The sequence below is a fragment of the Vicia villosa genome, unplaced genomic scaffold, assembly GCF_029867415.1.
Source record: "Vicia villosa cultivar HV-30 ecotype Madison, WI unplaced genomic scaffold, Vvil1.0 ctg.002326F_1_1, whole genome shotgun sequence".
Lineage (NCBI taxonomy): Eukaryota > Viridiplantae > Streptophyta > Magnoliopsida > Fabales > Fabaceae > Vicia > Vicia villosa.
In genome coordinates this window covers 1,884-73,972 of record NW_026705896.1, presented here as the reverse complement: position 1 = coordinate 73,972, position 72,089 = coordinate 1,884, and the positions used below count along the sequence as shown (strand labels likewise).

General features: G+C 35.6%; 3 protein-coding genes and 1 long non-coding RNA gene across 23 annotated transcripts; 3 read left to right on the top strand and 1 right to left on the bottom strand.

Annotated features, from left to right (window-relative positions):
- Window positions 1-16,895: 16,895 nt before the first annotated feature.
- On the bottom strand, window positions 16,896-22,192 carry LOC131638519 (uncharacterized). 20 transcript variants are annotated; one of them, XR_009294692.1, is made up of 7 exons: window positions 21,201-22,189; window positions 20,945-21,112; window positions 20,709-20,827; window positions 19,807-20,564; window positions 19,299-19,599; window positions 18,865-19,229; window positions 16,896-18,668 (listed from the first exon to the last, which is right to left on the bottom strand). It is a non-coding gene; the product is annotated as an uncharacterized LOC131638519 (long non-coding RNA). The 20 variants fall into 20 exon arrangements; XR_009294687.1 differs by having other exon boundaries at window positions 16,896-18,302; window positions 18,406-18,668; window positions 19,807-21,112; window positions 21,201-22,190; XR_009294691.1 differs by having other exon boundaries at window positions 18,865-18,969; window positions 19,049-19,229; window positions 19,807-21,112; window positions 21,201-22,190.
- Window positions 22,193-23,233: 1,041 nt separating this feature from the next.
- Window positions 23,234-26,303, top strand: LOC131638522 (uncharacterized). Its single transcript, XM_058909083.1, has 13 exons — window positions 23,234-23,363; window positions 23,457-23,614; window positions 23,707-23,777; window positions 23,880-23,974; window positions 24,058-24,148; window positions 24,255-24,382; window positions 24,852-24,945; window positions 25,057-25,195; window positions 25,277-25,431; window positions 25,531-25,651; window positions 25,735-25,905; window positions 25,996-26,059; window positions 26,146-26,303. The coding sequence occupies exons 1-13, from the start codon at window positions 23,234-23,236 to the stop codon at window positions 26,301-26,303; spliced, it is 1,575 nt and encodes a 524-aa protein (XP_058765066.1).
- Window positions 26,304-30,033: 3,730 nt separating this feature from the next.
- Window positions 30,034-31,540, top strand: LOC131638521 (uncharacterized). Its single transcript, XM_058909082.1, has 3 exons — window positions 30,034-30,415; window positions 30,538-30,861; window positions 31,074-31,540. Exons 1-3 carry the CDS (start codon window positions 30,034-30,036, stop codon window positions 31,538-31,540), a joined length of 1,173 nt encoding a protein of 390 aa, XP_058765065.1.
- An 11,906-nt stretch (window positions 31,541-43,446) lies between these two features.
- Window positions 43,447-45,025, top strand: LOC131638531 (putative UDP-rhamnose:rhamnosyltransferase 1). Its single transcript, XM_058909090.1, has one exon. It carries the CDS (start codon window positions 43,457-43,459, stop codon window positions 44,768-44,770), a length of 1,314 nt encoding a protein of 437 aa, XP_058765073.1. The 5' UTR covers window positions 43,447-43,456; the 3' UTR covers window positions 44,771-45,025.
- Window positions 45,026-72,089: the final 27,064 nt, after the last annotated feature.

The following is a 72,089-nucleotide window of genomic DNA, read 5'->3' as shown; positions in this document are numbered from 1 at the left end:
ATGAATAGTAAACTATCAAACGATACACACATGAATCAAAAACTCGATTAAACATAAAGTATACGCATTTATGTAATATACACTAAACTATTGTTGAAAGAGTATACTGGAGTACTTTTCGTTTATATCGTATGCACAGGGATTATTGCGATATCACCGCCGTTCTATAGCTTATTTTGTCTTGAGTTAAGGTTACTTTGGTTTTGAGTTTGCAAAAGATCATTCAGCACTTTAGTAGCAAAGAGTAAATTAATGAAAGTTCTTAGTTTAAGAAAATGTATCAAGATTTGATTTCATCGACCTAACTTTGTATGTCAACCTATAAATATATATATATATATATATATATATATATATATATATATATATATATGAACTCATTAACGATCAATATAATTATGTATCGACGTATATACCGTCCGTGTCCGCAACGATATAGCTAGATTTACCGTATTGTTTAACCGCCGATCTCTCCACCGTTTAAACAATACAAATAACGTTTTAAAACCGATACAAAGTAAACATCAAACATTAAATCCATGTCTGCAACTTATAGTTTGATAGATGATAAAGTTAGGTCTAGATACAAACATTGATGTCTCAAACATTTACACCATAGAAAAGCTTTAATAAACAAACTAAACCATCTATATTGATCATCACTTGTTCATACATAATATATTCACAAGAAAAACATACAAAAGTCAAGGAGGATTACATCTTATCTTGATACAAAAGAGATTTAGCTATCCATAGAAATGGTAGCTTGCTCAATAAGGTAAGGATGAAGAATGACAAGCATCTACGATGATTAATCGACGATCAAGGCTTTGATTCTCCAATTCTTCAGTTGCTACAGTACTTTAGGGTTCTTTGAGCTCTCAAGAAGATCAAGAAGAAGGTAAAATATTTGAATTGCTCCGTAAATAGCAATTATGTTTTATGTCCAGGGCGCGTCGCGCCCTCTAGCGCGCATCGCGCCATTACACTTGAATGTTAAACCACCCAAGCGCGCCACGCGCGCGCTTCTCTCTGCTGGAATCTTCGAGAAAATATCTGGCCCAGGGCGCGACACGCCCTATTACCGCGCGACGCGCGCTATGCTCTGCCCACCAGGCTCCAATCATGGCCAAAACAGCTCAAAACTTCCCAAAATTAGCTAAGACCTACAATATCATAACTAAAAACACATATTAACATAAAATAAAAGCCAAAAATTATAAACTACAAATAATTATCTAAAACTACAGGGAATTGTACAAATACTCGATAAAAACGGTCGAAAGGTGCCACAAATTAAACTAAATATTAACATAATTTGACACCTAACAACTCTCCCCAACTTAAACTCTTGTTTGTCCTCAAACAAAACAATGATAAATTACCGGGAACACAAAATATCAACAATGGACCAATCAAGCAAAAACAAGAACAATTGAATGGTTCAAATTCCAATAGTACACAATTTCACACGCAAAGATGCTAATCCTATATACAAATTCTATGTCAGAAATTCCACACGCAAAAGAAGTTCAAAACGAATCACACCTACACACTTCTCTTTTGAGAGAATAAAAATGGAGGATCCTAACACTCATCAGACAATGACGCAAACATCCAGAATTGATTATGAACTCATTTAAGCAAAAGATATATAAAAACCGTAAAAGCATGAATCACAAAGGACTTTAGGGTTGTAGCTTGGCTTGGTTAACAAGGAAGTGTCATTTCTCACGGCCATTGAAACGAAAGTGTCAAAACCTAAGAGAGCATTCAATTACAATTCCATCCTCACAACCACACCAACCATGTTTACCACATTATTCTATCCATTTTTTCCTTTCTCTTATTTGCTCAAGGGTCACAATTTTTCTTATATATATATATATATATATATATATATATATATATATATATATATATATATATATATATATATATATATATATATATATATATATATATCTTTTCAAGCAACCTTCTATTGCTTATTTTTTTAATACCCGTTGAGAAACATTTCTTTTTTTTTTCTTATCCCCACCAATGTACACCTTTATGTCATTCTCCCCAACTTGTATATTACCATCACATAATTAAGAATGATCCCTATTCTAAGGCAAAAAGGAATCAATCCTAACCATCTTTCATGGCAACAGTTCAAGGTAAAAAGAAAATCATCAAGATTCAATAAAAAATCGGTAGAGAGATCAATATACAACACAAGCTTAACCGATAAGAATCTTGGCAAACGGCTCAAAGTGGTTAGCAAATACTCACACACTCACCGGGTAGGTTACATTTGGATAGGAAGTTATTCTCATATTGCGGAACAAAACGCCTTGATCACTTCCATGCTTAACACAATTTAATAAAATGCAAGATTAATCATAAGGAAAACGAGTTAAAACGCACATTGCTGGTATCCAGCACAATTATATATATACAGTGGAAAGTCTTCTCACAACTAAATCTGGGCTAAAGTGATTCACAATTGAACTAATTTTACCAACAGAAATTAATGACAACTAATTTGTACATTTAAAAGCATCAGAATTAAAGGTACTTGATAAATAAAACGATAAAGGATGTACCTTGCACGTACAGTTTTCAACTTATATTATCACCACTCAAATTGTATTGCATCACCCACATTCATCGTGACAACAAAAATTCGTGTTCCAGCTAATTAATCATCAGGACAACTTTCAAAAACCATTATTTCTTAAACATAAATACTAAACTAAAAATAAAACGACTTAAAAATCAATGCGATAATAAAATAAACTAAACTTATATATATAAAAAAGAGTGAAGACCCATTTTGGTCCCTCACAAATATTACACGAGTCAAATTAGTCCCTCATAAAAAAATTGACCCAACTTAATCCCTTACAAAATTTAACTGGATCATATTAGTCCTTCTGCTAATATTTTTCTCAAATCGGTTTTTTTTCTAATTTTAAACCGTGACTGGACTGCCACATTGGATTTTATTTATTTTTCATTTTTTAATTACTAAATTGATTTTTATTTTTAATTTCATATTTAAACAATTATAAATTAATAATATAAAAAAGCCAAAATTGTTTCTTATAAGGAGTTGAACTCAGACCCACGTGGTTAATCTTAAACAATTCTAAATTTAAAATAAAAAATACAAAATTTGTATCAATATGGTCTCAAACCTAAGTCTCTTCAGATTAAATGACAGTCAATTTAATACAATGGAAATTGATTTGTCTATTTGTAAATAATAGTCATTTTACTAACAATAGAAATTGATTTGTCTAGTTGTTATTGATAGTCACTTTACTAGCAGTAGAAATTGATTTGTTTATTTGTAAATAATAGTCACTTTACTGACAATAGAAATTGATTTGTCTAGTTGTTATTGATAGTCACTTTACTAACCGTAAAAATTGATTTGTCTAGTTGTAAATGATAATGACTTTATTAACAATAGAAATTGATTTATCTAGTTGTAAATGATAATCACTTTACTAACAATAGAAATTGATTTGTCTTGTTGTAAATAATAGTTGCTTTACTAACAATAGAAATTGATTTTTCTAGTTGTAAATGATAGTCACTTTATTAACGATAGAAATTGATTTGTCTAGTTGTAATGTGAAAATCATTTAACATGAAGGGATTTGGATTTGAGACCTCATAGGTAAAAATTTATGTATAGAATTTGTAAATATTAGTAGAAATCATGGAAATTACTTGTTTAAAAATTACTTTATAAGAATTAATTTTGGCTTTTTTGATATTATTCATTGATAACTGTTTAAAAATGAAATTAAAAATAAAAATTAATTTAGTATTTAAAAAAATCTAACGTGTCAGTCCAGTCACGGTTTAGAAGTATGAAAAGAACCGATTTAGAAGTAGAAAAAACCGATTTGAGAAAAATATTAACTGAAGGACTAATATGATCCGGTTAAATTTTGTAAGGGATTAAGTTGGGTCAATTTTTTTGTGAGGGACTAATTTGACTCGTGTAATATTTGTGAGGGACCAAAATGGGTCTTCACTCTATAAAAATACCACACCAAACGGTGTTAACTATCCAAAGGCGTGAACTTAGCCTTTCAAAGTACCTCATCCAAAAGGATAGAACAAAATTAAAAACAAAGCAACAAAAAATTGTTCTAACATACTAACATAAAAACTAAAAACAACATCAAATCTACTCCTCATCGGAAGTCTCCTCATCATCCTGCTCCCCTCAGGCCATGAAGCATAAGCAGAAAGATCATCTCTGGAACCTACAGGATGCTGAAGAGATAATTGCCGGATAGAATCCTGCAAAAACATAAAGGCTCTCTGATGCGCCATGTGCATCTGATAGTTCCAATCACTTGCATCACCATACTGAGAACCAGCAGGCGGTGCAGCAGCAACCGGAACAGCTCGAGCAGCATCAGGAAGGTCAGGTGCATTAGCAGCAACACCATGAGGATGGTCACCAGGCAGACATTACCTGTTAGCAAAAATATCATCTATAACCCCATCCATAGGAATCATTCCCCCCGATGGAAAACGAACTCCAGCCTTCCTGCACAAACCCATAATAAGTCCGGGAAAAATCAATCTACATTTTACCCCATCGCCATGACGAGTCCCATTCAAGGTGACTCTCTTCAGCTCATTTGCCACAATCCTTGACACATCCACATTATCGCCATTCAAGATACACTGAACCAGGCCTGCAATATCAATGGTAATGGAGGAAGTGTGACTTCGTGGCCTTATGTTGTAAAGGACCACCGAGGTCACCAACTGAGCCTCCTCCGTCAACTGACTACGAGTAAACGTCTTCGATAGCCCAGCCCTAGTCAGAGGTTAAGTAAAACCAGGACGACAAATCTGCTCCTTAATACTCTCCACATCCCAATTGCCTCTATTCAACTTGGGATGGTACTCACATTCTTCCACCAAAGCTAAAGGATTGTCAAAATAATCGAATATTGCATCTTTTCTAAAATCAATGACCTTACCTCTTACCCATGTTTGAAACGGGTATGCTTCAGTGCCTACCCAATTGCTCGGAGGCAAGGCGTTTGCATAGAATTCTCTAACAATCTCCACCTGATAGAATTGCCTTGGAGCGGACAATTTGTCCCAGTAAGTATCAGACAAAGTAGTCCACGCCCTTTGGAAGTGGTCGTGGTCAACAGGAACTACCGTGCGCTCGCTCCACACGACACGACTTTCAAGATCATGGTACCTAGCCTCCTGATCTGGTCCTTGAAATTTTGACCGATCAAATCTAGCAGCCTGTGAGGAAGATCCCTCACCAGAACCAGCCTTCTTTCTTTTCAAAAGAGGTGCCATATCTGCACAATTAAAACGAACGAAACACACACACAAATAGAAACAAGTTAGCACTATTAAGGAAATCCTCACAATAGAAGCATACATCAATCCACATTCATCATCAAACTACAAAATAGGCCATTCTACATCACTTAGGACAAAATAAAAAAAATCAAATCAGCACACAGGGTGCGACGCACGCTGAACAGGGCGCGACGCGCGCTTTGCGAAACCCAGAAAAAAACTTCATTTTTTTGCAAAACAGAAGAGGAGAACATGCTTCTCCTCCCTTCTAAGGGTCCCAGCAACCACTATATACAGAAATAACATGGTTTCTACCCTAATTTTTCAAAATTTCCAAGAAATTCCTAAATCTAAAAACCCTAACTTCTAAAACTATATTAATGGAAAGAGAAAGGAGCAAGAACAAAACTTTGTTGATGATGAAAATAGAGAGACGAAAAAGTAAAGGAAGAACTTGCAAAAGCTTGATCTTTGTGTGTGCGTGTCTCTTTTTTTTTCTTGAAACAAAGAGGATAAGGGGAATGATGGAGGCAACATACCTCCAAAACCCTAACTCCCTTCTAAACTCGGTTTGGGTCGGGCCCAACATGGGTGGACCCAAACAGAAATTATTATTTTTTTTCAAAATTATGTACAGCGCGCGACGCGCTTTCTCGGCGCGACGCGCCCTCAGCTCTGCAAAGAAGGGGTAATGAAATCACATAGTGCGCGACGCGCGCTTTTGGGTGCGACGCGCGCTACACCAGAAACAGCAAAAATTGACATTATACCAACACACCCGAAAACACCGATAGATCAGTTTTGGCTCGACGACAACACCAAAATCACACCTGCAAAAATAACACAAACACAAGTGATTATATACAACTTGGGGTGCCTCCCAAGAGCGCTTTGTTTAACGTCGGCCAGCTCGACGGTTAAAGGCAATCAAGGATCACCAAACGATAAAACACATGTTTCACGATTAAAATCACTCCCTCGATAAACCTTTAACCTCTGACCGTTAACAACCCACTCTTGCTTAGTTTTCTGGTCCTCTATCACTATAGCCCCTTGGCTTCTAACTTCTTTGACCAGAAACAGTCCTGACCATTTTGATTTCAACTTTCCGGGAAAAAGTCTTAACCGGGAATTGAAAAGTAACACCAATTGTCCTACCTTAAAGTCCTTCATTCTAATCTTACTATCATGATAGAATTTGGTCTTTTATTTGTATATTGAATTAGACTTGTAGGCATGCAATCTCATCTCTTCCAACTCATGAAGTTGGATTTTTCTTCTCTCACCACACAACTTGTGGTCAAAATTTAAAAGCTTCAAGGCCCAATACGCCTTATGTTCTAGTTCTACGGGAAGATGACAACTTTTACCATACACCATTTGAAATGGTGTAAGACCGATCGGCGCTTTGAAAGCAGTCCGATATGCCCATAAGGTTTCATCCAGTTTCAACGACCAATCTTTCCTAGAGCTAGACACGTTTTTTTTCAAGAATTCTCTTTATCTCTCTATTGGTCCTCTCAACTTTCCCATTAGTTTGTGGATGATATGGAGTAGCTACCTTGTGCTTCACACCATATTGCTCCAACACTTTCTCAAGCGGGGCATTACAGAAATGAGATCCGCCATCATCAATCAACACTCTTGGTGTGCCAAACCGTGAAAATATATTTCTCTTCAAAAATTTTATCACGGTCTTACCATCCGCTTTGGGTGAAGCAATCGCTTCAACCCACTTCGACACGTAATCCACAGCTACAAAGATGTATTCATTTGACATAGAGGAAGGGAATGGTCCAACAAAGTCAATGCCCTAACAATCAAATACTTCTACCTCCAAAACACTTTGGAGGGGCATTTCCTCTCTTTTCCCAATTCCACCCGTTCTTTGACAACTGTCGCAAGATGCAACATGGTGGTAAGCATCTTTGAACAAAGTAGGCCACCAAAATCCCGATTGCTGGACTTTTGTGACCGTACGCAAACCATTATAATGAACACCATACGGAAAATTGTGACAATGCCACAAAATGCTTTTTGTTTCCTCATTAGCGACACATCTTCTCAAAAGATTGTCACTACTTAACTTAAACAAGTGAGGCTCATCCCAGGCATAAAAATTTATATCATTCAAAAACTTTTTTCTTTGATTCCAAGTTAGATCCTCAGGTATCCACCCGGATGCTTTGTGGTTAGCCATATCCACGAACCAGGGTCTAACTTCTTGTATCATGTACAGTTTTTCATCCGGGAATTCATCCCTCACTTCTTTTTCATGTTTTGTTACCTCGGTATTCACTAACCGAGATAAATGATCCGCAATCAAATTTTCTGTCCCTTTTTTATCTCTCACTTCAAGTTCAAATTCTTGAAGCAAAAGAATCCACCTTATAAGCCTCTGTTTTGAATCAGGCTTGGTGAAAAGATATTTGATTGCGGCATGATCAGTATAACACACTACTTTCGAACCAATAAGGTAAGAACGAAACTTTTCCAATGCAAATACAATTGCGAGCAACTCTCTTTCAGTAGTGGCATTGTTAACCTGTGCCTCATTTAAAACTTTTCTCGCATAATGTATAGCATGGAAATTTTTGTTCTTCCTTTGGCCTAAGACCGCACCAACCGCATAATCGCTCGCATCGCACATGAGTTCAAATTCAAGCGACCAATTAGGAGCGACAATTATGGGTGTGGTGGTCAATTTTTCTTTGAGTTCTAGGAAAGCTTTTAAACATGATTCATCAAAAATAAATTCCGTACCTTTGTTGAGAAAATTACTCAACGGCTTTGCGACCTTGGAGAAATCCTTGATGAATCTTCTATAGAACCCAGCATGTCCCAGAAAGCTCCTTATGCCTCAAGTCCTTTTGAAGAAACCTTGTGGCCAAGAACTATCCCATCTGTCACCATGAAAGTACACTTCTACCAGTTTAGAACCAAATTTGTTTCAATACACCGCTCCATCACCACATCAAGATTCTTCAAGCACAAGTCAAAAGACGACCCGTACACAGAAAAATCATCCATGAATACCTCGATGCTCTTCTCGATCAAATCTGAGAAAATAGCTTGCATGCACCTTTGAAATGTTGCAGGAGCATTACATAGTCCAAATGGCATTCTTCGGTAAGCAAAAATGCAAAAGGGACATGTAAAAGCAGTTTTCTCATGGTCCGCCGGATTCACTGTTATTTGATTGTATCCTGAATAACCATCCAGAAAACAATAGAAATTTCTTCTGGCTAACCTCTCTAACATTTGATCCATAAATGGTAATGGAAAATGGTCCTTTCTTGTATCTTGGTTCAACCTCCGATAATCAATACACATACGCCACCCGGTCACTGTTCTCGAAGGGATCAATTCATTCTTTTCATTTCTCACAACCGTCAATCCACTTTTCTTCGGAACTACATCCACCGGACTCACCCATTCGCTATTGGAGATAGGATAAATCATCCCCGCCTCTAATAACTTCACAAACTCTTTTCTAACAACTTCTTTCATGGTCGGATTCAATGGCCTTTGAGGTTGTGCCACGGGCCGAAAATCATCTTCTAACATAATCTTATGCATACAATAGGCCGGACTAATACCCTTCAAATCGGATAAAACCCATCCTATTGCTTCTTGATTCTTTATCAATATTTCTTTCAATGGATGCTCTTCCTTGCTAGACAAACCACTATTAATGATAACCGGCTTAGTGAAATTGTCACCGAGAAACACATATTTCAAATGAGACGGTAACACATTCAACTCCACCTTTGGCTCTTCAACTTTAGGCTCATCTTTCAATTCTTCAATTTGAGTTTCAAATGGATTTATCTCATCACAAGCCTCAATATTTCTCAAGCAATCTTCAATTTCTTTCTCTTGATCTTTGGTAAGCATTTCAAGAGCTTCCATAAAAGTTTTCTCAAGAGGATTAGACAAGTGCATTTGATTCTCCACTTTCATAATAGCCTTTTCTGTAGCATCGATTCTAAAACAATCACCATCATCACTCGGATGCTTGATGGCTTCAAAGAGATCAAGACATAATTCCTCGTCTTGGTACCGCAATTTCATTAAGCCATCATCAATGTCTATCATCATTCGGACCGTCTTCATGAAAGGCCTTCCTAAGATCAATGGTATATCAGGATCTTCTTCCATGTCTATGACGACAAAATCAACAGGAAACCAGAATTTGTCAACCTTGAAAAGCAAGTCTCCCGCAACTCCATGAGGGTGAGCTGTGGATTTATCAGCTAATGATAACGTCATTCGAGTTGGTTTCAAGTCATTAATCCCTAACCTTCTCACCATAGACCATGGGATCAAATTAATACTAGAACCGGTATCCACCAACCCTTTTCCTATATGAACATTTCCAATAGACACCGGCAAGGTTACCCGTCCAGGATCATTTGATTTAATCGGTGTAGTGCGTTAAATTAACGCATTACAACAAGAGCTCACCGTTACTACCTCCGGATCCAAAAATCTTCTCTTTTTGGTGATGATGTCTTTGATAAATTTTGAATACATCGGCATTTGCTCTGATGCCTCGGAAAAAGGAACATTCATTTGCAACTTACTAAAAATGTCCAAGAACCGAGCATAGTTCTTTGCATCTTCTTTCTTTGACGGACTAGGAGGGTAAGGTAATTTTTTCACATGAATTGAATCCTCTTTCATCTTCTCCTTTTCACTCACACTCAATTTTTTCTTTCCCTTTTCCACTTCTATCTCCGGATTTTCTTTTTCGACTAATTCTTTCTCTTTCTTATTTTCAACTAAATCACCCTCAACATTTTTTTCTACTTCAATCACTCTATCTTTTTCACTTTCAACAATTTATTCCTCAACTATTTCTCCTACACCCATATCAGTATTTCTACCGCTACGAGTTAGAATGGACTTACAATGCTCACGAGGATTTTCTTGTGTAGTAGCCGGAAAAGGACCTTTGTTTTGATTGGCAAGTTGTTTTTACAATTGCCCGACTTGAGTTTCAAGATTCTTTATGGCCACATCCATACTCTTTTGGCTTGCAATTTGCAATTGCATGAATTGGCTAAGAGTGTCCTCTATTGAAAGCTTTGTTTGTTGAGGTTGTTGATTGTAACCACCTTGATAAGCATTTTGACGATTTGTGGACCCGCATCCGGCCTCCATCCTTGTTGATAACCTTGATTACCTCTTTGTTGGTAACCTTGGTTATTGTTGTACGGTTGTTGTTGTCGCCCCACATATCCTTGATTAGGATTGGAAACATAATTCACTTCTTCACCAGGTGGAGGACAAAAACCAGTTTGATGGTCACCCCTACACAATTCACAACACATCACTTGTTGATTTTTAGTAGGGATCCCATTTATCTCTTTGATTTGTTGAGGGAGTTTTGACATTTGTTGAGTAAGCAATTCTACTTGTTGAGTCAATAACTTGTTTTGAGCAAGTATTGCATCACTAGTATTCAACTCAAGAACTCCCGGCTTTCTTTGAGATGTACTACGGTTGTGTTGCCCTTGATGATCATTCAAAGTCATTCTATCAATGATAGCAATTGCTTCTTCAGTAGTTTTTGACATCAAAGACCCACCCACGGTAGCATCTAAAAGTGTTTTTGGTTGAGGTTGGAGTCCATTTCTAAAGATATGGATTTGAGTCAATTCATCAAATCCATGTCCTTTACATTTTCGAACCATAGACTTGAACCTCTCCCATGCTTCATTGAGAGCTTCATTCGGACCTTGTAAGAACATAACAATGGAAGTTTTCGCTTCCATGAACCTATTATGCGGGAAGAACCGATCCAGAAATTTCTCCTCTAACTCATTCCAACTAGTCATGACATTATTTGGTTGATCAAGATACCATTCCTTAGCTTTTCCTATCAAGGAATGAGGGAATAGTCTCCTGAACACCTGTTCTTATTCGGCTTCCGGAGCACCAATGGTTCCGGCGATCTCATAGAACTTTGTTAGACGAGTAAAAGGATCCTCGTGATCTGCTCCCGTGAAAGGATTTTGATATAATAATTAAAGTAACCCCGTTTTCATCTCGGAGTTCCTTCCATTGGCTTGATCACGAGAAAATTGTGCATTCAGACGAGGGCTATTAACACAAGGCCCTCGAGGTGGAACATTAGGATCCACAGCCATATCTTCCTCAACTAAGTTTTCAGCCGGAGTTGAAGAAGAAGATGCTTCTTGTTGTTGTCTTCTTTCCCTAGCTAGTTGTCTCCGTCTACGAGTTTTGCTATTCTCTCTACGCACAGTCCTTTCAATCTCATGATCAAAAAGGAGTTGATCTGCAGGTACACGTCCTCGCATAAACTGTAATCTGAAAAACTAACCAAGCAAATTAACAAACACAAGGAATAAAATTTTAGACACAAGAGATTAATTATAAGACTCAATACAAATCAAACTATTGCAATGCTTGCAATATCTAAACAACAATCCCCGACAACGGCGCCATTTTGTTGAAAGAGTATACTGGAGTACTTTTCGTTTATATCGTATCCACAGGGATTATTGCGATATCAACGCCGTTCTATAGCTTATTTTGTCTTGATTTAAGGTTACTTTGGTTTTGAGTTTGCAAAAGATCATTAAGCACTTTAGTAGCAAAGAGTAAATTAATGAAAGTTCTAAGTTTAAGAAAATGTATCAAGATTCGATTTCATCGACCTAACTTTGTATGTCAACCTATAAATATATATATATATATATATATATATATATATATATATATATATATATATATATGAAATCGTTAACGATCAATATAATTAAGTATCGACGTCTATACCGTACGTGTCCGCAACGATATAGCTAGATTTACCGTATTGTTTAACCGCCGATTTCTCCACCGTTTAAACAATACAAATAATGTTTTAAAACCGATACAAAGTAAACATCAAACATTAAATCCATGTCTGCAACTTATAGTTTGATAGATGATAAAGTTAGGTCTAGATACAAACATTGATGTCTCAAACATTTACACCATAGAAAAGCTTTAATAAACAAACTAAACCATCTATATTGATCATCACTTGTTCATACATAATATATTCACAAGAAAAACATACAAAAGTCAAGGAGGATTACATCTTATCTTGATACAAAAGAGATTTAGCTATCCATAGAAATGGTAGCTTGCTCAATAAGGTAAGGATGAAGAATGACAAGCATCTACGGCGATTAATCGATGATCAAGGCTTTGATTCTCTAATTCTTCAGTTGCTACAGTAGTTTAGGGTTCTTTGAGCTCTCAAGAAGATCAAGAAGAAAGTAAAATATCTGAATTGCTCCTTAAATAGCAATTCTGTTTTCTGTCCAGGGTGCGTCGCGCCCTCTAGCGCGCATCGCGCCATTACACTTGAATGTTAAACCGCCCAAGCGCGCCACGCGCGCTTCTCTCTGCTGGAAGCTTCAAGAAAATATCTGGCTCAGGGCGCGACGCGGCATATTACCGCGCGACGCGCGCTATGTTCTGCCCACCAGGCTCCAATCATGGCCAAAATAGCTCAAAACTTCCAAAAATTAGCTAAGACCTACAAAATCATAACTAAAAACACATATTAACATAAAATAAAAGCTAAAAATTATAAACTACAAATAATTATCTAAAACTACAGGGAATTGTACAAATACTCGATAAAAACGGTCGAAAGGTGCCACAAATTAAACTAAATATTAACACAATTTGGCACCTAACAACTGCGTCTAAATTGAGAAAGAAGAGAAGATAAGCGCCATAAAACTATACACAAGAATAACTACAATTTGTCACATATCAAACTCTCCCCAACTTAAACTTGTTTATCCCTAAATAAGAATCAAATAACTCAAGGAAACAAAAGCGATAAATCCAAAAATCACCAATCAACAAGTTTTGAAAAACGGACAAATGTATGATTCAAATGCAAAACGGTACACATAAAGTAAATACTGACCACTAAACTACAACGATAACATAAACATGACACAAATGTTAAATATAAAGAATATACCAAACATTTTATAACAACACTAGTTCAAAAATGAATCACACCTAGCACACAATCATCGATAGATGAAAAACACAAAAGTGGGGTATTTTCACTCATCCAACAATCCTGTAAACAAGAGACTAAATTATGCACTCATCCAAAAATTGTATTGAAAATTCAAAAGCAAGAATCACAAGGGCTTTTCAACATTATAATGTGGCTTGGTTAACAAACAAGGGATAATTCCCAAGGCTAATCGAAACAAAAACTTGCCTAAACCTAAGGGAGTGATCAATTCACCAAAGATTCAAACACCGAATTCTAATCAAACTTCTTCCGAATCCCAAATTTCACATCAAAGTACATACTTATTCGCACAATTATTCAAACTCTTTTTGTTTTCCTTTTTTTCAATGCTTTTTTCATTTTTCTTTTCTTTTTTTTTTTCTTTTTTTTTTCTTTTCTTTTCTCTTTCCACCTCATATCAATCAACCACGAGTGCACCATCATTTTTCTCCCCAACTTGAATTTAAACGTATCATTATGTGAATACTCCCTACTTTCTAAGGCAAGGTAAAAATTCATACAACAACACAAAGTTGAGGGTTCAAGAAAAAATCAACAATCAAAATTCATACAAAAAAGTGAACTAAATACTTATAGAAAAGTATCAAATTCAAAGAATATGGACAATGACAAAAGGCTCAAAGGGGTTATGAATGATCACACACTCACAAGGTGAAATGACTATTTGGCCAAGGTAGTTGTACTCAAAATGAAACAAAAATGCCTTGATCCTTTTCATGCTTTCATATAGTCAACACAAACAAAAGATTAAGCATAATAAAATCTAGTTAGAACAAGAATTATGGTCTCCAGCATATGTGAACAGTGGAAAGCTAACACACAAAAAGGTGAAAGCTAAAGTGATTCACAAACGAACAAGTATACATAAGAATGAATGGTATAAAAGTTGTAAAGAGCCTAAGTATCATGAATATGCTATAGTCTAGAAAGCAATAAACACATACCTTGAATGTGTACAAACCTTTAACAAAATCATTACCATACACTCGCAAGTTGAAATGATCAAACTTGGAAAATCACCTCTAACTCCAAAAGTTACTCAAAACGAGGTCAAAGACAAACACACAAGTATTAATATTAACAAACTAAAAGACCATATAAAATTGTCTAAACAAAATTAAAAGTGAAGATTTGAAATTTAAGAACTAGTCCGATCTAAATTTGTTTAGACAAATGCATCACACTACCTAAACTAAACAAAAAGTACTTATGTTCAGTGTGTAATTTTCTCCTTTCTAGGAATTACAAGCTACCAAAAATGGAAACAGAAAAGTAGAACATAGCATTCAACAAGAACCTGTTATTTAGTATAACCATCCTTTTAAGTTTGTTAAATACTTCCTGGAATTTCGCAATTTTTCTATTGGAGTTCCTTTCTAAATTAATTGTTCCATTGGTTATAGTTTAGTGCTTACCATGACTAGCTTCAAGGATTTATTTTGAAAATAGTACTGGTGTATGCTCAAATATGTTATTTATCTCATTTTGTTTGCTATCCATACCAAAGTTATTGTTCCATATTTTTTATTTTCTTGAATCTTGGTTTTTTGTTGTTGTTGTATGATGTTGATGCTTATATTGCTTTCATTATTGAAAGTTTGGGACCTATCTCCGATTCTTACTTTCTCATGTTGCACATGGTTGTACTTCTATTTTCGGCTTAACCCCTTGTAATCTTTGCTCCATCTTTAGAAGGTACAATGTGGCCTTATACTTTAACCCTGATGAGTATTCTCAATTGGGGCCGGTTTCTTAAAATTTGTTTTAGAAAAAAAAAATAGTTAGCGATATTGAAAGATAGGAAACACAATAGAAGGCTGAAATATTTTGAGATGAGAATATATAAAAACAGACCATCTGGTTATAATTTGATATTTCCAAGTTGCAAACTTTGAAAGTTGTATTTAACTTGTATCAGAAAATATGTTTACATTCAATGGAGTAACTCATAATGCATACTTCTTATATCATTAATGAAAGACATGATTATGGGAAAACAATTTTAAAAACTCACTCCTTTCAATACTGAATATATCAATATTTTAATATAACTAGCGTGATACCCGTGCGTCCGCACGGGTACCCGTTGTGGCCGTGTTATTTTGTTCAATATATATATTATTCTAGAGGTAAATATCATAAAATCAGATGTGTAAAATATATAAATTTCTTTTTAATAGGATGGGGCAAAGTTTGGGATCAGATGTGTAAAAATTATTTTCCCGTTAATTTTCAATATTTCGATCAGTAACTTCATGTTCCCGTAAATATTTAATATGTTTATCAGTAATTCGTGTTCCCGTTAATATTCAATATTTTGTGAATAACTTTGTGTTCGCGTTAATATTCATTATTTTGATTAGTAACTCCGTGTTTCCGTTAATATTCAATATTTTGATCAGTAACTTCATATTCTCGTTAATATTCAATATTTTGATTAGTAACCTAGTGTGATACCCGTGCGTTCGCACGGGTACCCGTCGTTTTCGCGTATTGTGATTGAGTGAAATAAAAGATGATAGGGAATTTTTTTTTCAGTATAAATATTATTGTAGAAATAAATGTCCTAAAAATAAATGTGTAAAATATAGAATTTTTTTTCAATAGATTGGTCCAAAGTTTGGGATATATTGATTAATAAACATTATTTTCCCCTTGATATTTCATGTTCCCGTTAATATTCAATATTTTGATCAGTAACTCATGTTCTCGTTAATATTGAATATGTTATTTGTAACTTCATGTTCATGTTAATATTTAATATTTTGATGAGTAACTTCATGTTTTCGCTAGTATTAATATTTTGATAAGAAACTTCATTTTCCTGTTAATATTCAATATTTTTATCAGTAACTTCATGTTCCCGTTATTAGTAACTCCATGTTCCCATTATTATTCAATATTTTGATCCCTATATGCAATATTTTTAGTTAATAAATAAATAAATAAAGACTTTTAAATAACATTATTAGATGGAAAATGATTTGATAGATTTGAAACTTCAAGTATTTTTAGATGGAAAATGATTTGATAGATTTGAAACTTCAAATAACATTATTATCCCATGTTGTATTTCATTTGACCAACTGTTGAGACACTATGTTTGAGTCTTAAATTTTCTTATATTTTATCCTTAATCAGAAACACTTTGATCAAAGTATAGCCTGATCATATATCAAAAGAAAAGTTTAATAACAAAGAAAAAAAATGGAACTTTTCAAAAAATAAATGAAGAGTTAAGAGCTTGGTTTATACAATCCCGGTATTTAAAAAATCCCAATAAAATATGAGTAAATGAAAACTCCAGAAACCATAAAGTACATTGTAAATCATGATTCATTAATTCCAATCTTCCTTAAAAATAACCATTTCCAAACAATATCCAAGAAACATTCTCATAGTCATAAAATATTCTAAAATATGAAGACTTTATACCTGACCACCGATTACAAAATAGTACATTTTAAAATAGTGATTAAATTTTAAAACTATATTTGATATAAATATAAATGTTTTTCTAAAACAGTGCATCTCTATTTAGAGTATCTCGTGCTTCACTTAGAAACCAAAAATAAATCTCAATAATGAATTTTAGATTGATCCATCCAGCACCCCAGCACTGCCAGTGGGATGTCCGCCGTTGCATGAGTTCTGTTGCAGCTCTTGAATTGCTGCAGACACTTGAAAGACCGATGAAGGTGGAGAAATTTGAAGATAGCAACACCTGAATTATAAGTTGCAACACAACAATAGTGTGCTCTAGTAGCAAATCAATATATCTCTGTAAACAAAATTGAAAATATATCTCAGCAAACATATCACTTGCAGAAGGCAACATATAAATATATCTCAGCAGACACAAATTTTTCACATAATTGAAAATTTTCAATCTATAAAACTCATATTTTGGCAGGATCTATATTAAAATCATTTGGGATATAGATGCATAGAGAAAAGATACATGTGTTCTTCAGATGTGCATCTTGGCTAGGTTGATTACTGCAAAGTCTAATAGAACATGTGTTCTACACAACCATGTAAATGTATTCAAGTTTCTAACAGGATCTCAACACTTTCTATTGCACTATTCTTTCATTTCTCATTGATAGTAGAAAAGAGAGCTGTTGAAGATTTGTTGCTGGGCCATGCAGCAGTTGGTTATAGCTCCAAGAGTGGTAAAGAACCATTTAGATTTGTTGCCTTCTGCAAGTGATATGTTTTGTGTCCCAACCAAATCATTGCCTTCTCTTGTAAATACACTGTCAAGCTTCTCATCAATGATGAATACAATATCTGCAGCAATACATATGTAGAAGATATTCGTTCCACAGGTAGAGTTTTACTGCAATACATATATTCATTCCACAGCAATACATATCTGCACTGCAGTCAAGCTCCAGTATATTTGTAACCACATAAAAGTGAAAGGAAAGGGCAAGAGCATTTACCCGCTTGCGTATGTGATTTCCCTTGAGATCTTCATCTTTTTGGTAGTACCTTTATAAAGCTCCTCAAGACAGCAAGGTAATTTATTTTCAATCGGAGTTGCCTCTGTGGATGCTGTATCAAGAATAATTATTGATAGAATACTCCACCTTTCCGCTATAAGGCGAGACCTTGAGAATGCTGCTATGCCAAAACATGTCATCTCCATATCAAAAACAGTCTGAACTCCCTGTCATGTGATTATAAGTTTGCAAGGGTATATCGTGTTGAACATGTATCGACGACATGGTTATCACAAAGGAGTGCAAAAATGCCATAGTAGTAGAGTTGTGATAAAAAGTATGGATCACTTATCTTTCAAATGGCGACCTCGGCACAATGATTCACGCCTCATTCGGTTGGACATTCTGTTGTCAAATTCTGCAAGGACCTGCGAATGCATAAACAACAATGCTGCTAGCAGTAGAACACAATAGAACACAGTAAATAGTTTCATTATTATATATATAGAAACTGTCTTTCAGAGATATTACAATACTCTGAAAACCATTTCCTCCATCAGCGTCCTGATTAACCCTCGCTCCTTCGCAAGATTTTGAACGAATAAAGCCAGCAACCTTCGCAACATTCAAGTTATCCAATGCAGCATCAACTTCATCCAGTATGAAAAATGGTGAAAGCCTATAACTTAAAAAATATAGTGGGAACCATGTCAACGAATATGCGCACCACGTTTCTATGAAACTGATGCAGGCAAGTTGTGTGGGTGTACTATTTGGATGAACTCTTCCTGAAACTAAAATAAGAATCCTATAAAAAATTACTATTTAACATTGTTACGTTTTCATGTTTACAAATACAAATCTTTAAAAACAGAAATCTAAAAACAATATGAATCTTTTGTGATTAAAAGAAAAGGAAACAATATTTTCTGCAACCAAATATGCTCATATAGAAAAATAAAATAAGTTTGCAAGTACAAACAACTCTACCTGTGGATGGAGAATAGCAATGCAAGTGCAGCAACAGTCTTTTAACCACCAGACAGTTGTTCCATGTCGCGGAACCGCTTTGTGGATGATTCCTCTTCGTCCTACCTGAGTGAAGAAAACGAAGAGAGTGAGAAGCTTTATGGTTGTGAAAAGCATCCTAAGGAGACGAAAATAACTTTCAGACCATCCCTGCAATATTTTTTTGACATGTCTCTATAGACAAATAAGGGTAGCTACGGAAGAATGGGAATTTTGTTGAGATATGCAACACCACACAATATCAATGTGCCAAACCATGTTGATAGTAGCCATAAACACAACATCAACAACCATCTTCTTGGGTGGTGTTCCAGCAAAACTCCCAACTACAAATTTAAATGAATTCATTAGATTCAGTGATATTAAAAAAACACAGAGTTTTAACAAAGTCTTACATGTTCAGGTGTGCCAGCCATGAAAGCTGAAGTGCAATAGAATTCTTTGACAGATTCATCAACAAAGTCGTTGTCGTTGATTGAAGGTAATAGGGTGTTGCAAAGAGTCTGCTAACAGTTGCAAAATTATCTGTCCATGGACAACAATATTTCTTTCTACAGCCAATGGATCAGAAGAAATATATGACTTATTGTCCAAAGCAACAGGATCACATCAAAACTAATAGGAAGGGTTTGCTTTCGCTCTATCAAACCAGCCCTTGCATCAGTTAATGCACACACATTCATCCCAAAGCCAAACCTGCATCATTCCTAAACCTCATACCATGTCCACCAATTCAAAATAGTTCATTCAATACAAAACTAAATAAACATTCAAACCTTGGCCTTTCAAGGCAGCCCTTTAACACATTCAAAATAAGACATGTCTCAAAAGGTCATCATCAAAAAATCAAACAGGGCAGCAAAGCATTTAGGAGAAAACATAAACCAGCCAGACATAACTTACCTTAAGCATCCTCGTCATCCTCGTCTTCACCCATACTTCGTTTTGTTCATTAACCTTCGATGCCATGTTCATGAACCTATCCTTAACCAACCTGTACATGATAATTTAAGCAAGGGATCAATATGATTCATTCTAAATCCAATCAAAAACAGACATATTAGACACAATGCATTTCAAGGATATAGTTGGGTTTACTGATTATAGACAGACAAGAAAGTAATCAGATAGTTTTAGGGGCAAATAAGTGTAACAATTAAGCACTTTACATAGGTGTGATAATTTTGATATGGATCTCTTAACTCCATATGAAGCTGATAAGACCGAGAGTGCTGGAGTGAGGACTGCGGCTCCAATAGTCATACAGGAACCAAAAAGGGCCAAGAACAGAATCAGATAGTGACAGAATTTGTGTTTCTCAATGGCCCTTCTAGCTCTGGAGTAAAAGTTGATCTTAGAAGGAGGAGTTGTTGTGTCCTCCAAAAGCATAACCTCATTGGCAGTTCTATCACAAGGTAGTAGACCAACTTTTACATTTCCATACAACAGTGAGTATAAAGTAAAAGTACCACCTGCTAGAATTAAACCTCGGCAAGATCCCCGGTGAAGCTCTGAAGCTTACCAGTGAGAGATGACACATGCTATAATTGAAACCATTCTTACATAAATGTTTCCGCTAATGATGATATCAACTCAAAAAAAGCAGAGACAAATCTATGAGAACTTCGTGACAAATTTGAATACGCATAGTGCTTCATTACCTAAAACAAAACATCAAAATAGTCACCACAATGTTTTCATACAGACATGAAAATAACCCAGGAAAAATGTCATATGCACTTAAAATTCATGTGAATAATATTGATACAATACCAAATAGACCAAGGTCTTAAACCAGCATGTACCTAAAAAATGTAAGAGTCGTATACTATGCACACCAGTTGATGTGCATAGCATACTTAGATGCTTGGTCATAGCTAAAGAACCTAACTCCCAAATTCGGAACAATCTGCTGCATTTCAATCTGTATTGTATTGTATGAAAGATAAGAAAAATTAAAAGAATAAGTACCAGACAAATTTAGGTCACGCCTGTGATCCCAAACGTCAACGCCTTTTCCAACGATGACCGGAAGCATTACCTGTGCTGTCAATAGTAATTTGAAATGTGTGGTATGTGGATGCCGCGACGGATTGGCGAAACTGTAGGCTCCTTAGGAATTGAAATATGGACCAGAAAATCTGTTGCAACGTGAAGTATACGGGTTTCTCCCAATGGTCGGCTTGGCTTGCTCTCAATGCTCGACACCCTTAATTAATAATGATCAAAACAGTCAGTGACAAGAAAAAAAATAAAACACTACAAATTAATATGTACTTTATTTTGTGTTTGCTTACCCTTGTCTCTTCCTTCACTTCTCTAATCACAAAATCATAAATATCCTCACCCTGCAAATAAAATTTCTAACAAATGTCACATTAACAACAACAATAAAACATCAACAACAACAAATATGAAACCGAAAAATAAGAAAGAGATTGGTTTGGAACTTTCATCGAACACTTAACATCGAACACTTAACAGGCAAGGTGGAAAGCTCTGTATTTTGAAAACACATTGTTAACATGAACAACAACATAACACCACACAAACGAAACAGAAGTGAAAGAAGGAAGGAGTACTAGAAAAGAAATCAAAAGGGAATAGGAGATCCACGTTTATCGACCACCAGAAAACCGCCTGAAAATTGCTCCGATGAAAACATTTGACAAAAAACACCAAATAGAAGAATGAAGAGAATTGCTCCAATCTCGACCATCTTCAAACCTCAAAGCTTCTTATAAAACTTGAATTCGAAAACCAGACAAATATTTAAGAAGCTCAACACCAGTTAAAAGCTACCAATGTTCAATTCCTGTGAAAAACAACATCAGTTAGTGAAATCAAACACCAGTGACAAGATACGAAATTGCATATGTATGACTGAGTTCAATAATTTTATCGGCTTCGGTTAGGACTTGTTAGCAATGTGTTATAGATAGGATCTTGATTTGTTATTGAAAGAACTTTGATGGTATCATTACGGATTGGAAAGAAGAGGAAAAAGGAAGCAGAAGAAGAAGAAGAAGAAGAAGAAGAAGAAGAAAGAAGAGGAGGAAGAAGGAGAGAGAGGACGTGAGAGAAAGAAAGAGACAAAGAGCCTGCATGTAACTGTTAGAAGTGGAAGGTTGAGTGAAGTAAATAGCAGTAACCGATGGAAGGTGTAACTGCCAGAAGTGCAAGGTTGAGTGAAGTAAATATCATTAACAGATGGAAGGTGGAAGGCAGAAGAAACAAATAGTAACTGATGGAAGGTTGAGAAATCAATAGTGATGTGGCGCTTTCTGAAGAAGGGAATATTGTGTTCACAGGAAGCCACTTGGCAGCACCACGAAAGTTCAAAAAGATAGAATTTTCTTATATTATAGATTTGTTATTCAAAGCGGTTACTTATGTTTTTATAAGAGAACATGTGATTTTTTTTAAATACTAACTAGTTAGTTAACTTACTCCTTAAGAAAACAAATGGGCAGGGAAAGTAGCATCCTTCCAAACTAGAGATGATTTACTAAGGCCTTACCCTAACCATTATCAGGGTAATATAAAATTAGTTCTTAACTAGAAAATGTCAGTTTTACATTTGTTAAATAAATATTACTACCTCTGTTTCTTTTTATAAGAGACAACTTGCTTTTTAGGTACATTAAATAATCAATATATCTAGTCTATAAACAGACCAAATACATTGGTTATTCAATGAACCTAAAAAGTCACGTGTCTCTTATAAAAATGATAAGAGGTAGTAATTCTTAATTTAGAACCATGTGAAAAAGAGAAGTTGGTAAATTTAATTTTTCACAATCCTCAAATTTTGTTAATTAACGATCAATTATGACATCAGTTAATTAACTATCAATTATGATGAACATGGAATTAAACTTATAACTCTTGACCCATAATCATGATAATCACTCAAAAATCAGAAGCCACAAAAGTATACAAACTAAGCATTGCCAATCTATTATCAATCTATTAAAAGTGAAGTACTTGGAAATTTGAAGTCTAACCTTTTGATTCAATGTTATAACTTTTCTTATTCCAAGGGTATAATAGACTAATCAACACTATGTTGTTACCATATTCCTTTGGCATTAAATTTTGCTGACGTGTCAATCCATCAGAATTTTATACATTATTTTTTGTTTGATTTATTTTATTTATATTTGAATTCTTTGATTTCATTCACGGTTCATGCATGAAGAAGGAATTGGAATAGACACTTTTATGGCTTAATTAATTTGGTATATTATTCAATGCATGATTTAAAAATACCCATTATTTTAAATATTCACGATAAGATTAAATGTATATCATTACACTACAAGATTAAATGTATATCATTGGAATTGGAATATACTATTTTGATATTCCAAGATATCACAACTTCCCATATCCATTCTCCACACTATATAGAACCCTTCTAAACCCATACTCATTCACTCCTCAATCTTCATTCTCCAGTATTTTCAAAAGGTTACGTATTTCGCTTCCAAGTCTTCTTCATCCCCATATTTTGATTCTCTGTGTCCATTTTAATAAAGATTTTGTAACAGGTCTAAATAGTAACATCAATGCGCAGCCGATTGAAGCAGTGAAGGACATCAACTACTCAAAGGATTTGTGGAAGATTGTTGTTCGTTGTAAACATATGTGGACTGTGACAAGTTCCTCCAACAAACAGCACTTGGAACTCATTTTGATTGATTCATATGTATAAATATTAGGTTTTTTTTGTTAATATAGGATGTTGGATGTTTAAATTAATCTGTTCTAATTTCCCATAGTTAATTTTACGTTTTGCAGCTGGATATGATTCAAGCCTTTGTCCCACCGCATTTGGTGTCAAAATACTTGGCTGAACTTGCTATAGGAGGGTGATACATCATGTAGAATTTCAAAGTCTCGAATAATGATTTCTCATTCAAATCAAGTACTCATGGTTTCAAGTTGGTCTTTTGTGGTTCAACTTATATTAGGAAAACAAAATTACCAGACATTCCTGTGAATTATTTAAATATTATTGGGTTGAACACCATTGTTGATGGAAAGTTTCAGTCTAATTTGTTGGTTGGTAGGTTTATTCACATCTTTATATTAACTTATTTCGTTGATTCCTTGGATGTTTGCTGACTTTTGAAATTTGATCTTGCTTAGACGTTGTTGGAGGAGTTACTGAGATTGTGCAGACTCAAATCAATGTTGATAATAACAAAAGCAAGGCTGTGTTTATAATAACCGATATGAGGTATGGTTATAGTTTTTTTACATTTTTAAAAATTATGCTATTTGAACGAAATACTGTGAGATTTTATTCTTTGGCTTCATTTTTATTGGATCTGTTTTCCTGGCAGCAAATCTTTCGTTCAGTGTACTTTATGGGGACAACTGGCTTTGCAGTTTTATGAATATTACAAGACTCATAATGAAGAAGGAAATGTTGTTGTTCTATTGCAAAATGCAAGGATAAAGGGCACCCAAGGTAGTGTTAATTGGGCATGCATAATATTTATTAACTGTTGTATTAAATTGATTATAAATAGAATTGATTATTGAAGTAATATATGGATTGATCACGTCCTTACGATTAGGGGTAGCAAAACGGGCCCGGTCTGTGGGGAAAGCCCGTTTAGCCCGCACTTTTTCGCGGGGCGGGACAAGATTTTAGGCCCGCTCCCTTTAATGTGCCCGCCCCATTTTTTGCAGGCTTTTGCGGGCATGAGCTTTTCCATACAATTTTACTATTTTTAGGCCTAAAAGGTTCAATGCCCGCGGGCTTTCCCTGCCCCGCCCTCACTTTTTTGCGGGGTGGGGCAAGGTTTTAGACTCGCACTCTCAAATATGCCCGCCCCGCCCCATTTTTTCGCGGGCTTTTGCGGAGCGGGCCTAAACAGGGCGGGCATGCCCGTTTGCCACCCCTACTTACGATATTGTTTTTTGATATATCAAAGGTGGTTTCCCTTTGAATGTATCCAACACATGGAATGGCACTAAGTTAACTATCAATGATGTTAGCGTCGTTGAAATTAGTAAGCTGAAAGAAAGGTAGTTAATTTTTTGTTCGTAAAATCCTGTTCCCGTATATAATTTTGATATCTATTATAACCGCTAATAACATTTTATGTATTATTTTTTCCAATGTGTCATACATCACAGTCTTCAAAATGATTTGCCAAAGTTATCGCAGTCTACCTTGCAAGTTGAAACCACCCAAACCTCACAGTATTCTGAATTTGATAAGTTTATATGTAACGCGGAAATTCTTAGTCTAGCTGAAATCTCAAGTCTTCAATATGTAAGTTATATTTTAAGAATCTTTTATTTATCTCAACTTCGTATATGACAGATTTATTTGGCATTCTCTGTTCCATAAGAGACAACATGTGTAACCGTTGTGACATTGAACAAATTTGAGGCTGGTCAGGCGGGGTGGTATTACGATGGTTTTGGTGTCTGCACAAAAGGTGTGTCTCTGAAGGATGGAAATTTGAAGTGTTATGCGAATCATATAATGACTGAAACAGTATCAAGGTGTGTGTTAAAACATTATGTTTTGTACCTGTTTGAATAAGGTAGTCCATTATTGTTCACTATGTAATAATGTTTAATTACCTACTTTAATTCTTATAGATACAAGCTTGAGATTTTGGGAATTGACGGGAAATTCAAGGCCCGATTCGTCTTTTGGGACAGCGACTGTGTGAAGTTAATCGGAAAGTCAGCTTTGCAAATGAAGATTAAATTGATAGAGGTATTTTTCATTTGAATCATTTCTCCAACTGCTAATCAATTTCAGCTATTAATTTTATATTTCCTTTGGATGAATGAATTTAGGAAGGTGAAGACAATCCTTGGGAACTCCCATTTGAACTTGATGCTTTATTGAAAATGGAATGGGCTATTAGAGCTATTTTTCATCCAAAGTTTGGAAGACTCTCAGTTATTGGGTTCAAATACGATGAAGAAACACGTAAGAAAATGCGGGACAATTTCAAATTTGAAGAGGTATGTTTTGTTTGAAGACTAAATTAATTATGCTGCTAAAACAAATTTGGTATAAGAAATAGTTTTTCTGATTCAATTATGTCTTGACAGGTAGCATTGAAGCTTGGCGTATCGGAGCCTTTCTCGCAAGAGGATTTGAGGAGTTTTTCTATAAGTACATACTTTTGTCTATGATTACATTAAGTACAACAATGCTTGCTGCATATAATCATTACTCAATATTTCTTAAAATATTGCAAGAACCATTGTCCGCATCTGCGGATTATGACCCTTCTGTTGTGAATTTGGGGCTGACACCGTCGAAGAGAACAATAACCGACATAGTAGAAGATGTTGAAAGTGTTCAACTTTCCTCAACGAAGATGACAAAACCAATCAAAGAGGAAAAATTGATATAAAGATGGACCACAAACTGGTGTTTAGTTAAGCTATAGTTTATCATGGAAACATTTTAATTTTATTATGCTAAGTATTAGTTTAGGTTGATTTTATGTTATAAAACTGTTGCATTATTTCCTATTACTTTCGATGTTTTGGTACAAGAGAAACATGTTCATGCAAACATGCTTTCGCATAATTGTTTGAGCTTTATGTCTTTCTTTTAATATATCATTCCTACTACCATTGAGTTTCATCCAATTTAAATGTTTTTGAAATTTTGCAACATTTCCTCCAACGCTGCACTTCCTGAGCCATTACTGCTCGAAGCCTTCGCATAATTAAAAATGACAAACTCTGAAATTAGAAACACACATAACTGCATTGCAATACTAAAACAAAACACCAATTTTCAGACACAATAAAGTAGAACATTAAACTAAATAACATAGACATTTCATACGGTGTCCTTCAAACATTGTTCTTTGGCCGACGTCGGATTACCTTAACATACAAGATCTCCTTTTCTGAATTATAGTTAAATAGCACCCTATCTCCAACCATGAGTTTTGTTCCTTTGTGAATGCATACCAACCAACTCCAACATACATCTCCAAGTACTGTCTATTTAATTTCAGTATCTGACATTCATAGAAATCCAATGTGTCAAAGTCCATCAACGTGCATGTCGTGATGTCTGGTCTTAAAGCCTTCTTTATAACCTCTTGAGGGAATTGCTGTAGAATATGGAGTTGTGGAAAAAAAGTTAACATTACTATACATGAGAAGTTTCAATGAATCAAAACATATTTATGTGAATGTGTTAATTTTCATTGCAGGTATCTTACCATAACTTGATTTCCACGCTTCTGTGAACGAGTGATTTTCTTCTCCCAAGAGATATATTTCATAAGCCCTCCACCATTCCTATTCGCCTGAGAAGATTGGCCAGCATCATGCTCCACTTTTACTTCCTTCATCACAGCATCATGGTTAGCCCGAGAGGATTGCGCAACATCATACTCCACTTTAACTTCCTTCATCATAACATCAGGTTTATCCTTAGAGTCTTGGCAAACATCATGCTCAAATTTCACTTGCTTCATCACATTATTAGTGTTACCCGCAAATACCTGATTCACCTCATCGGTCATAGCTCGAGTCCGCGTCATGTTGGTTTTCGGAAACAGCTTTTCCACATTATGATTTTTGTTTGGTTGTACGACCTCTTCCATCACATTGCCTATTATTTCGTTGATTTCTTTAGTGTCAAGAGACAAAAACCTGTAGTGTAATACAAACACCATTATAATATGTAAAGTATAAGTTAAAACAGATTGAAAACAAAAAAGTAATGAACAAATATTAAGTTACCCATTAGTAGTTGAAGTGAAGGAAGACATTTTCAAAGGAGGTTGCTTTTGCACAATTGTTTGGGGTTATACTTATAGCACTTTTAGTCTCTTGAATTTGCAAAGAATGGTAGATATTTCATTTTCCAATATCATTTAAAATGATAGGTTTGGTTTGATTTTGGAGTGAGATACAAGAAGAAAATCGTTGTGACAATCAATATAGTATGGCTATCAAAAACTGTGTCAAGCCTATCAAATGCATGCTTGAGTAGTTACTATTCACGATGCACATCATTTTCGGTTTCCAAAGTGAAACTATAATGATTTTTTCTGACCATTACTTTTCTTTTCAATTCAAGATTAATTGGCAGAATTAATAGAAGTTGGAACGTTAGCTTTTTTATATTAAATGTGCATATGTAACACTTTATCTTCTTATTGGCACTTGAATGTCCATAATTATAACATTTTTAATTAAATTTTGAAATAACACTTAACACTATTTAACATTATTATTATTAATAATTAAAATGGTTTATATGACACACTTGGTATTCTATGTTGACTTCAATATTTTACTTCAAAATCTTGGAACCGTGAATGATTTAATAACAATTATATTTATTATCATATAACCAAAAAATTTATTCATTTTATGTCTACAATCATTTTATGTGGTTAACAAAAAAAATTGAATGACAACCATACAATCAAAGTGATTTTCTACCCCATTCATTTTTGCATTAGCTAACCAACATTATGGAACCACAATCAAAGTGATTTTCTCCATCCTTTTCGCATTTCAAAACACCACTTTTTGATATAACTTCCTCATGTTCTAACCAAATAAACATAAAACCTCATGCACCGCCAAGAAGTTCTATTCAAAAATCAAAAAAACAGTTGACTGTTACACCCCTTTCGGAAATAACTTCCTCATTTTCTAATCAAAAAAATATCTTCCCTCATGAACATCCAAGTAGTTATGTTCATAAATCAAAAAAATAGTTGAATGTAGGTGTTATTCAATCCATGACGGTCAAACTCTTCAATTATTTTGCAAATGAGAATCATAATCTGGTTTCTCCATCCACAAGCAACATTCCTATACAAGAACCCACAACATTCACTTCAACTCCAGATGTTAACATTGAGAGGGGTTACTCTGGTGATGAGACGGTAACAAATGATTCTCTCAGTGATAGCTCATGTGAATTTAATGTTGCAGATGCAAATTATGACTCAAGTTCCAGCTATGATGACGAAGATGTCTATGAATCCAATTCTACATCATTTGATTCTTGCAATATTGGTATTTATCATTATAACCAACTTTATTTCTTATTCAAATGCATTATACATATCAATTTGACGTACTCCATTACATGTTGCACTTTGATAGCTGCTATGATTTAATGTGGATTTTAGTTATAATTTATTATTTAATATGAACAATTTCAGTTATAATTTTATTATTTAATATGAACCAATTTCTCAACTAAGTTTCATTTAAATAGGTTATTCTGATATTGGTGATCCTATAGTTGAATGCACATAATGTGGGGCACTTATGTGGTATCAAGAAAAAACTGACAAGCGAAAACATGGTGCAGTTTCTAAGTTTCAACTATGTAGTGGAAAGGGGAAAGTTGTGTTGCCAGTTTTGAAAACACCACCACTATTACTACAACGTCTGTTGTTTGATAATAGTGAGATAGACAATCGAAATTATCAACAGTTTTGTAGAATGTACAACATGATGTTTGCTTTTACGTCTCTGGGAATGAAAGTCGACAATCTATATTTAGCTGGAAGTGGACCACCTAACATAAGAATTCACGGACAGACTTGCCATCGAATTGGGAGCATGTTACCTTTAACTGGACAATCTCTGAAATTTGCTCAATTGTATATTCACGACACTGACAATGAGATTCAACAATGAGATTCACGAAGCCGCAACATCAACATGTTTGATTTATGTTCAATGTATTTCAACATCACGACAGCAGTTGCATCATACATATGTAATTATATAGAGAACTAATGAAATTATTTTCACATAATTGCAGCTATCGAACAATGAGTTAAAGAATCTCACACTAATTGAGATTGAGAACATGATGCAATTGAATCGGAGAAGTTTGCATAAATTTAAATGTATGCGGTATCCAGATTCATACGTCATAAAACATGTTGGCAATAGGCTTATTTCTGACGAACTTGATTACGATGCCGATACTGCGAAACAGAAATTTCAAGAACTTTTTCATGCCCTTACAGGTGATTTATTTTCTTTATACTATGAATTACGAAAATGATTTTTATTGTCCTTGCACTTATAATTCTTGGTTTGTATTTTATAGATGAATAACGTTTGATATTTGAGAAAATCATGGATGCTGTCAACAAACAGAGTGGAGGGGTATTTTTCTTGCATGGTTACGGAGGGACTGGTAAAAAATTTATGTGGAGAACATCATCAAGTGCACTTTTTTCTCGAAAAAAAATTGTTCTTACTGTTTCTTCAAGTGGGATAGCTTCGTTATTATTGTCGGGTGGAAGAACAGCACACTCAAAGTTCAAAATACCTGCGCCAACGCTTGACAACTCAACTTGCAACATCGACAAAGACACCGAACATTCTCAATTATTTGAAGCAACGAATGTGATAATATGGGATGAAGCACCTTTGTCTCATAAGAACTGCTTCGAAGCATTGGATCAAACCTTTAAAGATGTAATGAGCAAAAAGGGTGTAGAGAATACTATTTTTGGTTGAAAAGTTGTTGTATTTGGAGGAGATTTTAGACAGATTCTTCCTATTGTTCCAAGAGCTGGGCGTTCTGATATTGTTCATGCATCAATTAGTTCATCTTATGTATGGGATTATTGCCAGGTTTTAACACTATAAAAAATATGAGACTTCAAGAGGGAAGAGACAACACAAGTTCTAATGAACTAGCGGAATTTTCAAAATGGATTTTAAATGTGGGGGATGGTAATATTTGTGAACCCAATGATGGTTTGGTTGAGATTGAAATTCCTCAAGAGCTATTAATATCAAATTTTGATGATCCTATAAGAGCAATTGTTGAAAACACATATCCCAATTTATTGGAAAAATACCAAGATGTTGAATTCTTACAAGGAAAGGCTATTCTTACTTCAACCATTGAAGTTGTGGACAAAATCAATCATTATGTATTATACTTGATACTAGGTACATGTCAGATATATTTACTGTATTATTACATTCATAATATATATTTAAGAACATAGTTTTACTAATTTATTTATGTTTTGCTTTTAAATTTTTTTTAGGAGAAGAGAAAGAGTATTTGAGTTTTAATTTCATTTATAGAACATATTCAAGTTATACTGAAGCATATGAAGTTCTAACTCCTTAATTTCTTAGTAAATTAAGAACGTCAGGGCTTCCCAATCATAAGATCAAATTGAAGGTTGGTACACCTATTATGCTAATGAGAAATTTGGACCAAGCCGATGGGTTGTGCAATGAAACAAGATTAATTGTTACAAAGTTTGCAAATCATGTCATTGAGAGAAATATTATGTCTGGAAAGAACATAGGTAACATTTTTTACATTCCACGAATGTCTATGTCACCTTCTGATTCACCTTGGCCATTCAATTTGATTAGAAGACCATTTTCGATTATTGTCTCCCATGCAATGACAATTAATAAGTCACAAGATCAATCTCTTGATAGTGTTGGATTGTATTTGCCTACTCCTGTGTTTAGTCATGGTCAATTATATGTTGCAATTTCAAGAGTTAAGAGCAAAAGTGGGCTGAAAATCCTAATTCATGACAAGAAGAATGTACTGTGTTCCACTACTACTAATGTTGTGTACAAGGAAGTCTTTCAAGCACTTTGATAGTTGGTAAACTTTATAACTTATACTTTACGATTCAAATTAAAAATCCATTTTGAATTAAAATATATAGTATGTACATTTTCCATGTATTTCAAGAAGTATATAATTTTTCCTATTTGTTCATGCAGTTTTAGGACGTGAGACGCTTGCTACAAATATGGAGTTAAATGCCAACATGGTTTATATGAGACATATTTTAAATACGTTGAATGTAGCGCATTGCAATGTAAAGCTTATTATTATTTTTACTCATGTTAGCTGTTTTCTTTAATTTATCTTTTGGAAAAATTTGTATATCGTTAATTGAATTACATATTATTATGTGTGATATTCCAAATCCATGAATTAAAATTTGATAAAATAATTGAATTTTTACCTATTATCATGTTACTGAGCTGAAAACATGGTAACATACTTAATAATTTAATAATCGATAAATGTAATGTGAATCCAGACGAGACCCGTGCAATAGCACGAGTTTGTTACTAGTTAAGGTGAAAAGATGTGTTGTGAAAAACGATATCAATAACAAAGTATAATAGGGAATTAGGGAAGAGAATAAGAACACAAGAATTGGTTATAACTGCTATTCTTTTACTTTCTCTTAAAACAAGATTACAAGCTTACAAGAATAACAAATAACCTCTCTCACCCTAAATTAGGATTTGCAGCTTAGCAATGATGAGAGACTAGTATGCTATTTATAATAAAACCTAACATACTAACTAATGGGCTTTTTCAGCAAGGCCCATTACACAAGCCAACTTAATAAACAAGCTAACTTAACAAATTAGGGTTTAAACACTAAAACCTAATTTAACATGCTAACAACCCTAGCATCTTCGACATCTGCATGCTAGACCCATCTTCGACTACAGCATGCACACTTCAACATCAGCATGTAAACAATCCTTCGACTTCATGCTTAACTCTGTCGAACTGTCGAACCAAGAAGCTACCCTTCGACAATACTAGAGTTCGATCCAATATCTCACAAATCTCCACCTTGGACCTAACTCTACAACGTCAAGGAACAGACTAGCTTTCTTCATGCAGCTTTATCAACTGCATACAGTGGAAAAACTTGCAACTCGGCAATGTCTTGGTGATCATATCAGCAGCATTGTCTTCAGTCGAAACCTTCAGCACTTGGACTTCTCCACGCTCGATTACTCCTCTGACGAAATGCAGCCTCACATCAATGTGCTTAGTTCGCTCATGATAGGCTGAATTCTTCGACAGGTGTATTGCACTTTGACTATCACATTTAACAGTGATACCTCGACCTTGAAGTTTTATCTCCTTCGCAAAACCTTCAAGCCACAATGCTTCTTTCACAGCTTCAGTTAGGGCAATATACTCTGCTTCAGTGGTTGATAGAGAAACAACCTTCTGAAGTGTTGCTTTCCAACTAATTGCAGTGCCAAACATAGTGAAAACATATCCAGAAATAGATTTTCTGGAATCCATACAACCTACATAATCAGAGTCGACATATCCTTCTATTACTGCTTTACTATCATCACCCAAGGCTCCACCATAAATTAGGACTCTATTCAGAGACCCATTTATGTACCTTAAAATCCACTTCAATGCTTGCCAGTGAGCCTTTCCAGGATTCGCCATGTACCTGCTTACAAGACTTACTGCGTATGCTATGTCGGGTCTAGTACAGACCATAGCATACATCAAAGAACCAACTATATTAGCATACGGAATGCTATTCATATAGGCTCTTTCGAAATCAGTACTGGGACACTGATCAATACTCAGCTTGAATTGAGGGTTTGTTGGAGTCACAACTGGCTTCGAATTCGACATACCAAACTTTTCAAGAATCTTCCGTAGATATGCCTCTTGAGATAGGCATAACTTCGACTTCTTTCTATCTCTTCGAATGTCAATTCCAAGAATCCTGGAAGCAGCTCCCAGATCCTTCATATCGAACTCCTTATTGAGTTCAGCCTTCACCCTCGTCACATCTTCAACATTGTTGCTTGCTATGAGAATATCATCCACATAAAGCAACAAAATAACAAATGAATTACCAGATCGAAATCTGAAGTAAATGCAGTGGTCGAACTGACTTCTAATGAAACTTATGCGTGCCATGAACTTGTCGAATCTCCTATTCCACTGTCGAGGAGATTGTTTCAGCCCATACAAAGATCTCTTTAACTCGCACACATAATCTTCCTTCCCCTTTTTGACATACCCTTCAGGTTGCCTCATCAGGATCGTTTCATCTAAATCACCATACAAGAACGCAGTCTTCACATCCATTTGTTCCAGTTCAAGATCAAACTGTGCCACCATGGCAAGCAACATTCGAATGGACCTATGCTTCACAACAGGAGAAAACACATCATTAAAGTCGACACCTTCTTTCTGAGTGAAACCCCTTGCAACTAACCTTGCCTTGTATCTTTTCGACGTCACTCCTTCAATAGCACGAGTTTGTTACTAGTTAAGGTGAAAAGATGTGTTGTGAAAAACGATATCAATAACAAAGTATAATAGGGAATTAGGGAAGAGAATAAGAACACAAGAATTGGTTATAACTGCTATTCTTTTACTTTCTCTTAAAACAAGATTACAAGCTTACAAGAATAACAAATAACCTCTCTCACCCTAAATTAGGATTTGCAGCTTAGCAATGATGAGAGACTAGTATGCTATTTATAATAAAACCTAACATACTAACTAATGGGCTTTTTCAGCAAGGCCCATTACACAAGCCAACTTAATAAACAAGCTAACTTAACAAATTAGGGTTTAAACACTAAAACCTAATTTAACATGCTAACAACCCTAGCATCTTCGACATCTGCATGCTAGACCCATCTTCGACTTCAGCATGCACACTTCGACATCAGCATGTAAACAATCCTTCGACTTCATGCTTAACTCTGTCGAACTGTCGAACCAAGAAGCTACCCTTCGATAATACTAGAGTTCGATCCAATATCTCACAAGATAAATTACATTAATGTTAAAGGAGTAGTTACGAACTGAGATGTCATAGCTACAACTCACACTTCCAATTTTTTATATATTAATATAAATTGAGAATTTATCGGACTTCTTTGTAACTACACATAAATTACTCTAGAATGTATTATTTTGAGTTCTTCTTAACTAACATGTTTACAGTAAATGCTTGTTACGTTTTACTTTCTTTGTGGTTTACTCTAAATGTAAAGAAATCTATCAGTGTTGCAACAGAAATATAAATGATTTATAACATGTTGTCAATGCTAAATTCTCTATTCTAGCTTGCACCCTGGGTTTGTGGATTAGCAAAACTTCTTTGTTTCAATGAATTCATCTGAACCACTAAAATCTGACATGTACTTTTTTGTGACCTTGGTTGATCAGATTTATTTGAAGTTGTTGATCGAAGAGCGAAGCTGGTTGCCAGTGATATAGCGGAAGAACAATCTGATTCCAAGTCTCCAGGTTTAGATTTTAGTTCTTTTAACTTTTTCTTTAGCTCCTTTGTATACTTAATCTGGAATTAGAATTGGGTTCACTACTGTAAAGCTGTGCAGCCAATATAATTGAAAAGTCAAACTTTTCTAGTGGAAACAACAGATGATTTGTATCTTTATAAAAAAGGTGATTTGTAAATTTTGTATGTTTCCTGTGTTCTAGATTTTGATTCTAATATTGAAAGTCCTCAAACCAGAGTAGTTCAAGAAATAAAGCATTAATACCTTTCTCAACAAAGGGAAAGTGTTTATTTTTACCAGACTCAAATTTATATAACAAGTATTTTAACTTTAAATTCTCATCTCATTATTTTTATTCTAAATTAGATAGAACAGGATTTGGTTGAATGGGAGATAATAGATTTCAATATGTTACATTCCACTTGATCCATTACTTTCAAACATACTTTCAAAATTTTAGTTTTAAAAACTAATAAGGTTTTCCTCAAATTAAGGTTGGAACAAACCAAGTTGGTCTGAATCGTGTGTATATGTGTGTGTGTGTGTGTGTATATATATATATATATATATATATATATATATATATATATATATATATATATATATATATATATATATATATATATATATATATATATATATATATATGACTAAGACCCTTTTAAAAAATTCAAAGAAGATTTGGATGAGAAAGGGGAGAAAAAGGAAAATACTTCGAGATTTTCCATTAATAAAAAAAGGTTCAAGCAAAAACTTAATATGAAATTTCTTATTTTTGTTATAATTGTTAAATAAAATAATTATAATGTTTTATCTTTTGAAATATTATAACAACTATTCCTTATTTTATGAGCTTCTTGTTGGAGCCATATTAAATGTTTGGTTATTTTATATATCTTGAATTGGTTTTTATTGTACAATACATTAGTAGTAGTGGTTATTTTGCCTAGCTAAATGATTGTACCTATGGGTTCAGCGCTTTTGGTTCGTGACGTGTGGTTACTACTTGGCGTTGTTTTGTTGTCGTTTCTTGTTTTTTAGGTGTTTTATTTAGAGAATATGACTTTTTGTTTTGAGATTTGGATTAAAGTACTCTTAAATGGAATGCATGCATCTACAAATTTGGCTATGCAAATGCCCTCTTTTTTTAAGTACACCAAATACTCTCTATTTATGATATGATATTTGTAAACAAGAGGATTTGGTTTAAAATGTTATTTGATATTGATGGTGTTAGAACAAGATTGAGAATCTATGTTCAGAATCTGGTTTTGATGATAACAAGCATATATTTTGTGAGTAACAATTTTGTTACTAATGACTTCATTGAGTGTGCAGATATTATACCATAAAGCCTTATACGACAGCATCAGAAGCTCTAGACAAAGATAAAAAATTCAACAAGACAAGCTTCAAGGATTTAAACAGAAATATCAATATACATGAAGAACAAGAAGATCACATGAATAGAAGATTAGAAGTTCTGATAGAGTAACGCAGTGACATACTAAATCTACAACAACAAAGGCACACACGGACAAGAAAAGAAAATACAACTTCAGCCTACAAAGTACAAAAGTTCAGAATCAGAAAAGCACAGCATCGGACAAGCACAGCATCAGAAAGAAGCTTAGACAAGCTTCAAGGAAGTAAAATCTAATATCAGATACATGAAGTGTAAAGTACAACAAAAAGATCACACGTGAAAATGATCAGAAGTTCTGATCTTATCAATTCAAAGGCTTGACATTACAAATAATAGTAAGCTTCCTCAAAAGCACGAGCTACATCAACTTTCTCAACAAAAGAAGTTTGTGAATCGGTTTTCAGAAGATTCGACAAACAGCATGAGTTGGTCCAATTAAATCACATGCAAGGAATCACAATACTCTATGCAAAGAAAAACATATGACATCTATTCTTGGTCTACATCTTGATAAAATAAAAGAAGACACGCTACCATAAAGAAACGGTTGCAACAATTAAATGGAACAACTCCCAAGGTTGATTGAAGAAGCAACCCATATACAGCGCGTTGGAAAGACAAGCTTAACCAAGGAGACACGCTTCCAACTGTCATCCTCACGCTAGAGATAAGATTCTTCCGCGAACAACACTTGTCATTACTGATTAAATTGAGACAAAGCAATTCAAAGCAATCTTCAACGGCTAGTTTCCAACGGTAACACATCAAGCTATATATATTCCAACTGTCATCCTCACGCTAGAGATAAGATTCTTCCGCGAACAACACTTGTCATTACTGATTAAATCGAGACAAAGCAATTCAAAGCAAACTTCAACGGCTAGTTTCCAACGGTAACACATCAAGCTATATATATATATATATATCAAACTTCAAACTAAAATGTGTGTCCATTGTACACCAAAAGTGTGTATTATACACCAAAAGTGCATCCAAGGTATGCATCCATAGTATGTATCCATAACACATCTACAGAAGTGCAACAAAAAGAGAGATCTTGAGAGAAAATCTGTAGAAGAGCAGCTGAGCATGAAAGCGTGAAAGAAAAATGTGAAACCATGCTTCAGAAGTTACACAAGAGGCAACACATACTTAGCATGTGATAATCTACTGTGTTGTTATACACTAGTTATAAGCCTATGTGAAGAAAACATAAAAAGAGTGAAAAGGAAATTTCTACTGTTAAGCAGTATCCTCCAATGGAGCCTTAAAAAATCCACTAATACTTGATCAGTTCACATATTGCTCACACTGAATGACTAGAGAAATTGAATACATCGAGTTGCTGCTCGATAGTGTTTCATGTTTGATTATGATCATTAAATGTTCTATCAGCTGTAACAAGCTGTATGATCAGTATTTCAGAAGAAGATAAAGATAACTTAAAGAAGCACTCAACACAGGGAGCTGATGCTCTTACTCTACTTACCACCAAGAAGCGAAGATCTCATCCAGAAGTTGAAGAAAAGAAGACTACAAGATTATTCATTATTTCTTGTAATTATTTGTAAAACACATAGAGTTGTTGCTCGTATTGTGTTATATCTTAGGAAACTTCTGATAGATTGTTTAGGCACCAAAAGTGACTTCTAGTCAGTGTGTCGTAAACATATGTATTGAGAATAGGAGACCATCTTCTTATCTAAGAAGTACACTTGTAATCTCCAGAAGATTGATGAACGTTATACCCTGATGGGATCACTGAACGATTCATCATTTATGGTTAGTCACAAGCAGTTGGCTTGTGCAGGGGTTAGTCACAGTTGTTGACTGTGTAGAAGCCAATGGATGTTATATATGTGGATCAGATCATTAAACATTCCATTACAGTTAGTCACGAGTAGATGGCTTGTGCAGGGTTACTAGATTGATGAACATTATATCTCGCTGAGATCACTGAACGGTTCAGTCATGTAGGGGTTAGTCACTCGCGGGTAGCTTGTGCAGGGTTAGTCACAACAGTTGGCTGTGCAGGATGTTAGTCATGATGGTTGATCATGCAGGTGTAATCAAATTTGGTTATAGTGGATTAAGTCCTCTGTTGAGAGGCAAATCACCTGAGGAGGGTGGACTGGAGGTAGCCTTACTCAGAAGGTGAACCAGTATAAAAATGAATGTGTCTTTTACTTTCTGTATATTTCATTTAACTCAGAACATTCACGCAGAATGTCTTCAAAACTGTATTGAGACAAGTCAGAAGTTCCGATGATATAAAGAAGTTAAATTGAATATCTCATTGGTTATGCAACTTCATTCCAATCATACTTCCGCACCATCTAAAGCATATCCAAAAGATGAGATACTAAAAGAAAGAAAAGAATTTTTAGAAAGGGAACTTTAATTTGATAAAGAACACAATTCAATCCCCCCTTTCTTGTGTTTTTCTCCACCTTCAGATGGATCATAATATGTATGCAATGAGTAACTTAAAGCGTTATTTGGTATTGAATTGAATATAGCTTTTTGATATTTGCACACCAATATGATAACGTTTTATAGAGAGTGTTATTAATGAAACATCCTATAATAGCACTTTTAAGAGAAAGCGCTATCAAACATGGGGCATATATTAGCGCTTTCTTTGAAAGTGCTATCAATTTTATCTGGCTTAAGCTTCGCATCCATGAACATACCTTCCATTAGGTCATCTAACATATCATGCATCATTAATCAATAAATCTAGCATGGGATCAAGGATCTTGAAAAGTTAGGGTTCTATTTATATGCTTGAAGATATTTCAACTAAAGCTGACTTGTATCAGGGTTTGACTCTCCTCAACTTGTAAGACTATATTTCCAATAATATTCATTAGGATTAGTGGAATTAATTAAGGTCCTTCATTTGAGGATTTATTTGAGGCTTTTGGATCAAGTGGTATCTCTTGGTGGCTATGCTTGTTAAGTGGTCGAGATTTGGTACATTAAACTTTCATCGATTCAAGATACTTCATCTGATCAACTGGTCAGGTTTTGGTCATTCATTTGAGTATGGAACCTCAAATCCTTGAAGCATAAGTCATCGTGTGAATTAGGGTCGAACGAGAGGATAGTTCAAAATCTAAAATTCTCTCTCCTCTTCCACTTACAAAACCCAAAAACCCTCTCCTTCTAACTTTACCTTTTCACTTCATATTTTTCACAAACCTCTCAACCTCCATTGAAGCCCACTACCTAAATTCTTCATTTCTCACCCAAATTTTAAAAAAAAAAAACAGCAAACTCACCACCATACTTTCAAATACGTAAACCCCATATCAAAAATCCAACTTCCAGTTTCTTCCCCAAACCCCAATTTCAGGTTTCAATACCAACCACCAAACTGAATATCATCAACACCATGCCTCATAGAGTTCAACATTTTGACCACCTGTGAATTGAATTCAAAGGCAAAAATTAGAAGAGGAGGTTCGAAGCATTAGCCACGCGGAACACCCATCTAACCAAGTATGCTGATGAGTCATGTCTTAGAACATTAGACCTTTATGATTATGTAAACTGGATGTTCGATAGAATGGGTTATAATCACTTCTTGACTCTACAACACCGTACCTACGAGCGACTCATGCTCGAGTTTCTCAGCTCCTTTGATTATAATTTTCTTAAACTGACATATCATGGTCCCGAGTGAGGGGGGACTTTGTTTAGGCTATTAAAAATAGGTGCTCTGTTATTGGCCAAGATGAAATAGGCGCTCTGTTATTGGCCAAGTAATCGGTGCTTGAATGATGCATTTTGTCTTTTTTTTAATGCTTTCTTGATCCTTTTTTCCTATACTTAATAACATAGTTAAAAAGTTCGTACAGGCGTTTTTATCATGTTTTCTTGGTAAACTGAGGATTTTTTTCATTGATTGCTTGCAAAATAAGGTAATGAGTGTATTCTGTGTATTTTTGGCACTTATCAAATATGTAATGATACAAGGCTTGACAGTTACTAGATTTACTAATTTTGTCATTGAAGTTAAAATTATTTCAAAAAAATTATTAATATTGAAAATATCATTTATATTTCAAGGATGTCTATGTTCCTTTCTCAATCATCGTGATCATTCAAGCTTGTATGAAGAAAATTTACAATTACAGCCTCTTTTGCGATGATCATTAATAAGTCTCTAGGACAATCATAAGAATATGTTAGTGTATGCTTGTCCAGAGAGATTTTGATCATGATCAACTATTAGTTTATGATAAGCCGAAACAAAGTTTAGCTCAACAACAAATGGTGTATTCAAATAAATGTTTGCACAATATTTGATAGGTAAAAAGATACTCCTTTCATTTTCTAAATTGTAGTTACATCTTCTTCGATTCTCATATGTAAACCTTTCGAAATTAAATTTTTAGTGCAAATTTAAATTTGTTATTTGTAGGATCATGGATTGTTCTCATAGCGTATCAAGATGTTGTTGCAGTTTCCTACACATTTTGATCATATATTCGTAGTTCGTATTTTAGATGTGACAATCAACTACAATTAAACTTATTTTGTATAACCAATTATACAGTTGTCAAAATACATTTGACCTAGTGTGACAATATATTGCTTTCATACAACTGTATTTCACGACAATTAGTTCAGGAAATTAGTTCAGGAAATAAATGAGTATTTACCTTTTTTGGTACGAATATCCAACTAGTTCAGGAATATTAATAGAGAGTATTAAAGATGGGCGCCACACATCTAATGAGTAATAAAGAGATTTTTTTTTTTTTCTATTCGCAACCGGTGTCAACCCACCACAGGTGGGCCACTAATCCGGCTCGTGCGGAGAAGCATACGCACTGGCCAAGCAAGGAAAATTATACCCCGTACCCCTACATTTATTCCAATACCCCTACAATTTTAAAAAAATCCCAATTTTGTCCTTATTAAATTTTTAATTTTTTTTTTTTTCAATTTTACTGAACCGGATATCCCAAGGGTGGGTGTTCCGGTTCCTTTTTTTTCAATTTTACTGAACCGGATATCCCAGGGGTGGGTGTTCCGGTTCTTTTTTTTTTTTGCAATCTCTCTCGACTAATCTCTCATCCTTTTGAACCCTCTCTGTGTTTTACTCCCTGCTAAAACAACAACAAGCTCATGAATCAAACATACAATCTCTCACCACTATTCTACTCTTTAAATTCCAGAAGCAAAGCTCACCGCACGGAACAATAGCAACAAAAGATTTACAAACAAACTCAAGCATATTCACTCGCAAATCAATTAACAATGTTTAAAACGTCAACGATTCAACAACGAACAATAATAAAGTGTAAACAACAATCACATCCATAGTGTGAAAATGAAGTATTGTTTTAAGGTGTATGTGATTTGTGAGGGATTGTTTTTTGGCAGAAATTTGAGAGTTTGTGCTTGGAGAGTGAGGTGGATGGAGGTTCGGTTGGAGATTTGCAGAGTAGTATTGTTTTAAGGTGTATGTTAAGCAAATGAAGGAGAGGCGGAAATTGAAGGACCTTATAAAAAAAAGAACCGGAACACCCAATTCTGGGATATCCGGTTTAGTAAAATGCAAAAAAAAAAAGAACCGGAACACCCACCCCTAGGATATCCGGTTCAGTAAAATTGAAAAAAAAAGGAACCGGAACACCCACCCCTAGGATATCCGGTTCAGTAAAATTGAAAAAAAAATAAAAAAGAAAAGTTAAAAATTTAATAAGGACAAAATTGAGATTTTTTTAAAATTGTAGGGGTATTAGAATAAATGTAGGGGTACGGGGTATAATTTTCCCAAGCAAGATTGTTTCGCTTGGGAATCGAACTCGGTATTCCCCAAGAGATTACTTTTTTTTGGTACCTATAATAATAAATGCGAGTAACAAATACTTAAGTAGTGCAAAACGTAACGAACAGTAGCGTAGTCAGAAATTTTATGGAGTTTATACAAAAATTTTACATCATATTTTCATTAATTTTACATTCTGTTTTTATTTATTTTCCCTTTGATTTTGTCTAAAATATTTATCTTAATTTTGTCTAAAAATTTTACACCACATTTTTATTAATTATGTCTTTAATTTTGTCTAAATATTAATAATTTTATTCCAGCTGTTGTCTAAAAATCACCTATTAGGTGGGGAGTATAAACCGAAATGAGGAGTTGAGTCCGGATGCGTTTCCTGGCTTGCTAGGCTATGGGTCTGTTTGGTAAAAATAGTGGTTGACTGATAATCTAACTGATAGCTTATAGCTTATGATTGATGGCTGATGACTGATGACTTATAACTTATATGGTTGAGACTGATAGCTTATAAGATAATTGAAGTGTTTGGTAAAATTAGCGGTTCAATTAACTTATAAATATAAAATGACATAATAATTATTTAATACATAATTATTTTATTTTAAGGGTTAAAAATAGATTTTAATTAAAATAATAAGGATAAAAAAAGAAGAAAAAATAATAAGCTATAAGACATAAGCTAAAACGCTATTTAAAATAGCGTCTGAAAAATAAGCTATAAACTAGTAAAATAAGCTATAAGCTCGTGATGAAATGACCGTTATCAAACGGGTCTAAATTATCATATGAGCTTATAAGACATATGACATAAGCTATAAGCTCGAAAATATACCTTACCAAACAGAGCCTATATATAGATCCGCCCATGTGTATGAGTTGAGATAAAAAGAATTTTTTTAAAGAGTTATGCCAATTAGTGTCTTCGGTGTACTGGTTAAGCATTTTAAATAAAAAAATATTTTAGATTTAATGCATTGATGATAAACAATATTTTTTAAAAAGTTAATTATTTATGTTTTTAATGCATTGAATACATATTTTAAATAAAAAAACTTATTTTTTTAATTTATGTTTACTTATATCTTTTAAATTTAGAAAGCAAGTGTCAAGAAGATTGCTTTCACAGAGACTTTTAATTTATATTTATTTGAAATAATTTATTGGAAATATCTGTCTATAAAAGTATGTTAAGTTCCACATACTAATTAATCATCGAGACATTATACATTACCACCATGGAAGATCAATCTAAGAAGTTTCTTCACATTGCTGTTTTTCCATGGCTTGCTTTTGGTCATATTAGTCCTTTTTTTGAACTTTCCAAACTCATTGCTCAAAAGGGTCACAAAATTTCATTCATTTCCACACCTAGAAACATCAAACGCCTCCCTCAACTTCCTCCTTCTTTACAACCTTTCATCAAATTTGTAGAACTCCCACTTCCATATATATATCAACTACCTGAAAATGCTGAAGCCACTATGGACATTCCACAACATATTGTTCCATATCTCAAGAAAGCATTTGATGGTCTTCAACAACCTTTGACAGAATTTTTGGAAACATCCACTCCTGATTGTATCATATATGATTTTGCACCTTATTGGTTACCACCAATATTATCAAAGCTTGGCGTCTTAAGCATCTATTTCTCGATTTTAAGTGCATTTGGTATGTCTTATGGAGTAGATTTCTTAGTTCGGGCTCGTGAGTCAGATGACAAGGACAAAATTATTACTACTGTTTACCTTGAACCAAATGAATCTGGCGTTTCCGACATGTTTAGAGTGAAAGAAACTCTTTTTGGTGCTGATTTTATTGCTATAAGAAGTTGCATGGAGATTGAAGGTAAGTCTGTAGAATCGATGGAAAACCAAAGCAAGAAAAAAGTGATACCAGTTGGATTATTGCCACCATATCTTGAATTCAGTGATGAGAAAAAGGATGAAAATTGGGATACAATCCTTAAGTGGTTGGATAAACAGGAAAAAAAGTCAGTGGTATATATTGCATTTGGAAGTGAAGTGACATTAAGTGATGAAGAATTTAGTGAAATAGCTAAAGGATTGGAATTATCTAGTTTTCCCTTTCTTTGGATTTTGAAGGACCAAGACAAACATGACCGGTTTGTTGAGAATGGTTCAAATAAGAATGGATTGATTTGGAATAATTGGGCACCACAGTTGAGAATCTTATCACATGAGTCAATTGGAGGATTCTTGACACATTGTGGTTGGAGTTCAGTGATTGAGAGTCTTCAAGTTGGGTGTCCACTTATTATGTTACCTTTCCATAACGAGCAAGGTTTAGTTGCTAGACTTATGGAAGAAAAAATGGTGGGGGTAAAGGTAGAGAGAAATGATGAGAAATTCAGTAGGGATTCAGTGGCTAAAGCATTGAGATTGGTGATGGTAGAGGAGGGAGGAAAGGGTTATAGAAGTAAAGCTGAAGAGATTAGCAAGATAGTTGGAGACATGGAGCTGCACCAAAAATATATAGATGACTTTGTAGATTATGTGGAACTGCACATCCCATCATCTAAGCATTAATGCTAAAGGTATTATAATTTCATCTTGTTTTCATTGAAGTCCATTTGAATTTGAAGATTTCTTTGCTCTTTCTTTCTGTATTGTAATGCTACCTATAATGCAAACTTGGTTTCTTTAGATTTATGCTATAGAATATCATGGAAACTAACTAGTATATAAGCTTATTACCATGTTTTCATTCCTCTTATGCTAGATTTCTTATTTTGATTTAGTGAATTGAATGTCATGACAAATAATTTTCTCACCTCAGCATATTTATTTGGAGTACAACAAGATTCTTTTTAAAAGTGACATCATTAATTGTAATGACGTGATTAATCATGTTAAATTTCTACTTGGGAAAGTGGGTATCCTAGTTACTCCATTTAGGGAAACTACCGGGTACCCCGATATCAATACGCGTATGTTATTCAATCAGTTCGGTGCGCACCGAAGTCATACCAATTTTGTTATTTTTAAATTAGTATACCAACTAATACACATCTGATATCACGTACCCAACTTTTTAAATATTTTTCGGAGGATATAATTTGGGTTTTTTTTACTGGGTAATAATTAAGTTATTTATTCTATTTATAAATAAAAAAGGTGAAAGAAAAATCAATCTATTGTATTGAAACTTCTTTCACACCCAAGTTCTTCATCTTCTGAAAGAAATTGGAGCACATATGAATGTATTCACTCTTTAAAAAGAAATAGACTCAATTCAAATAGGGTTGAGGAATTAGTTTTTGTTCATACAAATCTCCGTCTTCTCCCGGAGAAAGAGTAAGATCTATAATGAAGGAGCAACAAAAATGTGGGATATCGGTGGAGATAAATAAGATCTATATCTGAAGTTTTACTTTTCAATCCACTGTAACTTACAATACTGAAAACAGGAGAGCAACTAACAAACTCACATGCAAAGGACCAAAAAATTCAATAAAGTAAGAATATGAACTAAAGAACTGAGAGCTAATTGAATAGAAAAATTTCACTAAAAGTCTGAAGCATAGATAAAACTACGATTAGGAAACTAAATCCAACCAAATAAGCACTTAAGATAAAACGCAGAAAACACGAGGCACCTCTTTTGATAACATCTCTTTAGTACTCTTAGGGCGGAGTTCCAAATGCATCTCTCGAAGGAGATTCATTTCTTTTTTGGAGCTTAGCTCTCTCATCATCCATCTCAATTTTCATGTGTTTTTGGAGCTCTATTCTTTGTTTTTGGAGCTTTTTTTGTAATCTATCTTGATAATCATCATTTAGCTTTTGCACCAAGGCTTGAATGTCATCTTGTGTGACACCTTTTAAGGTGGAGTTTGAACTTTTTCCAAAGAACTTCTTTAAGCCCACACCCCTAGGAGCAGTCCGGATCCGACCGGGACGTTCACTTGACCCAAGCGCAGTAGTTAATATGTCTTCCCGTTCTTCAAATTGAATATCGCCTTGCGCACTCTTTTCCACTAAATCACCCTAAAATGTTAAAATACATACACATGATATGAAATGAATATTAAGTTATAAATGAAATTGAAATTTAGAAAGAACTTTTTAATACTTACAACCATGGAAGCTACTAAGTTTGTTGCCTCAGATGTAAAATCTCCAGATGGCCTCTGCCGAGCCATCAACCACACCTTATGTCGTTCTAGTTTTGGAGGATCATTCATTAAATTTTCATCACCATTGGCTTCTTCAATGATTTTTTTACTCCTCTCTTCCATTATCTTTTCCCTAAGCTTTTCATAACTACCCCGAGACAAAATATGAGGATGGAGATTCTTTGATGCATGAACCTTTCCTTTTTGCCTTTTCTCCTATTACAAATAAACCACATTAAATTAAGTGTCAACAACCAAATTAATTTAGATAACATAAAAAAATCTATAAATTTAACTAACTTGGAATTCTTTTGTTTTTCGATTTTGGACTAACAACTCCCAATCAGCTGGGTCGATGAACTTATACTTTTCAAATGGCGTTGTATTGCCATCCTTATCGCCTTCCCCAAATATATAAACATTAGATAGCAATGTCTTAAATTGCTTCATCCGTTCCCCCATATATACAAACCAATGCTTCTTAAATTTCTTATTATCTTCATCATCTTCATCATCGGGGGGGCAAGTGAACTTAGCCTACAAAGCATTAGAAGTGTTAGTAATTGAAACAATTATAGATAATAAATTATTAAGAATTAATTACAATTACATACCGTGATATCATTCCATATCGCTTTCTTCAAGTTTTCGGGTAGCTTTTTCCATTTCTCTTCATTTATACTAACCTTGCTACGTGCAACGAATGACAAATAACTCTTGAACTTCGCAGCATACTGACCAATAGGTTGGAAAGTATCCCGATCAAAATCAATCTCATATTTATCACCATCACGAAGTTTGGCAATGAAACGTAGCAATGATGTCACACCTTTAATCTTCTTTGTTTTTGGAGAAGAGCTAGATGGTTTAGCCACGATGCCTGTGTAGAGAGAAAAACATATTCGGTACAAATTCAAGAAAGAAAGAAAATGTCAAAATAATTACCATGATTTTATTTTACCAAAGATTGAAATGAATCAAAGCATTTGAATATAAAAACAAGTTTTTCAGAGCAATAAATGAATAAAAACAAGCTCTTATATGGTTTTGGGTATCTGTGGACTCAATAATGACATATAGTTACAGTTTCTGATTGTAATATTTCTAGAAAAGAGGACCTGTCTCATAAAATCATTAACTTGGGGCCAATTTAATTAGGCATTAAACAAACACCAACTACCACCTCATCACTCTTTTTGTACTTCCATTTAAGACTGACTCTCACATTCAAATCGTTACAGAAACTTATCTAAGGTTAGGTAACCCTTATTGTCATGAGATGAGATGGTTCATTAAAAACTATCAACAATAAATTATGAGTGAAGATTAAGTTACTTCTGCTCTGTCTGATTCATAATATTAGGTTCTTATATGTAACTAAAGCATTCCTATATGTAAAACCTTATGAATCACTCAATTTTCTTTAGCTATTATTATTTCCCAATGATTTGCCCATAACTCTGCTTGGAATACAGTACAGCAACTCAGTTTAACAACAACAACAAAAAAGTACAAGGAAATTAAATACATATATATGTTAAATAGCACAAAGATCTTTGTATGGCCTGTCATACCTTTAGTCTTCTTTGTTTTTGGAGAAGAGCTAGATGGTTTAACCATAATGCCTGTTTAGATAGAAAAACAGGGCATTGAACAATATTATTAAACATTGGTATATCTTCAACAAACCTGAACAATATTATTGAACATTGGTATATTGTAGTGCATTTAGATAGTTTAATTTGAAATAAAAAGAAAGGATCTATGTTGTCCAACTCAAAGGAAAATTTTGAAAGAATATAGGTTTACTAAGGATCAATTTCCACACATAGCATAGTGTCGCCTCGGTTTTTTTGTGGGATGCGAACTGACTCTTCTTTTATTTTTTGAGTTGTGAAAATCAGAGAGTCTCCACCGACTTTTATTTTATCCAATTAAGGAAAGGTTTATAAAAGAAACATAAAAAGACCTTAAAGAGATTTTGGGTTCGAAGGGTAGGTTATACAAAGGGAAGGTGTTAGCACCCTTTGTATCCATGGTTATCCATGGGCTCTTAATTGCTTAGCTCACTTGTTTGAATCGTTTGTTTTGCTTGAAATGCTTGTATGTGGTTTTAAACATTTTGTAAAGAATTAACTTTGTAATGATCCTTGTGCGGATGTATACAAAGTGTTTATCTTTCGAAAGATGTTTTGATGGTTTGAAAAAAAGATTTTTAACTTTGTAATGATCCTTGTTTGGATATATACGAAGTGTAGTCTTTTGAAAGTTTGTTTTGGAAAAAACAGTGATGTGTAAAAGCTTTTGTTGTTTTTGATTGAGCAAGCAATTAGGAGGTATACCCTAAGTTTATAAGGTTCTTTTCTATTCTTTTAGAAAAAATTTCCTTGACTGGATACAGACAGAAATTTGTATTTGAAAAAGTAAGATTGATTTTGAAAAGAATAACAGAGGGATTACCCTAAGAGGTGCAAGTGTGATTGTGTTTTGTTTTCAAATATGTTATCTTTTAGATTAGTGATCTAGCGCTTCAGTTATTATTCTCGACATGCACGCAATTTTATATATACAGGAATTTAAAGTGCGGGAATGTAAAATGCGTAAAGTAAATCTACGCTATTACATCGATTGTGCGAGAAATGTAAAATACGCTATTTACATGAATTTGACAACCTATACACTTATCTATAAATTTTAAATTGCAATAAGATAAAGGGAAAATATTTTTGGAGTTTTTTGGATTGGTTGATTTAATTAAAATTAAGGCATAATTAATTTAATTAAAAGGTCAAGAATTAGAAATAAAATTTAAACCTAAAAAATTAAGTCTAAAAAATGTTCAAATTGTTTGTTAATTAATTTTAAAATAAAATTAATTTTTTTGTGATTTTTGAAATTGTTTTTTGAGATTATTAAATTAATTAACATATAATTATACAAATAATTATACACATAAATTAAACTTAAAGAGAAAAACATCCTAATTATGTACAAAATTAGTTCATAATATATAAACTTAATTTAATAAAAAGAATATATTTTTTTCTGATTTTTGATAGGTTAGAAATAATTAAAAGGGAAATATATGAATATATATATTGATTAATTTAACAAATATTTTAATTATTAAGAAAAATAAAATATTTTTGTGTCAAAAATTAATACAATATTTTATCAACCTAATAATATTTTTTGCATAATTATTTTTGATTTTTAAAACTATTTTAAATTAATTTTACAAAGAAAATCAAATAAAATAGAAAATATTTAATTTGTGATCATGTGTGGTTGATCTATGAAAGAGCAGGGTGTGGTTGCATGTTTTGAAGCGTTGGATGTGTTTTCAGATCGATCATGTGGCTCAGATGTTGAGGATGCGTGGAAAGATGATGGAAAGCGCACATGGGATCTGGCTGGGGCTAACACGCGCGTTTTTTCAAACGGGCGAATGAGAAGACGCCACGTCTTCGTCTCCTACCTCCGGCCAAACCTGTAAATATTAGCTACGGTTTTGCTATGGATTTCTCCTAGCTATTCCGTAGCTAATCATCCCCGATCTCCAAACCTGCAAGGAACAAGGTGAAAAAAACAAACTCATAGCCCAGATCAAACAAGTAGGTCATCCTGAGCTCGAATATGTTCTTGTTCATGTCTAATTTTGGCTCAAACGTAAAACCCCATCCTTGGAGCTTTCAAACCCTATCCTTTGGCTCTGAATTCGTGTCTTTGATGTTGGCAAGCTCATGTATTTATAGGCAAGGATTTGAGTGCTGAGAAATTAAGCAACCAAGCCTATACTTGAGTGTTTTGAAACTTTGAATTTTTTATGAATAAAAGCTTTGAAAATCTTTGCCATGGCTTCAATTTTCTTCACCCCTCTTGCCATAGGTCTTCTGTACCTCTCTGCTCCATCATTTGAATCAACCTTGGCAACTCATACTATAGACAAAGCATTGGATAATTATCTTGGACAATTTCTTTTTTAATTTAACTTTAAATGAAGTAAAATTAAATCAAAAAAGAAATAAAAATGTCATGGGCCTAAGATTGGTCGTGGATGGCCTTAAACATCCTTAGGAACATGTTTGGATCACAAATGCTTGGGCCCTTTTGGAAAAAAAAACAAATTTGATCAATGTTGGTTTCATGCATTTTCCCAAAAAATGACCAACTTCAACAAGGCATAACTCCCTCAATTTTGATCACAGGAAGGAGTTCTTGTACTTTTTAGAAACCTCAAGATGTCATCTACAAGCTACTTTGGAAGCTTTTTTGCATTTGTAGAAGTTATCTTGATGTTATAGGCTTTGACAAAAAATTGCTTTTTGTTGACTTTGAAAATGACCTGTAATGTCTTGGCTCATATTTCCCAAATGGTAAATCCAATGACCATGGGACCAATTCATTTGAACGATAATTGAATTACCTTCAAAATGAGCTTTGGTTGGAATTTTTTAGATGAACGAGGAGAGAGTTATGGCCGGTCAAAGTTCAGTTGACTTTTTAGGAGAAAACCCTAATTTTGAAACTTAGAGTTTTGTCGATTTCTGAACTTTTCTTGATGATTTATGATCAAACATTGATCAAATGATGAATCTTTTGACAAAATGTGGATGTTGACAAAAAATTTCATTTTTGACTGTCTGTTGACTTTTCGGTCAAACTGGTCGTCTGTTGACTGTTTGAGCTGTTGACTGTGCGTCCGAGCGAATTGAAGTTTGAAAATTTGTATGGTGGTACTTTGAGACATATGGAGATCCATGAAATCCATTTGAGGTCTCAAAAACTCGTTCTCCTGAAAAAAAGCAAAAACCCTAGTTAAGGACTGTTTGTGTAGGAGACAGTTAGGCGTACCTGATTTTTGTGCAGTGTTGAGTCTCTGCTGATCATGTGATTATCAGAAGACTTCTAGAACAAAAATCTTGGAAATTTGAAATGTGAATGATTGATTTGACTGATGGTACAAACACGGAGAATTGAGCTGATAGCGGGTTTTACTGGTAACTGGCTGTCCGAGTATTAACGTAACAGTTAAAGTGAAAACTTAACAGTTAAAGTTAATTTTTTTTCTTTTTTTTTGTTGTATTAATGGTGAAAAATTATTTACATGATTTGTTAGAGAAACAAAAACATAATAAATAAATAAAATATACTGTACGCGAACGAAATTACTGATAATAATATTGAAAAGGATTTAATGCACAGAAATATAAATATTTAACTAGCAATAAACACACATAATATTATCTTACTAATTAAACGACGGTACAACAAATAGTACAATATTTAATACTGACAGTACAAATATTACATAAAAATATAGCGAACAGTACGACAAATATAATGAATGGTACATTATTTGTAAGCGATAGATACGACAAACTTTAAGTATGACGATTAAAAACCCATGCTATAAACAACAATATATAGATGTACGGGAGTGCAAGCATCCCAGGTCCGCATTTTTCAGGACTATGCAGACAGAAAAAGGACATGATCACCACAAAAACAGTGATGACCACAAGAAAAAACGTATCCAGCCACTTTGCCATTTTTTGCCGGGGAAGAAGAGGAAATAACTATGAGATAGTATGATAGAAATTTGGGAGATGAGTGAAATTTGATGTGAGATTTTATGGAAAAAATGAGGGGTATCTATAGAGTGAAAAGAGGGATGGAGACGTTGGGGAATGAAGTGGTACCGTACAAAAAAGGAAAGTTTGAATGATAGTAGGTTTTTTAAAAAAATGGTAGGATTTGAAAAGAAAGATGTATAGAATAAAGTTAGGATTTGATTTGAAAGAAAGAAAGAGATTTGAAAACAATAATATAGTACAAAAATTAGTGGGAAACAAAACCAATAATAATTTAATTGTTACTAGTACAGTCTGAATCCCCAGACTCTGCGCCTGCAAAATTTAATTCTGTACCAATTGCGTCAGTATTATTTATCTGAAAATAAATCTCAAATAAACAGCGTGTGAAGTGATAAACAGTATTTGGCGTTTGTGTAAGAATAAATTCAACAGCGAACCAAAATACCGTATAAAAAATATTCTAAAAAACTGAGTATTCATAAAATCGAGACATTTATGAAATAAAATCCAAGATTATATAAAACTCCCAATTTTTAGACAGAAGTCTGTTGCCTTCTCTTTGAAAAAAGATGCGGGCAAATTTTGGGGTATAACAGTTGCCCCTATTCAATCTTCTTAAACATGAAGAGACCGATTGGAATCTGAAGGTAGAAGATGATTGAATATTTAGATGCCCTGAAATTTGCACTTACCTTCACCAGAAGTGATGCTGGAATTTGTATTAAATGCGGCTTGATAAATATTGTTGGCGGATCAAAACATTACCTGAGATGGGCTTTCAGATGCCATCTAGTAAATGTGTTAATAGTTTGTTCATCAGAATGAATCCATTGATTATATCTTGATGAAGGATTTGAACCTCTGCATTGACCGTTACGGAACCGTCCGAGGTTACCGCTTTAAATCTTGGAGGTTGATCGTTACAGAACTGTCCAAAGTTTCTGCTTTAGATTTTGAATGTTGATTGCTTTAAGAACCGTCTGAGGTATCGACTTAGATCTTTGGTAGATCATTAAGGAATCGTCCAAGGTATCGACTTAGATCTGAAGGTAGATCATTAAGGAACCGTCCAAGGTATCGACTTAGATATGAAGGTAGATCATTAAGGAACCGTCCAAGGTATCGACTTAGATCTGAAGGTATATCATTAAGGAACCGTCCAAGGTATCGACTTAGATCTGAAGGTAGATCATTAAGGAACCGTCCAAGGTATCGACTTAGATCTGAAGGTAGATCATTAAGGAACCTTCAAAGGTATCGACTTAGATCTGAAGGATTTAAAGTTGTTTATTCGACTGTGGTATAGCCTGGAAGCGTCAGAATGAGTCACCATTAGACCGTATCTGCTTTGCTTGTTTAGAGTTAATAAGTGGTTTGGAAAGAGAGAGCTCTTCAGAATGAATCTTTAGTTCGATTATATCTGAGAGGAATGCTTGTCTTGACAGAACCCGGGAGAATACTGCATGTGATTGAGAATAACTTGCTAAGGATATTCGTCCACTTGAAAAGCAAAGTTAGTGACATGCAATGTTATGATGCATGTAATGTATATGTTGAGATTCTCAAACTAAATGAGAACCGTGCATGTTATGTATGCGTTTGTCATGAAATATTATATGCTATGTATGAATATGTGTATGACGTATGATGTATGAACATGACTTATGCAGTTTAGAGAGTATCAAACTTCCGGTTGGGAAAATAATTCCCTGCTTCTTATTTTGGAAATGATGGCATTATGACCGTTGATGATCTTTGCTATCTTGTTCGAGTATACTCAGTTGGGGAGACTTCCTTACGGACCAGGATGCTCTGTTGAGGGATCTTTGACTACCGCTTGGGGATGAAGGTAACTTGAAGGTTCTAATTTTGATGCACCCTGACTGAGAATAAGAGAGATGTGTAATCCTCCAATGCACTATTTGATCAAGCCTTGGTGTGGAGGATCCAACCTTCTGGGGATAGTGATCTTGAACAGCCCTGCTGGGGAACGAGGAGTATGAACAATCATCCGATGTAATTCCTATCCAAGCTTGGAGATAAGGCTTCTCGAATCATTTTGTTGGAGAAGGAAATCTTATCAAGGATTCTGCTGAGAAACGTATCTCTGTTGGGGAAGCGTTTCTTTTGATGCCCATACCCAGTGTCGGTGATGAAACATTCCGTCGGGGAATTAATTGGGCCTTGCTTATCCGGGGATAACTCCTTGAAGATTGCTCTGTGGGGGATATTCCCATGCTGCTGGTTTCGAGATGATGTCCAGATGATTGGGACATTACCTGAATGCTATTCCTGTTTTTTTATAAACATCAATCATATTCAAATGCATATGTTCATTCAAAATTATCATTGGGACGTTTACGTATTCAAAACAGAAAAAGTGAAAACATTGATTTTGAGCATGAACTGTATTAATTTGAAAGAGAGCCGTAATAGGCGGATTATTACAAGGAGACAAAAATCCTAGTAATAGGAAGTTGTCATAAAACTTTGAAAAGCACTTATAAAGGAAAATAGCTATGTGGAAACAATCCCGTCAAGTTTCAACTCTGCTATTGCCAATCTGTCTTTGAGTATCTCATCCCTCACTTGTTGGAAGAAAATGATTGGACTGATTGGCGCCTTTTGATGTGTTGAACCTTGAATGTGAGTAGGTAACCAAACGGGACATAGTCATTCTCTTTATTCCCTAACTTTTTCCTAGGCCGCCTTTTCAGGTTTCCAGCCTACCGGGATAATTATTTTTTAGTCTCTAATTTTTGTCTGGATCGCCCTTTCAGGTTTTCAATCCACCGAGACGCTCATTTTTGCCTAAGTCGCCCTTTCAGGTTTTCAACTTAGCGAGCTTTTCTTTTCTTTAAGCGAAGTACTTTTTGACTATGTCCGCATTTACAGGGTGTGGGAAATCCTCGCCATCCATAGTGGTAAGCAACATGGCTCCGCCGGAGAATACTTTCTTGATTACAAATGGTCCATCATAAGTGGGAGTCCACTTGCCCCTGGGGTCACCCTGTGGTAAGATGATTCGTTTTACAACCAAATCACCGATTTGATATGCATGACTCTTGACTTTCTTGTTGAAGGCCTTGATCATACGTTTCTGGTATAACTGACCATGACAAATAGCCGCAAGCCTCTTCTCATCAATCAAGTTTATCTGGTCCAACCGAGTCTGAATCTAATCGTCTTCGTCTAGATCGGCTTCTTTCATAATCCTTAGGGAAGGAATCTGAATTTCAATTGGAAGAATTGCCTCCATACCATAGACTAAAGAGAACGGAGTTGCCCCTGTTGAGGTACGTGTTGAAGTGCGATAACCGTGAAGAGCAAAAGGTAACATCTCATGCCAGTCTTTGTAGGTTACTGTCATCTTCTCTATGATCTTCTTGATGTTCTTGTTGGAAGCTTCCACCGCGCCATTCATCTTTGGTCGATATGGGGATGAATTATAATGTTTGATCTAGAACTGCGTGCAGAGTTCGGTAATCATCCTATTGTTTAAATTTGTGCCATTGTCTCTGATGATCCTTTCAGGGACGCCATACCGAAAAATGAGATTGTGCTTAATAAACCGGGCCACTACATTTTTGGTGACTGAAGCAAACAAGGCTGCCTCTACCCATTTTGTGAAGTAGTCAATAGCGACCAGGATAAAACGATGTTCGTTGGAGGCAGTAGGCTTGATTTCTCCAATCATATTAATACCCCACATTACAAATGGCCAAGGAGCCGTCAGAATGTTTAATGGGACTGGAGGTACATGTACTTTGTCGGCATATATCTGGCATTTGTGACAAGTTCTGGAGTGATGATGGCAGTCTATCTCCATGGTAGACCAGTAGTAACCTGCTCTTAAGATCTTTTTAGCCATCGTATGTCCACTTGAATGAGTACCAAAGGCACCATCGTGTATATCTTCCATAATCTGTTCTGCTTCCTTCTTGTTCACACAACGAAGCAGAGTTGAGTCGTGGTTGCGTTTGTACAGGATTCCATTACTTAGAAAGAATTTGGCAGCAAATCTTCTTAGAAACTTTCTATCATTAATGGATGCCCCTTCAGGATACTCCTAGGCTTCAAGATATCTTTTTACATCATGGAACCATGGTTTTTCTTCCACTCCTTCGGTATTGATCTTGTTGCAATAGGCTGGTTCATCCTGTCTGTAAATGGTGATCATAGGCGCCTCATTGTCCCACCTGACTTTGAACATAGACGACATGGTAGCTAAAGCATCAGCCAGTTGATTTTCTTCTGGCGGGATATGTTCAAAAGTGATTTCTTCAAAGTAAGGAATCAAACTCAACACATATTCTTTGTAAGGAATTAGATTCGGGTGCTTCGTGTCCTATTCCACTTTAACTTGATAAATTACAAGGGCCGAGTCTCCGTAGACCTCCAGGAACTTGATTCTCAGATCGATTGCAGCTTTGAGACCCAGAATACATGCTTCATACTCGGCTATATTGTTAGTGCAGTTGAAACATAATCTGGCAGTGAATGGTGTATGTCCTCCTGCAGGAGAAATGATCACAGCTCCGATGCCTTTGCCAAGCGCATTAGAGGCTCCATCAAAAACCATAGTCCATCGGGATCCTGGCTCGGGTCCTTCCTCTGGTCCTGGTTGTTCGTAGTCAGTAACTAGCATAATATCTTCATCTGGGAAGTCAAAGTTCAACGCTTGATAATCATCCACTGCTTGATGAGCCAAATGATCAGCTACTACACTTCCTTTGATCGCCTTTTGCGAAGTGTATTGGATGTCATATTCTGTTAAGATCATTTGCCATCTTGCTATTCTTCCAGAGAGAGCAGGTTTTTCGAACACATATTTGATAGGATCCATTTTGGAGATCAGCAAAGTGATATGGTTTAGCATATACTGTCTTAGTCGGTGAGCAGCCCATGCCAAGGCACAACAAGTTTACTCGTCATGTTGCCCCAGTACACACCACATTGAATCTTCTAACACTGTTAGGTACATTATCAGAGGTCTTCCTTCCACTGGTGGTAGCAAGATTGGCGGTTTTTAAAGATATTCTTTGATCTTATCGAAGGCTAATTGGCATTTGTCATTCCATCTTTCTACTTGATCTTTCTTCAACAATTTGAAGATTGGTACACAAGTAGTAGTCATATGGGAAATAAATCTGGCGATGTAGTTCAAACGTCCCAAGAATCCTCTAACTTGTTTCTCAGTACGAGGTATGGGCATTTCTTGAATGGCTTTGACCTTGGAAGGATCAACTTCAATACCCTTGCTGCTGACAATGAAACCTGAGAGTTTACCGGATCTTACTCCAAAGGTACACTTGTTCGGATTCAGTCGCAACCTGTACTTCTTGAGTCTGTCAAACAGCTTGTGTAGATGACCTAGATGTTCTTCTTCGGTGTTGGACTTTGCAATCATATCATCCACATAAACCTCTATTTCCTGATGAATCATATCATGGAACAGAGCTACCATTGCACGCTGATACGTTGCTCCTGCATTCTTTAAACCAAAGGGCATTACTTTGTAACAAAAGGTTCCACAGGGTGTTGTGAAAGTTGTCTTTTCCATGTCTTCGGCGCCATCTTGATTTGATTGTAACCTGAGAATCCGTCCATAAAGGAAAATACCTTGCATTGTGCAGTATTGTCAACCAGTACATCGATGTGAGGTAAAGGGAAATCATCCTTGGGGCTTGCCCGATTCAGATCTCTGTAGTCTACACACATTCTGACATTCCCGTCTTTTTTTGGCACAGGAACGATGTTAGCTATCCATGGAGGATAACTCACAACTTTTAGAAAACCATCATTGAATTGCTTCTCAACCACGTCTTTAATCTTCTTGGACATGTCGGGCCTACTTCTCCGCAGCTTCTGCTTAACTGGAGTGCTACCTTCTTTGATTGGCAGGCGATGGACCACAATATCCGTGCCGAGACCAGGCATATCTTCATAGGACCAAGCGAATATCTCGACATAGTCTTGTAACATTTGAATCAGTCTTTGCTTGACACTGTCTTCTAAATCAGCCCCTATCTTGACTTCTTTCTTTTCTTCATGCGGCTGTATAGTCCTTTCTTCTTGTTCTAATAGCCTTGCAAGTTCCCTAGGTACTTCACAATCTTCCTCACTTTCGTCCTCAGTTTGGTAGATCGGATTTTCAAAGTCATGACTGGCAATAGCAGAATCGTTATCAACAGGATCCAGAGTGAATGTGAATCTGCATTTATTATGTGGGTGTGTGTAAGAACACATAGCTATTTGAAAATGAATAAAGTAAAGAAAGAAACAAAAAAGGATCGCAAAATTTGAACATGCAAACGTCCCATGATTTTATTGAATGAACATATGATCATGGTATGACAAACCCTTATAAAAAGGACCAGTGTGCTCCGGGCAAGGCACCTGGCTTTTAAATTCATGGTTCGCTAGTACAGGAACCATTTTTATTTTTTGAACATATAAACAACGAAAATAGGAAATTGCATTTACTCCTAATCAAAGGAGATTACATCTTCGGCTTCCCAGTTGTTCAATCCATTGTTGTGAGTGGGGAATATCCAGTTGCCCCAGTTGCAGTTGTCTTCTTCGTCTTCCACAACATTGACCTCTTTGGTGACGAGACGGGCTATTGATCCTTCAGGATGAGCAAGATGCTCTGCTGGATATGAGAGCCCAGGCTGAGGTACTTCTGTTGGCTGAAAGAGATACTCGATAAGATTGTCCCATCCAGTTGGGATGATGTCTTTGATAGAGACTTGTGCACTCTGGGGAGCAGTGTACTTCACCAGAAAATCATCCTCGCCATTTGGTGTTTCCCAGGCTTCTTCAGGAGTGACAGGGCTTGTGATTGTCATATTGTCTTCGAAATGTTCATCCCATCCAGTTGGGATAATGTCTTCGATAGCGATTTGCGAGCTCAGGGGAGCGGAATACTTCACCATAAAGTCATACATGCCACTTGGTTCTCCCAGTGTATCCCAGACTTCTTTTGGACTAGGTGGACTTTGGTATTGCTTAGCAATGGAACCTGTGATACTTATGTCATCTTCGAACTGATCATCCCATCCAGTTGGGACAATGTCTTCAATGGCAATCAAAGAACTCTGAGGAGCAGTGTACTTCACTAGAAAGTCGTACTTGCCGCTTGGATCTCCCAAAGTATCCCAAACTTCCTTGGAAACGGGTGGAACTTCATTTGGATGTTGCTTAGTAATATGGTTTGAGATCACTTTGTCGTCTTCAATAGCATTTACTCCTTGGCTGATGAAATGGGACATTAATCCTCCAGAATGAAGACTTTGATCATTCTTTTGAGTTCCATTAGCATAGCCCAGACCTAGCTTATCGAACTTGTAAGGCACATCAAGGAGTTGTCCCCATACTGTGCAACCACCCTCTTCGATCACAGCCTTAGCATCTTTGAGAGAAGCCATTGTTGGATTTATTCTTGTAGCAGGAGCAGCAAAGATATGTTTGGCAGTAGAGACAGCCGGAGGGACCACCTCAAAAGCTTGGCAGGGGGTCTCGATGAACTCACCATCCATCTTCTTTCTCCAGTTCCCCACTGAGATCATTCCTCGTGGAAGAAGGTTGCTTTAGTTTCTCCTTTCAAAACAAAGGAGGAAATCCCCAGTTGAGTTCATTCCTCATGGGTACAAAGTCTTGTTTGACTATTTCTTTCCAATTCATTCTTGGTTAGAACCCTGTCTTACCAAAGATTCAAATTCCGATTCTCCAAATAGAGTCAAGAAAAAACAGACAATAAGCAATAGCCTCATCATCCGAGCAGCTTATTTCTCTTTCAAAATATTTTTCCTCTCTAGGAAATCAATCATGAAGACCATTTGACAATATGGATCTTATTACTGTTTACAAGGCTGAATAACCAGTAATTTCCCTAGCAAAGTCTCCAGAATCATTTTATCACTCGGCTGATAATTGATCATGTCTTCAAAACCACTATCACAAGGCTGGTAGTCGGTAACTTTTTGTTCTGGTTATATTATTCAACATGTCTATCACAAGGCTGATAGTCGGTAATATTAACCGAACCTTTGAAACTCTTTTTACCTTGTCAAGTCTATCACCATGCTGATAGTCGGTAACACAGTTTCATACCTTTCACCTTCGCATTATTAAACAAGTCTATCCCCATGCTGATAGTCGATAATGTCGATAGGTAAGCTATCATTCCCAGGTAAAGCATACAATTGCTTTCCCGATAAAACGGATTCTCTTCCTAAAACAGATTGAGGCATCCTTCCCAATCTCTTTTCCCCAGTGGAGTCAGTTTTGATATTCCCTCGGTAAAGATATCCATGCATCATTCGCAATTTTGGTATCTTAGGTCCAAAATTCGCGTCTTCTGATATTTAAGTCTCTTCCACCCTATCAAAATAAAGATTTTCAATCTTCATATCTCAGGTTGAAGAAACTTAAATAGGGGCATCTGTCATACCCCAATTTTTTACCTAAGATACCACCTCATATCATTTGCATATGCATCATTTGCATCTCTAACAAATTGCATAGCTTGTGTTTGTTACTTGTGACTCAGTAGGATTTAATCAGGAAATCACTCATCAGTAAAAGTAACAATCAATTAGGGTTTTATTCTCCCTTCATCTCAAAAGAACTATCTTCATTAACAATCAACATTTGGTCCTCAGAGATTCATTTCAACAACCTCAACAGCTTTGAATCGACTGAATTAGGGTTTTGACTGAAGTTAGCATTCCTGACTTTTGCTCAGGATTTGACCTAAAGAATTGGGACATGACCTCAAGACCCCAAGTGCATCATTTTGACCTAATCCATTGGCTCAGAACATCTCCTATACCAAGATTGATCAGACAAATCCTCAGATCAGGGTTTTTGAACTATCAGGGACTAAAATCAGGGATCACATTTGGGAAACCCTAAAAATCCCCAGGAAGTCAATCAAAGGTTTCAATCATCTTCAAATAATCCCTATGACAATATACAATGGAAATTGTATCTCAATTCAAGACCCACAGTCATCAATTTCATCTGGTCGACAATTAGGGTTTTTTGACCTAATTCACTGAACAACTGCCTTTTTAATCAGGACATGGTGTCATAACTCAAACTATGATTCAATATCCTCTAATACCTCAATATGATCCATTCATACCATTCATTTGATGAGGATAGCCTGTTTCATTTGAAATCTCCAGAAACGCGATTCGTTTGAAAAAAGTCAACTGTACAAGATCACCATTGACTTTTGGGGAATTTTGGTCAACCATGACTTTTGAAGTTTTAAATCATCAATATATGATATGAGAAGTCATTTGATCAAGGAAAATCAAGAAAATCAATCAAGAATCAAAAGTCAAAAGTTTGACTTTTCATACTTAGAAAAATTTCTAAGTGTTTTTCAATGGTTTTTTCCAAAACTTTGGAAGGGAATTTCTCAAAATTTCACCTACAAACTGAAAAAAACTTCCAACATGAAAGTTGTAGATTTTGATCCAATAAACAACTTTGACACATATAAATGTTTTCCATAAGATCAACCATTTAAGAGATATGGTGCTTCAAAGTTGGTACTTTTTGAAAATTTCACTTAAAACTTCATTTTCTTCAAAGTTCATGGATCTTTTTCACCCATTTCCTTAAAGGTCTTGAAGAAACTTTCAACTAGGGTTTTGAAGTGTGTAACATGAGCTTTCCAAAATGTCCAAGAGCATGAAAAAATATGGAGCATAGCTATGGTTTTGAATTATGCATTTAGTGATCATTTTCACTTGAAATTTCAAGCCATTTTCACTAAGTTATGAACCATTTTGCCAAATAATGCAAGTGATGACACACCAAAGCAATGATTGAATGATATTTTTCTGATTTGAGATCATAATGGAAAGAGATAAGAAGCTTAGAGAAATAACCATGGTTAAGTCACTTTAACCATTTTGCATTAAATGGTAAGATTCCTTTCTATCTCCAAATGCCAAATCATCACTTCTTGAAGCAAGTTGCAAAGCTTTGAGTTCAGAATCCTTGGCCTATAAATAGAGGTTCAAATCATCTTCAAACTCACACCAAAACCTCATAAACATAGGTTTTCTCTTCCTTTCTTAGAATGCAAGTTTCATGGTTTTCAAAGAGGTAGAAAACTCAACCTCTAAACCTTGCAAGTTCTGAGCCAAGTGATGCTTCCCACAAGCCACAAACATCATATGGGATGTGTTTGATCCATCCATACACCCCAAAAACACCCAAAACTCAGAATCATCATCTCACCTCCAAATATGCATAACACTAGCCTTATCATGCCAAAATCAAATCCAGGCCAATTCTGTCCAAGCTAATCATCCAAAACACACTCCATATACATCACATGAACTGTTCCAACCATCATACATGATCTGAAACATCAAAATCAACTAGCTTGATCCTCACTTGAGCTAAACTGCAGTTCGGGTACCACAAGGTGATCAAGAGGTTTTCAATTCACTCCAAGCATCCAGACATGTTCTATAAGGTTCATTGAAGCTGTCCAGATTGAGCAACAACATCTGTAACACCTCCAGGCTCAAATTCGATTTCCAGCTTTGCCGTTTTTGAGGTAAGTGCTCATGAACTTCAAACTCTATAAGACATGCATCATAAATGAAAAACTGAGTTACCATCTTGTTTCTGCACCATCACTGAATAATAACCCTCAATCAATTGCATCATATCATGATCATACACGATTTCACAATGATTTGTCATATTAGGGTTCTTCGTGTTCATCAGAGAATTAATCATCTTAGAGCAAAAATAAATGAAATTAAAGGACACCATCATGTTCCTCGTGAAAAACCGAGTGAGATAGACCCTTTGATCGATCAAAATAACACAATTTTGAAGAATTTTGAATTTCAGTTAGGGTGTGTTCTTGGCGCCAGATTTTTGTTCAAAGAATTCAAATAATTGTTTTAAAATATAATGTGTTGAACGCGTATCATAAACAAGCTGCACGCGCAGCTCAGCTGGTTGTTGTTTTGAGTAGTGAACCTTAGGGCGTGGGTTCAAGCCCTAGTGAAGACAAAACCTTATTTTTTGACACTATTTTTCTCTATTTTCTTCACAACTTCATCAATCAATTTAACTAACCAAATTAATTCATTTTTACTTCATTTTTTAAACACTATTCATTTAATATATATATATTTTATGAATACCAAAAAAAATCATCAAAAAATATTTATTTGATACATTTTTAAATAGGTTTAAAATGACTTGTTTTTAAGTATTTTTAATACTTTAAATATTGTTTTTCATTTCATTTTCAAACCTAATCACTTGTAAATATTTTTGTGATCAAACCCTAAATCACTTAGGTCTTAATTAAGCATTTAAATTTGATTTAAACTTAATTAAGTTGACTTTTGTCAGATTCAAATTGTTTTAAAACAAGCGATCGCGATTCTTTTCAAAAAAAAAGACGATAAACCATTTCTTTTTGAAACTATTGATTAAACTTTTTTAATTGATCAATTGATTTTCAAAACGAAGTGGGGCCTCTCGAATATTAGAGAGTGTAAGTCCCATTTCTTTTCTTTTTGTACAGTTTTCAAAACAATAAAACTTCTTCAAAACAAAATCTTTTCAAAACAGTTTTCAAATCATTTTCAAAACAACAAAACTTCAAACTTTTCAATATACCATGGGCCTCCATGTAGGTATAAGTCCCAAGCCCCTTTTGTACATACCCATTCCTGTACATGAAATTAGGTATTTCATTGTACACACCGTTTTGTACATATCTCGATCAATTTGTTTTTTAACTTTAAATAACAAACCAAAAAATGAAGGTTTCTTTAAATCTTCCCAAAAATATACCATGGGCCTCCATGTAGGTATAAGTCCCAAGCCCTTTGTAAATACCTATTTACATAGCTTTGAATAAATTCAAGTGGACCTCTCCCCGAGTGTGAGTCCCGAGCCCCCGTGTATACAAATGGATCATGCTTACAGGTATATTTCCTTCATAAACTCCATTATACACACACACTTTGTCATATATATATATAATTGTTCATACCTGTTCATATTTGTTCATACTTGTTCATGTTTGTTCATATGTGTGATATGTGTGCTTGTTCAACTTAGTATAACACTAGGTTCCCCATAGCCTCCTATTGGGCTTCGTGCAAAGAATCTCCACTAGTTTAGGTTAGGACATAGAGTATGGTTTCCCGGTGAAATCGCTCTAAGAGCTCAGACCAACTATACCATGCCTCCCCTTGGGCTTTGTACAAACGAGTGACCCTCCCATAGCCTCCTCTTGGGCTTACAATGCAAGGACCCTGGATTGTCCCTCCCATAGCCTCCTCTTGGGCTTACAATGCAAGGACCCTCGGATAGCCTCCTCTTGGGCTTCGTACAAGGACCCACGGGCTTCTTATAAGCATCCCCAATATCCAAATCAAACACCCTAGGAGATTAGGCATTTATCATCTCTATGATAGGAGTATCTCTTCTATATCATCACAAACAATCAAATTTATCAAACTTTTTTTTTTGCCACAAGGCTGGCTAATCAATCAAACTTCTTTTTGCCACAAGGCTGGCTAATCAATCAAACCGTTTTGCCACCATACTGGCTGATTAATCAAAGTTTTTGTCACAAGGATGACTTCATTGAAACTTTTGCCACGAGGCTGGCTGATTAATCAAAACTTTTTGTCACAAGGCTGACTTCATTGAAAGTTTTTGCCACAAGGCTGGTTAAACAACAAAAACATCTTTATCATTCTAAGCACCCTAAGTGGCATGGCCCCGGGCTTATAATGAAAAGATTTTCAAACAAAAAACAAACAGATGTATGTGATGATATAGATTAGATACATCGAACATTTAGATGACATTTGTCTCTTATCCTTTGCTTCCACTAGCATAAGTGGGAACTACGATTGCTCTGACTTTCTCAACATCCCTTTGAGAATACGTAGGCACAAGGTCGATCCTTGGCGAGCAAAATAAAACAAAAAAAACCATTCAAACCTTAGCACCCGTAGACCCCGAGCTACAGATGCTCTGATTCCCTCTAAGGGATATGTATGCAGAGGATCGCGATGATCTTTGCGAGCATAATCAAACAAACACCTTAGGTCCCACCTATTTCACAAGAACCTCCACCATAACAAGAATGGAATAAACAAAACAAAGAAACCTATAGAGTACTATAGATACGTTGGGTGCTAATACCTTCCCTTCGTATAACCAACCCTCTTACCCAAGATCTCTCCCCCACTTTTAAGGTTATTGCAACTTTTTTCCTTTTCCTCTTTTGGAAACAATAAAAAGTTTGGTCCGTACAAAAGAAAAATCATTTTTTTGAGCACTCGAGCCCAAAGAAGGCATCAGATGTCTCATCCGAAAAATGACAACGATTTTTCCCCGCGACAGAAAAATGGCGACTTCACTGGGGAACCATCTTTTTTATTGTTTCCAAAGAAAGGGTTATTTCTATTTGTTTTATTTTTATTTTGTTCTTGTTTGGTTCTTTGGTTCTGTTACTTGTGTGGTTCTGTTACAAGTGATACATTATGGACAAATCCTAACCCGGATTAAGTACACATAAGAATTAGGTGGAGGGTATAGTCATGTGCAGGCGCACGTAAGAATCCTTCCGCTCAGTGGAGGTTCCTTGTTTGTAATATATGTTTAGCGAGTTAATTGCGAAGACATTATTGCTTTCATTGAACTGTAGAAGCTGAGTTGGCTGTAGAACCCCAACCCATCCTGGCCTTATTAGGTTGTGGTGCAGAAACTATTCAGGTGAAGACTTGGATTAGTTGTCATGCGGAGAACCACACTCAGACGAGTTTTTCTTGAGAATATTGCTGGCTCATGAGTTTAATTGTGGAAAGCCGGTAATATCCGAAAGAAAAATGTAGACTCTGACGTATCAGTAGAACATGTTTTGCAGATGATTAACTAGAACTATCCCATGTTTGGTTCTCTGACCTCATGCTCGTGACGCTGGACCTTTGAACCTGTGTGTACCATGTTTGTGTTACTGTATTTGTGTTGCCATGTCTGTATTACCATGTATGTGTTACCATGTTTGAACTACCATGTTTGCTTTACCATGTTTGAATATGTGGCATCCATGCATCCACGCATTCATACATCCATAAAAAATAAAAAAATCTTTTTCCATAAAAACATGATTTTTTCAAACAATTAGAGAATTTTCTTTGCAAACATTATAGGATTAGATTATGGACTGGGTAAAAAGGCATACCAAGAGGTACGGTTTCAAAGAGCCTAATGTGGAAAGACTGAAAGAGTTAGCGTCTTTTGTACAAGATCCTTCTGATTTTAGGAAAAGCCATGGAAAGCTTTTGCCTATCTTGAACACTCATGTTGATGAAGGACTTCTCAAAACTCTGGTTCAGTTTTATGACCCCGTCTACCGGTGTTTTACCTTTCCAGACTATCAGTTGGTACCAACCTTGGAAGAATATGCCAATCTTTTGGGTATTCCTGTGTCTGACAAAATACCTTTCAATGGTTTGGAAGCCATTCCTAAGTCACCAGTCATTGCAACAGGAACCCACTTGAAGAAATCTGAAATAGAGAGTAATTGGACTACCAAAGGAAACCTTCCAGGTTTGCCTTCACAGTTTCTAATAAAGAAAGCCTTTGACTTCATCGAGACTGGTAGCATGATAGCTTTTGAAGCTGTACTAGCCTTGCTCATCTATGGGTTGGTTCTGTTTCCCAATATCGACGACTTTGTTGATATCAATGCCATAAAGGTCTTTTTGAATGGAAATCCCGTTCCGACTCTGCTTGGTGACATGTATTTCTTTGTCCATCATAGGAATCACCAAGGTGGCGGAATTATTGTATGTTGTGCACCTCTGTTGTTTAAATGGATTGTTTCACACTTACCTAAGTCTCCCATTTTCACGGAAAACCGGGAAGGTTTACGTTGGTCTCAAAGACTTATGTCTCTTACTAACAATGATATTCAGTGGTATACCTTGGCTCGCTGCGGTACAGAAACCATTGAAAGTTGTGGAGAATTCGCCAACGTACCCCTCATTGGTACACAAGGAGGAATTAACTACAATCCGGTCCTAGCCCGACGATAACTCGGGTATGCAAATTCAACTAAACCCATTGGCCCTACAGTGGAAAGTTACTTCTATCAGGAAGGAAATGATCCTCAAGGGTTGAAAACAAAAATGGTGAAAGCCTGGTACGACATCCGATGGAAAGAAAAAGGTGAGATAAGGAACTGTATCGCTACGAACGCCTACACCTGTTGGGTAAAGAAAAGAGCAAGGGAGTTTCAAATGCCTTATGATTATGAAAAACCCATGTTCCCTGTGGTGCCTCAACGACCCAACATTCCCGCTATGGAGGAATACCAAGACACTTTGACCAAGATGAGGATAGAAAAAGACGCTTGAAAAGAAAAGTTTCGAAGAACTGATGTGGAAAATAGAAAGTTGAAGAAACAAGTGAAAGAACATGAAGAAACTCTCTATTATCAGGATGGATGGCTCATGAACAAAGATGAGAAGATCCGTCGGAAAGATGCCGCAATCAGAAGATACATCAAAGAGAGCAAGAAAAAGCTTGAAGGCTCAACAAGCAACGCTCCGATACCTGACAATTGGAAGAATGTGGTTGACAAGCTGAGAGCTGAAAAGGCCGATTTGAAAGCTCGCTATGGGAAAGAAATCATGAAGCTCAAGCTGCACAATGCATTTGGTTCTTCGTCTGATGAAGATGCTTAGGATTTATTTAAATTTTCATGTATCATTTGATTTTGTAAGGAGCTACGCTCCAATGTTGTAACATTTCCCATTATTTCAATAAAAGATTAGTTTGTGTTCAAATGTTTGCAAGAAAATAATCTTTAAAATGTTTGGGAAAATCATAAAATTTCTTTTTGCATACATCATTCTGCATATCGAGTCTGTTGTCTAGAGTCTTATCTTTTGGATCTTTCTCCAATAGATCGTCAAGCTGTCGCGTCTCAAAGTTTCTCGACCGCGCTCGCAATCAGATCACAGATACAATACTCGTTCAAACAGAAGAAGAGTAATGGAACACTCTGAACAAGAGAATATTGAGCTCCGTGGTACGGTGACCACCCTTCAGGAAAAGTTGGAAAGTCTCACTACTCTGGTTGACTCCTTAATGGCCGCACAGAATCAGCCGCCGCCACCCAACAGTCAAGCAACAGTAACATCTGAAGTCACTACTCCAGTTTCTACTGTTGCGTTCGGTATTCCATCTTTCTCCATGCCAGAAGGTTGGGGCACGCCTTTCAGCTTTGGTACAGGTTTCCGCCATAATTTCTCTGGGGTTCAAACAGCTACAACTGAAGCGCCTGCTGCGCAAGGTTCAACATTTACTCCAAATCAGGGGGTAACTTTTTCTCAAATCACTATGGCACTTTCTCAACCCACTATGACAGTTCCGACTCCTATGGTTCACACTATTCCTTACGGAGACAATGAGATTTATCATGATCAGGGTGATAGCACAAGTCAGCGTAATCTTGTAGGAGATCTCCAAGAACAATTCAACAAGATTCAGCTGGAAGTCAAAGCTATTTGGGGAAAAGATTTGTTTGGAAAGAATGCCCAGGAGCTATGTTTGGTTCCCAGTGTACAAATACCGGCCAAGTTCAAGGTCACAGACTTTGAGAAATACAAAGGAAGTTCCTGTCCACAAAGCCATCTTGTGATGTATGCCCGGAAGATGTCTACTTATGCAGATAATCATCAGTTGCTTATCCATTACTTTCAAGACAGTTTGACTGGTGCCGCACTGAAGTGGTACACAAGTTTGGATAGCACTAATATTCGAACATTCAATGACTTAGGCGAGGCCTTTGTCCGACAATACAAGTATAACTCGGATATGGCTCCGGACAGAGATCAGCTTCGATCCATGGCTCAGAAAGACCATGAAGCTTTCAAAGAATATGCCCAACGATGGAGAGAAACTGCTGCTCAGATTAATCCACCGTTAAAAGAGAAAGAGATGACAAAGATCTTCTTGAATACTCTCAGTCCATTTTATTATGAACGCATGATTGCTAGTGCTCCAAGTGATTTCACCGAAATGGTAAACATGGGGATGCGTCTAGAAGAAGGAGTCCGAACCGGACGTCTAACTAAAGAAGGTGGATCTTCAAGCGGAACCAAAAAGTTCGGAAGTGGTTTCCCAAAGAAGAAAGAACAAAGTGTTGACATGGTATCCCAAGGAAAGCCAAGAGGAAATGTCAATCGACAACGACAGGTAGCTGCTATCGCACCAGCCGTTAATACAACACCGAATCCGGGTTTTACTCCTCAGTTTCAACAACAACAGCCTCGACAACAGGCTCAGCAGTTTAACAATAATCAGAATCGTGTACAAAGAGCTCCACAGTTTGATCCAATTCCAATGACCTACACAGAGTTGTACCCTGCTTTGATTGAAAGAGGTCTTGTTCAAACTAAAGCACCACCACCAGTACCTGAGAAACTCCCATGGTGGTACAAAGCTGAGGTCTCATGCCCTTATCATCAAGGAGCACCTGGCCATGATCTCGAGCATTGCATAGCTTTGAAACATGAAGTTCAGAGGTTGGTAAGATCTAATCTCCTCTCTTTTAGAAATTTGAATCCAAATGTGCAAGCAAATCCGCTGCCCAATCACGGAGGGCATGTTGTAAACATGGTGTATGGATGTCCTGGTCCATATCGAGTCTATAATATCAACTTCTCAAGAGCCGATTTGGTACAAATGCACGCCACTCTCTGTCGAGGGCAGAATTTTCGCCAGCATCACTATGGCTCCTGTAGCATATGTTGTGTAGATCCTCACGGATGTTCGATTGTGAGAAGAGATATCCAAGTTCTGTTGGATAATGGTACTATTCAGATCTACAGAAATAGGGATGAAAATGAAGTTAACATGATAGGATGTTATCCGCATGAGCTTTTAGTCTCAGATATCAACTCGGAAATGCCTACAGTTAACATCATCGTTCCTCATTTCAACATGCCTGAGCGCATGGAAGTTACTTATAACAAGCCGAAGGTTCCTGTTGCTCCTTTGATCATTTGTCTACCTGGACCTGTTCCTTATGACTCTGACAAGGCGGTTCCATACAACTACAATGCAACAATGATAAAGAATGGACAAGAAATTCCTTTACCTACTCTTTCATCTGTCGTGAATATCGCCGATGTGAGTCGAGTAACAAGAAGTGGACGTGTGTATACTCCACTACCTCCGAAGCAGCCTGTTGCTCCTGCAACCGGGCAAAATCCTGTTAATACACCAGTGGGAAATCCTTTGGAAACTCCTATCAGTAACACAAACACTGATGTTGGTCAATCCAGTGAAACCAATGTGAATCCTGATTTTGATGAAATTTTGAAGCTTATCAAAAAAAGTGAATACAAGATTGTGGATCAGCTTATGCAGACTCCTTCAAAAATCTCAATACTTTCATTGCTGTTAAACTCTGAAGCACACAGGGAAGCCTTGATGAGAGTTTTGGATCAAGCTTTTGTAGACCATGATGTGACTGTTGACCACTTTGATGGGATAATAGCCAACATAACAGCTTGCAACAATTTAAGCTTCTGTGATGAAGAACTCCCCGAGGAGGGCAGAAATCACAACCTTGCTCTACATATTTCTATGAACTGTCAGTCAGACTCTTTGTCCAATGTATTGGTAGACACCGGATCTTCCTTGAATGTGATGCCAAAGACGACTCTTGCTCGTTTGTCTTACCAAGGAATGCCTATGAAGTTCAGTGGTGTAGTTGTCAAAGCATTTGATGGATCGCGAAAATCTGTTATCGGCGAAGTCAACCTTCCCATGACAATTGGTCCACATACATTTCAAATCACCTTCCAGGTCATGGACATTCAGGCTGCTTATAGCTGTCTGTTAGGACGACCATGGATCCACGAAGCAGGGACAGTAACTTCTACGCTCCATCAAAAGTTAAAATTTGTAACAAATGGAAAATTGGTAACAATAAGTGGAGAGCAAGCCTTGATGGTGAGCCATTTGTCCAATTTCTCTTTCATAAGTGCTGATGATGTGGAAGGAACTCAGTTCCAAGGTCTCTCTTTAGAAGACGAATCTTCCAAGAAGAAAGCATCAATCTCTTCTTACAAAGAGGCAGTGAAAGTAGTGAAAGATGGAACTACCACTGGCTGGGGGCAAGTTGTGATCCCGACCAAGAATGAAACTAGAGCAGGTCTCGGATGTTCACCAACATTCTCAAACTGCACCAAGAAGGATGAAACCTTTCGTCCGATTAAAGAAACATTCATTAGTGGAGGATTCCTTAATCCAATTCCTCAAGAGGTTAACGTCCTTATCGAAGAATGTATCGAAGAAGGTCTACCTGATCCTGAAGAAGAATGGAAATGATATCTCAATGACTCAGGATACATATCTCAGGAAGAACCATATCCCCCGTCAGAGAAATCCAAAGGCAATGAAACTGAGCCTGTTCCTACAGAAGTCTGGGACACCTTGGGACAACCAAGTGGAAAATATGATTATATGGTGAAATATACTGCGCCTGAAAGTTACAAGATTGCGATTGAGGATATCCAACCAACTGGATGGGGAGATTCCTTTGAATATAATAGTCAACCAGAAGAGGCTTATCAGCCCTGTCAATTTTCTCAGCAACCTGAAATTACTGAAGATTACTAAAGAAACATTCATTAGTGGAGGATTCCTTAATCCAATTCCTCAAGAGGTTAACGTCCTTATCGAAGAATGTATCGAAGAAGGTCTACCTGATCCTGAAGAAGAATGGAAATGATATCTCAATGACTCAGGATACATATCTCAGGAAGAACCATATCCCCCGTCAGAGAAATCCAAAGGCAATGAAACTGAGCCTGTTCCTACAGAAGTCTGGGACACCTTGGGACAACCAAGTGGAAAATATGATTATATGGTGAAATATACTGCGCCTGAAAGTTACAAGATTGCGATTGAGGATATCCAACCAACTGGATGGGGAGATTCCTTTGAATATAATAGTCAACCAGAAGAGGCTTATCAGCCCTGTCAATTTTCTCAGCAACCTGAAATTACTGAAGATTACTAAAGAAACATTCATTA

Excerpts from the sequence above, each read along its gene's own strand:
- LOC131638522 (XM_058909083.1), top strand. The coding sequence starts at position 23,234 with ATGTATATCATTGGAATTGGAATATACTATTTTGATATTCCAAGATAT. Across the intron at positions 23,778-23,879 it reads GCTGAACTTGCTATAGGAGG|GAAAACAAAATTACCAGACA; the intron begins GTGATACATCAT and ends AACTTATATTAG. Across the intron at positions 25,652-25,734 it reads TGAAGATTAAATTGATAGAG|GAAGGTGAAGACAATCCTTG; the intron begins GTATTTTTCATT and ends GAATGAATTTAG.
- LOC131638521 (XM_058909082.1), top strand. The coding sequence starts at position 30,034 with ATGGATGCTGTCAACAAACAGAGTGGAGGGGTATTTTTCTTGCATGGT. Across the intron at positions 30,416-30,537 it reads TGTAGAGAATACTATTTTTG|GTTTTAACACTATAAAAAAT; the intron begins GTTGAAAAGTTG and ends GATTATTGCCAG. Across the intron at positions 30,862-31,073 it reads TGTATTATACTTGATACTAG|GGCTTCCCAATCATAAGATC; the intron begins GTACATGTCAGA and ends TAAGAACGTCAG.
- LOC131638531 (XM_058909090.1), top strand. The coding sequence starts at position 43,457 with ATGGAAGATCAATCTAAGAAGTTTCTTCACATTGCTGTTTTTCCATGG.